Source organism: Salmo salar, chromosome ssa09 (assembly GCF_905237065.1).
Source record: "Salmo salar chromosome ssa09, Ssal_v3.1, whole genome shotgun sequence".
NCBI lineage: Eukaryota > Metazoa > Chordata > Actinopteri > Salmoniformes > Salmonidae > Salmo > Salmo salar.
This window is the reverse complement of record NC_059450.1, coordinates 8787621-8848568: the sequence shown is the minus strand read 5'-3', so window position 1 is coordinate 8848568 and position 60948 is coordinate 8787621. Positions and strand designations below refer to the sequence as shown.

At 40.9% G+C, this 60948-nt stretch overlaps 4 protein-coding genes and 2 non-coding genes across 10 annotated transcripts; all 6 read left to right on the top strand.

The window, feature by feature from the left end:
• Positions 1-868: 868 nt before the first annotated feature.
• Positions 869-11486, top strand: face1 (CAAX prenyl protease 1 homolog). Its single transcript, NM_001140076.1, is given in 10 exon segments — positions 869-1179; positions 1908-2054; positions 2195-2281; positions 2381-2497; positions 2639-2791; positions 3469-3610; positions 4132-4307; positions 4652-4756; positions 6998-7141; positions 10199-11486. Coding segments are annotated over 10 exon segments (1401 nt in total). The 5' UTR covers positions 869-1074; the 3' UTR covers positions 10424-11486.
• A 1852-nt stretch (positions 11487-13338) lies between these two features.
• Positions 13339-16538, top strand: LOC106610705 (ATPase inhibitor B, mitochondrial). Its single transcript, XM_014210203.2, has 3 exons — positions 13339-13714; positions 14735-14847; positions 16251-16538. The coding sequence occupies exons 1-3, from the start codon at positions 13646-13648 to the stop codon at positions 16390-16392; spliced, it is 324 nt and encodes a 107-aa protein (XP_014065678.1). The 5' UTR covers positions 13339-13645; the 3' UTR covers positions 16393-16538.
• A 9473-nt stretch (positions 16539-26011) lies between these two features.
• LOC106610677 (60S ribosomal protein L13a) lies at positions 26012-28870 on the top strand. The gene is made up of 7 exons (XM_014210135.2): positions 26012-26112; positions 26763-26835; positions 26960-27025; positions 27322-27423; positions 27891-27976; positions 28158-28217; positions 28617-28870. The coding sequence occupies exons 1-7, from the start codon at positions 26092-26094 to the stop codon at positions 28824-28826; spliced, it is 618 nt and encodes a 205-aa protein (XP_014065610.1). The 5' UTR covers positions 26012-26091; the 3' UTR covers positions 28827-28870.
• Positions 27587-27656, top strand: LOC123724174 (small nucleolar RNA SNORD50). Its single transcript, XR_006756854.1, has one exon. It is a non-coding gene; the product is annotated as a small nucleolar RNA SNORD50 (small nucleolar RNA).
• Positions 28387-28468, top strand: LOC123724168 (small nucleolar RNA Z195/SNORD33/SNORD32 family). The gene has a single exon (XR_006756848.1). It is a non-coding gene; the product is annotated as a small nucleolar RNA Z195/SNORD33/SNORD32 family (small nucleolar RNA).
• A 274-nt stretch (positions 28871-29144) lies between the features above and the next one.
• On the top strand, positions 29145-44240 carry LOC106610675 (heterogeneous nuclear ribonucleoprotein R). Of its 5 annotated transcripts, none has more exons than XM_014210132.2 (13): positions 30362-30608; positions 32080-32237; positions 32838-32956; positions 33062-33169; positions 33265-33378; positions 33649-33828; positions 34042-34177; positions 36168-36373; positions 36549-36698; positions 36809-36930; positions 39392-39936; positions 41832-41908; positions 43744-44240. In XM_014210132.2, exons 1-12 carry the CDS (start codon positions 30490-30492, stop codon positions 41861-41863), a joined length of 1989 nt encoding a protein of 662 aa, XP_014065607.2. In that variant the 5' UTR covers positions 30362-30489; the 3' UTR covers positions 41864-41908; positions 43744-44240. The 5 variants fall into 5 exon arrangements, with proteins under 5 accessions (XP_014065605.1, XP_014065607.2, XP_014065608.2 ...); XM_014210133.2 differs by having other exon boundaries at positions 43907-44237; XM_014210130.2 differs by lacking the exons at positions 30362-30608; positions 41832-41908; positions 43744-44240 and adding an exon at positions 29145-29313 and having other exon boundaries at positions 39392-41424.
• The last annotated feature ends 16708 nt before the right edge of the window (positions 44241-60948 follow it).

Below are 60948 nucleotides of genomic sequence, written 5' to 3'. Positions count from 1 at the left end.
ATGGGTTATGTACAGGTGCAGTGATCTGTGAGCTGCTCTGATAGCTGATGCTTAAAGTTTGTGAGGGAGATATGAGTCTTCAGCTTCAGTGATTTTTGCAATTCGTTCCAGTCATTGGCAACAGAGAACTGGAAGGAAAGGCAGCCAAAGGAGAAATTGGCTTTGGGGGTGACCAGTGAGATATACCTGCTGGAGCGCGCGCTATGGGTGGGTGCTGCAATGGTGACCAGTGAGCTGAGATTTGAGATTTGTTCCCATTGGAAACGACAGGCTATGGTCAATCTTGGGTTAGTTATCCAAATATTTCCTTGTTGTGCCTGCAAAATGACGCTTTTACCACAGATAGAAAAATGAAACAGATATTTCACCGGATGTATAAATGTGAAGCATGCGCTTGGCGTTTCCACTCACTACAAAATATGGTAGTGAGAGGAAGCCCACTGGCCGCGGTGGGAGAAGATGGAACGAGATGAATTTTGGCCGATAGTTTGCTCGTTGATGAAACATGTGATCTCAATATAGTTTTCTATCCAAAACTAAAATCTGTTACGAACAGAGTGGACTACGTTTTGTAGACTTTGCCATTTGTTATTTAGAAGGAGCGCAAAGGCGAATTGAGTTACTACACACGCCAACTTCACAGACGCGCCAATAGGATCTCGCTTGCTCGTGCTTGGCTCTGCCCAACTCCTTGCTTTTTCTGCCCACTATGACTAATTTGTTCCCATTTGAAACGACGGGCTGTGGTCTATCTTGGTTTAGTTCTATACATCTTTGCTATAACTATTGCTCACTATAAGCATGGAACTAGTTAGTGCAACCATTTGTTTTACGGGGAACAAAATGAACTGCTGCACCGTACCATTGCATGAATTAATGGAAATTGGAAGCGAATGAGCTAGCCATCATTTTGAGTGGTTTGGTGAATGCTGGTCAATTTAAACTGCGTATATAAAAATAACAGTTACTAAGTTATTTAAATATACAAATTATTATCTTCTGAATAAAGACCGGAAGGTGTGTGAACGACGGGCGGCAGTCCAATTTGGTAACTTCAAATAGGCCAGAATAAAGATGGAAACGATACTTGACCTACCAATCGAAAATAAGATATTTTATGCTGTTCTGGTGTTCTCGTGGACGGTTTATCTATGGGAGGCCTACCTTGCGTACAGACAGGTAATTGTTTACTTTTTTTTCCCGTAACTGTCTCTCTGTCAATACCGCACAAGGCCCCCGCTGCTGCCCCATTCATAGACGCTACTAGCTAACTACTTTAGCGCCTATTGACAATAGAACCTTCTGACCGGTGATGTTAGTTAATAACCTTTACGGGATCGGTGCCCCCCCCCTGTGATTAGCCAGAGGGTTTAAGTAACAACAAAAATTCAGGCTGTGATTAGCCAGAGGGTTGAAGTAACCAAAAAAATTCCCAGGACCTAGACATAAATGATTTGGGCAGAAATATGACATTCTTGTTAATCTAACTGCACTCTCCATTTTACAAAGCAATACAAAAACATGGAACATTTCCTTACAAGGCAGAATGATGAATACAATTACATTTTACTTTAGCTACTTTACTGGTTGTCTGTGCAGTTGGTCCTTCAGCTGGTTGAAATTTGAGACAACATATCCACAGGAAAGTATTATTTAGTCAACTTTTTAGACCACCAGTACTGCAAAATGTCTATCACCGGTAACATGCGCAAACCATGTAGCTAAATGCCTGCAAGACTTTGGTTAGTTTGCGTGCATGTACTTACTTCTGTCTTGTGCATGTGCCTTTAGTTGATGAACAAAAAATCGGGATAGCCACACAGAAACCTGTGTTTTGATAATACTTTCCTGTGGATATTTTGTCAAATTTAAAAGTAATATGAATAACTTGTCTTCTAACTACATAGCGAAGGATATACAGGTCGACCATGCACGTGCCACAAGAGTTGGGGAAGATCATGGACACAGATACCTTTGAGAAGTCACGTCTTTATCAACTGGACAAGAGCAACTTCAGTTTCTGGTCTGGACTATATTCAGAAACTGAGGGGACGGTAGGTACAACTAAACGATCCATTGGTTTGTTAGGACCTACTTTGTTATATTAGAACGTAGCTGCCTCTATCTGCTTACAGAGCATATCACCAAACAGAGGGAATTTTGTGTTTTTAACACTGTTGTTGTCGTCTCATAGCTGATCCTGCTCCTTGGTGGAATCCCTTTCCTTTGGAAAGTTGCTGGGACTGTGACTGCTCGTTTTGGATTGGGCCCAGAGTATGAAGTGTGTGAATGCTCCACGGTTAAAATGATCAGTCCAGTATTACAAAGGCTTATTTTCTTGAATCATTCCATATATTTCAAATGGTTCTTTTTCTTTCAGATCTTCCAGTCTCTTTCGTTTCTGATGCTTGCGACACTGTTCAGTGCCTTCACTGGTCTTCCCTGGAGTATCTACAACACCTTTGTCATTGAGGAGAAGCATGGCTTCAACCAGCAGGTACACTGTCCAAACTCTCTGGGGACATCCTTATTATACAGGCAAGCGTTTCGTAGTTTGAATCAATTACACTTTTTCACTGGCATGGTTTTAAACATACAGTCTCTGTTTTTTTGTTGTCGTCTATGGTTCTTCTTTCAGACGCTGGGGTTCTTCCTGAAGGATGCTGTGAAGAAGTTTATTGTGACCCAGTGTATCTTGTTGCCAGTGACCTCACTGCTCCTCTACATCATCAAGATTGGTGGAGACTTCTTCTTCATCTACGCCTGGCTCTTCACACTGGGGGTCTCTCTGGTTAGTCCTTTCACCTAGGGCTGTGGCGGTCATGACATTTTGTCAGCCGGTGATTGTGAAGTAAATAACTGCCGGTCTCATGGTAATGCACCGTGAATTAATATAAACACGTTTAGCATCTCCTGGCTTCCATGCATAGCCTACAAGCTACTGATGCAGACCTTGGGAACATCTACATTTTAAAAAGTATAATAAATCCATTTAATATAGCCTACACCATCACAATAAATCCATCCATAGTTTTGATGTCTTCACTATTATTCTACTAAAGATCTACCCTGGAATGAATACCGTAAATTCCGGACTATAAGCTGCAACTTTTTTCCCAGCTTTGAACCTTGCGGCTTAAACAATGATTTTCAAAAACATTTGCATTGATGTCAGTTATTAGAGGGACAATAGAGTGCTGAGTACCAGTCATTTAGCAAGTTTGGTAGGCTACTAATGACCATCAGCAACCTCAGTTTGGAGAAACCTAGTTACCGTGACTAAACGGTCAAGTGGAATTTGACTGCTGGCATGACTCGTGTGGTGGTAATACGGTCACCGTAACAGCCCTACTTTCACCTCCTAGCTACCTTGAAACAGGCTCAAGCGATTAAATTATGCTTAATGAGTTAAGCTATTGTCAAATTAGTCTAAAGTATTTCATTCTGATCATTCTTCCTCACTCTTAGGTGCTGGTGACCATCTATGCTGACTACATTGCTCCCCTATTTGACAAGTTTACCCCTTTGCCAGAGGGCGAGCTGAAGGAAGAGATTGAGAGCATGTCCAAGTCTATCAATTTCCCCCTCACTAAGGTCTATGTAGTAGAAGGTAAGGCACAATACATTAACTCAACAACTAGTTTTGTCCAAAAGATGTGACTGCTTCCACTGTATCTATAATTGTATAATAGTAAGTATAATGGGCCCTGAGGAGACCAAGGCATAAGTTGGAGGTGGTCACATTTTCGCTGTAACATATGGTCAGTAAAGTTTTGTAATTAGGGCTGTCAAGTGCTAAAAACATTGAATCGAATTTGCTAAAATTAAGCTGTAATTTACGATTTTTCATACAAAAAACATTACAAGAATATTGACATCTTGATTTTTGTCTTAAGGTAACGGTTAGGTAAATTGAGAAACCACACTTTCTTTAACCTCTATCAACTTGTTTTTACATTGCATTGTTGTTTTTTAGCTTTATAGATTATGTATTGGATGTTTTCAGTGTATTTTGAATGTTTCGGATAATGCAATTTAATCAAAAATGTAGTGCACTAAAATTGCAAAAAGTGAACTGATTTAACTCTGACAGCCCTAGTTGTAATGATCTGTTTTGACCTATTCTTCCAGGTTCCAAGCGCTCCTCCCACAGTAACGCTTACTTCTATGGGTTCTTCAAGAACAAGCGCATAGTGTTGTTCGACACCCTGATGGAGGACTACTCTCCCCTCAACAAGGACGGAGAGCCAGAGAATGTGCCTGCAGAGGAGACTGACACACCAACTGAGGCCAAAGCCAAGCCCAAGGTCAGACGTACTCCTTTACACAGAGAACTGTGTGTCAACATGTTATTTATCTAAAATACTGAAAGAAGGTTCAGGACTGCAACTTGATTTCCTTCAATTATATTTATTGCTGAAACAAGCTTCTTCAAAGCACTCCATTATTACTGAGCACGGCTTCAGCAATACAGAACAGTTTTGTAATCTTGGTTAGAGCTCCGCAAGCACACTACAATTTTGATGTTATGAATCTAATTTGTTGAGTGGTCCTATCATAGAAACCAATAAGATGGTATACTAGTATTTGTAGTCAGTGTTTCATACATAATTCATTATAATCAAGCTATTTATGTTCTAACTCTTTTCAGAACAAGAAGCAAGGCTGCAACAACCCAGAGGTCTTGGCCGTATTGGGCCACGAGCTTGGCCACTGGAAGTTGGGCCACACTGTGAAGAACATTGTCATCAGTCAGGTTTGTTTGGAAATTCCCTTGATATGCGTTTGCATGTCACATCTATACCAATATTCCACTCTTGCAGATCCTGGAAATTCACATGTTGATGTAGAAATGTCAATAACCATGTTACCATCCACAGTTTTTATGCGAGTAAAGTCAGTGTAAAAAAAGTATAATAATCACGACAGCTGTGATGGAAACGGAGTTTCGGTACAATTTTCTAAATGCCGACAGATCATTTGTTCATTTGATATGGTGTGATATTTTTGTGTCGGTAAAATGTATTATCTAATTACGTAGACTAGTCTACCCGCATTGTATCTGCGAGCTGTTGGCTAGAGTGCACGTGCCAAGACCAGAGTAGGCACATTTGCTATTTAACTCAACAGTTTTTGTGACAAAACTATCGGTAGAGTTGAAAATGCGATGGAAACGCATTGAACTTAAAAATGTTTAGGTACATAACATCAGGTAAAAAAAAGTACATTTCGTGTGCACTATGTCATCACGCACTGATTTTTATCCACAAGTCCGTTTGGTGGAAACACCACTGTTTAAAAAATATATATACAGTGAGGGAAAAAAAGTATTTGATCCCCTGCTGATTTTGTACGTTTGCCCACTGACAAAGAAATGATCAGTCTATAATTTTAATGGTAGGTTTATTTGAACAGTGAGAGACAGAATAACAACAACAACAAAATCCAGAAAAACGCATGTCAAAATTGTTATAAATTGATTTGCATTTTAATGAGGGAAATAAGTATTTGACCCCCTCTCAATCAGAAAGATTTCTGGCTCCCTGGTGTCTTTTATACAGGTAACGAGCTGAGATTAGGAGCGCACTCTTAAAGGGAGTGCTCCTAATCTCAGCTTGTTACCTGTATACAAGACACCTGTCACAGAAGCAATCAATCAATCAGATTCCAAACACTCCACCATGGCCAAGACCAAAGAGCTCTCCAAGGATGTCAGGGACAAGATTGTAGACCTACACAAGGCTGGAATGGGCTACAAGACCATCGCCAAGCAGCTTGGTGAGAAGGTGACAACAGTTGGTGCGATTATTCGCAAATGGAAGAAACACAAAAGAACTGTCAATCTCCCTCAGCCTGGGGCTACATGCAAGATCTCACCTCGTGGAGTTGCAATGATGATGAGAACGGTGAGGAATCAGCCCAGAACTACACGGGAGGATCTTGTCAATGATCTCAAGGCAGCTGGGACCATAGTCACCAAGAAAACAATTGGTAACACACTACGCCGTGAAGGACTGAAATCCTGCAGCGCCCGCAAGGTCCCCCTGCTCAAGAAAGCACATATACATGCCCGTCTGAAGTTTGCCAATGAACATCTGAATGACTCAGAGGACAACTGGGTGAAAGTGTTGTGGTCAGATGAGACCAAAATGGAGCTCTTTGGCATCAACTCAACTCGCTGTGTTTGGAGGAGGAGGAATGCTGCCTATGACCCCAAGAACACCATCCCCACCGTCAAACATGGAGGTGGAAACATTATGCTTTGGGGGTGTTTTTCTGCTAAGGGGACAGGACAACTTCACCGCATCAAAGGGACGATGGACGGGGCCATGTACTGTCAAATCTTGGGTGAGAACCTCCTTCCCTCAGCCAGGGCATTGAAAATGGGTCGTGGATGGGTATTCCAGCATGACAATGACCCAAAACACACGGCCAAGGCAACAAAGGAGTGGCTCAAGAAGAAGCACATTAAGGTCCTGGAGTGGCCTAGCCAGTCTCCAGACCTTAATCCCATAGAAAATCTGTGGAGGGAGCTGAAGGTTCGAGTTGCCAAACGTCAGCCTCGAAACCTTAATGACTTGGAGAAGATCTGCAAAGAGGAGTGGGACAAAATCCCTCCTGAGATGTGTGCAAACCTGGTGGCCAACTACAAGAAATGTCTGACCTCTGTGATTGCCAACAAGGGTTTTGCCATCAAGTACTAAGTCATGTTTTGCAGAGGGGTCAAATACTTATTTCCCTCATTAAAATACAAATCAATTTATAACATTATTGACATGCGTTTTTCTGGAGTTTTTTGTTGTTCAGTCTCTCACTGTTCAAATAAACCTACCATTAAAATTATAGACTGATCATTTCTTCGTCAGTGGAAAACATACAAAATCAGCAGGGGATCAAATACTTTTTTCCCTCACTGTATTCGCATTAAAATCTGTCGCCAATTGAATGGAAACCTTGGTAATGGTTACATTTTTCTCCCCTGCCTCTGTTCTTGCAGATGAACTCCTTCCTGTGCTTTTTCCTCTTTGCTGTGTTGATTGGACGAAAGGAGCTATTCATAGCCTTTGGTTTCTATGACAGCCAGCCCACATTGATTGGTTTGATGATCATATTCCAGTTCATCTTCTCCCCATATAATGAGGTGAGTGACTCCCATCTCCTAAACAATGCATTTATATCTAACATCTTAATACGCTTCAGTGGAGGCCTTAGATGTTAGCGCTGCAAGTGCTGTGCAGTGTTTGTTTTGCGAAAATACCTTGGGCATAGTAGCAAATATTATCCAACGAAATATACAGCTAAACCTACAATATAGAGTATCTATTAAACGATATAAAATGTATAACCAAATCTATTTTTTTGATGGAAATGGCATGTTATACTTTTTTTTTTAACATTCTCCAAATACGTCCTTTTAGTAGTGTTGTGTCCTTTTTGAGTTTGGTTCGATTATTTAAAAATAAATCGGTTTTTGGTTTAGATTTATTTTTGTAAACATTAAATGCATTATGTGGGTTTAATGCTGTAACAATACAGAATAAAACGATTAATAAAAGTCCCATGATGGTAGTGACTGCCCATTACTGCTTATCACTTATTAACCATAATTTATTCATATTACTTTACTTTAATAAAATGTGTTGTGATTTTACATTTTTTTATGTCTTTATTATTTCATTCGTAGTCATCTTATCTATAAAGAGCGAGCTGCTTTCTATGAAGAAATACTAAAATTGTGATTGTCAGACAGCAAAGTAAATAAGACATACTTTTATGACTGCTGATTACCAACTATCAATCACTTAGATCATGTCCTTTCAGGTAGAGACCTCGCAAACCAACTGCTCTCTATCCCTCTATCGCATATTCTTCTGTCTCTTTTACGTAGCAGGCGTAAAAGAAACAGACTGGACAAGTAGGCGCACAATGGATTATGGTCATTGTAGTTAATTACCACATTTTCAGCGCTACACTATCGATTATTGGTCTGTTGGAAACTACAACACCCTACCACATCGCACAGTTCGGGAATTCAAATAACTGAAGCATTGAAAATAACGCATTTCAGTTAATCGTTCATCACAATTTTTTAGAAATGGAAAAGCTCTCAGAATAGTGATGCAGGTCTTTAGATGTTGTACACATGAAATTGTCATTCCAAACTTGATCCGCACCGTTATATTCCATTTTGTTGCTATACGAGTTATACCTCTCCATTCTAGCAGCAGGCTGTACAGAGAATGGAACAGCTGGATAGGGGAAACAGCTGGTATCGCACAAAATGAAGTATTACGTTACCGGTAAAGTTCACAATGACAATTCCATATGTACAACATCTAAAGACCTGCATCACTGTACTGAGAGCCTTTCAGATTTCTAAAAGGACATATTTGGATGTTTTTGGAGCATTTTTTCCTGAGTCTCCACAATGAGGACGTGAACCGCTGGTTGGGGAAGTTTATAAAAAAACATGACATTTACATAAAGAAATTGAGATTTGGTTGTAAAAAAAGCAGAGTTGAAGTTGTTTTATTAGTTGTACTGTATGTACGGGATACGCATGGTATACATCGTCCAGCAAAATGCTTACTTGCTGGTTCCTTCGACAATGCAACAACAATAATAAATAGTAAAAAATAGAATACGAATATAAAGTAAATGGCAGTAGAATAGAATAAATGTTTGAGTATAAGTAAACTCAGCAAAAAAAGAAACGTCAGCAAAAAAAGAAACTGCGCTTATTTTCAGCAAACTTAACATGTGTAAATATTTGTGTGAACATAAGATTCAACAACTGAGACATAAACTGAACAAGTTCCACAGACAGGTGACTAACAGAAATGGAATAATGTGTCCCTGAACAAAATCAAAAGGAACAGTCGGTATCTGGTGTGGCCACCAGGTGCATTAAGTACTGCAGTGCATCTCCTCCTCATGGACTGCACCAGATTTGCCAGTTCTTGCTGTGAGATGTTACCCCACTCTTCCACCAAGGCACCTGCACGTTCCTGGACATTTCTGGGGGGAATGGCCCTCACCCTCCAATCCAACAGGTCCCAGACGTGCTCAATGGGATTGAGATCCGGGCTCTTCGCTGGCCACAGCAGAACACTGACATTCCTGTCTTGCAGGAAATCACGCACAGAACGAGCAGTATGGCTGGGGGCATTGTCATGCTGGAAGGGTCATGCCAGGATGAACCTGCAGGAAGGGTACCACATGATGGGAGGAGGATGTCTTCCCTGTAAGGCACAGCGTTGAGATTGCCTGCAATAACAAGCTCAGTCCGATGATGCTGTGACACACCGCCCCAGACCATGACGGACCCTCCACCTCCAAATCGATCCCGCTCCAGAGTACAGGCCTCGGTGTAACGCTCATTCCTTTGACGATAAACGCGAATCTGACCATCAAACCTGGTGAGACAAATCCGCCACTCGTCAGTGAAGAGCACTTTTTTCCAGTCCTGTCTGGTCCAGCGACGGTGGGTTTGTGCCCATAGGCGACGTTGTTGCCGGTGAGGACCTGCCTTACAACAGGCCTACAAGCCCTCAGTCCAGCCTATTGCGGACAGTCTGAGCACTGATGGAGGGATTGTGCGTTCCTGGTGTAACCTCCTTGCAGCATGCCTAAGGCACATTCACACAGATAAGCAGGGACACTGGGCATCTTTATTTTGGTGTTTTTCAGAGTCAGTAGAAAGGCCTCTTAGTGTCCTAAGTTTTCAGAACTGTGACCTTAATTGCCTACTGTCTGTAAACTGTTAGTGTCTTAACAACCGTTCCACAGGTGCATGTTCATTAATTGTTTATGGTTCATTGAACAAGCATGGGGAAACAGTGTTTAAACCCTTTACAATGAAGATTTGTGAAGTTATTTGGATTTTTACGCATTATCTTTGAAAGACAGGGTCCTGAAAAAGGGACGTTTCTTTTTTTGATGAGTTTATAATACAGGAAGGCACAATTTATAGTACAATATTTACATCTGTTTTGGGGAAGGAGTGTATAAATTGAGCAGTATAATAAGAATCTGGTAGCAGCAGTACTGATGTGTGCGGAGAATCAGAGCAGGTGGTCTCCTTTAAGTCAGCTTTAAACAGAAAATGCTGTTAAAATCGAGATGAGGATGGGATGCTAAGAGTACCTCTGACACTTCACTGAGGAAAACTGAAATGGTTTCCCATTCCTACCTCCAGGTCCTGTCCTTCTGTCTGACTGTCTTGAGCCGCAGGTTTGAGTTCCAGGCAGACGCCTTTGCGCGGGGCATGGGCCGAGCCTCAGAGCTCTACTCCGCCCTCATCAAGCTCAACAAAGACAACCTGGGCTTCCCTGTGGCCGACTGGCTCTTCTCCATGTGGCACTACTCCCACCCTCCCCTCCTGGAGCGCCTACGGGCCCTGGGCGGCACCAAGCAGGACTGACGGGCCCTGAAGGGAGAGCCACGTCTGCTGCCTCTCCCCAAGGGCCTCCGCAAGCCACTTCTGGCCCTCTGATGTCCTCCCCACCCCATCTTTCTTGCTGTTGCCCTGTTTTTGTTATCCTTTATCCTCACCAGTAGGTTCCTTTTTTCAATTTCGAACTTGCACAATACCAAAATGTTTTGATGAGACGAAGATATCTCGTCTATGCTTATTCTAGGCCACCATGAAGATACAGATGTCATAAACACAAAACCATTGTGGGCATAAATAATTGCCTTAATGTTATTTTAAGCACTTGCCACTAGTACAGGTCACATTTATCAAGGATTGCTCATATTTTGGCAAGGTTTTTATTTCTTACTCAATTTTATTTACTTCCCTAAGAATTTGTCATTCCAAATGTTTTCTCATAAAACCTCAATTGTATTGTAACGGTCCCGGTCCAATCCATTTTTAGAAGTGTTTGGAAAAGAAACTGCTCCCCGATTATCAAGTGTCAATAGGATGTATTGCTTGTACAGAGAACGGGCCATCAATTAATTCATAGTATAAACTGCTGCCTAGGCTGGTCGACTGGCTCAATCTACAACTGTTATATATAGTTTCAGTGCCTGTGACTTCCCAGGGATCTGTGACTTGTGATCGTTTTTAAGTAAAGCTTTGGCCAGTGACAACATAGGAATTCACTATTTAGGTTACATTTCTCCGCATTTCTTTTTGACACAATTTCGTTTTTTTTTTATGCACTTGTTTGTAAACAATGGTCTGACCATATTGTACTTGTAAATAATTGATTAGCGATTAGCTTTGCAAAAGGAGAAAATGTACGCAAACTTTTGGCCTATTTGAATGTGGTTTGGAATCTTCTGTTAATGTGTTTTGTTCTCTACTTCTGGTGCCTATGTGCGAGGTTTGATCGTGAACCCAGTTTTGATTGACAAAGGCTGGGGGACTGGGGTGGCTATAAGTCACCTCACATCACAAAACTCAAGTGTTTGGTTTGATAAAGGACATACAGTACTTTTCTTGCAGTATTGTGAATAAAGTCCCTCACAGCAGCTGTCCTATTTGTCTCACCTTTGCTATGGTAGTGAGTCGTGATATACAGTGAGCTCAAAAAGGCTCTGTACTTCAGCACTTTGGATTTGAGGGCAGCTTCATCCATATCAGGTGAACCGTTTTTAGAAATTACATCACTTTGTACAAACTCCTCCCGTTTTAGGGGACCGAAAGTATTGGGACCAATTCACTTGTATTAAAGTAGTAAAAAGTTATTTGATCCCATATTCATAGCACACAATGACTACATCAAGCTTGTGACTACACATTTGTTGGATGTTTCAGATTATTTTGTGCCCAATAGAAATTAATGGTAAATAATGTATTGTGTCATTGTGGAGTCACTTTTATTTTTATTGTACCTACATGCTAGGCAGTGTCTAGCAATTTTTTGGGGGGCCTTTGGCAAAGACTCCAGCCACCCGAGACAGGGACTGGACTGTTCTCCATGCTCTCATCTGGCAGGCGACACAGGTGCATCAAGGCTTAGCAAACAGACTTCTAAACAGCTTCTATCCCCTGACCATAAGACTTATGGCTAACAGTTACTGCTCTCCCTCTCCTACATACTATCCACACTGACTCGAGGCCCATCCACAGGTCTCTAACCACTCAGACACAACCTATGCTGTTGCTAAAATGATTATTGATTACTCCATTACACTGCTGTCCATTGATTGTCATTACCATTGGTATCCACTATTACTCCTGTTTACAAGTATACACAGTGTACACAGCATTAAGAACACCTGCTCTTTCCATGACAGATTGACCAGGTGAATCCAGAAGAAAGCTATGATTCCGTATGGATGTCACTTGTTAAATCCACTTCAATCAGTGTAGATGAAGGGGAGGAAACAGGTTAAAGAAAGATTTTTAAGCTTTGAGACAATTGAGACATGGATTGTTCATGTGCCATTCAGAGGGTGAATGGGCAAGACAAAAACTAAGTGGTAGTAGGTAGGTGCCAGGCGCACCAGTTTGTGTAAAGAACTGGAACGCTGCAGGGTTTTTCACGCTCAACAGTTTCCCATGTGTATCAAGAATGGTCCATCACCCAAAGGACATCCAGCCAACTTGACAACTGTGGGAAGCATTGGAGTCAACATGGGCCAGCATCCGTGTGGAACGCTTTCGACACCTTGTAGATTCCATGCCCCGCCGAATTGAGGCTGTAAGTATATTTATATATTCCTGCTACCAATCACTCTTCAGCCCTGTTTACATGTACATTCTACTACCAGTCACTGTTTTAAAATATAGAAACCTACCTCAAATCATTTCAGTATCCCTTCACCACAGGAGGTTGGTGGCACCTTAATTGGGAGGACGGGCTTGTGGTAATGACTAGAACGGAATCAGTGGAATGGTATCAAATACATCAAATATGTTCAATGCGTTTAATACCATTCCATTTGCTCTGTTCCAGCCATTATTATGAGCCGTCCTCCCCTCAGCAGCCTCCACTGCCCTGCACATTGAATAAGGTAGTGTCACTGACCTGTATATACTTCCGTTCTAGTGTTAACTCGCATTGTAGTTCATTTTCATTACATTTGTTATTCTATTTTCTATTATTATTATTATCACTGCATTGTTGGGAAAGAGCTCTCAAGGTAAGAATTTCCCTGTACTGTTTTAGACTTGTTGTATCCTGTGCAACAACTTGGAAATGTTAAAATACAAAAGGTAATATCTTATTTTAAATGTCAAGTAGTTGTTGTGTAGGCCTACTGTGTATTTGACAACATGCATATGGCAAACAAATCTATAATTTAGCAGAAGTGCTCACAAGCTGGAGTAGACCAACGCAATAAACAAATGGCAACGCCACTACGTAGTGCGCAGCGCATGGATATCAAACTGGGTATCATGCTGTCCGCTATATGAGGCCGTACCATTACAAATAGGGGTGGACATATTTCCAAGTGACATTTTGGTTAAGACTGATAGCCATTTATTAAAACGTGTCTAATGATAAAATCCACACGTCTTTAAGGATGGTACTGTAGTCTATTGAGCTGGATCTAATTGATCCTTCATAGAAAAATAATAAAGACTCAGCTCATCCGTTTACACACCCATTTTAGACAATGGTGAGGACCTGTTGTGGTTTATTTTGCTAGACAAGGGCAAATGGTCAAATGATAGTTTTGGTGCGAAATGGCAAGATTTTTGAGACCTGACGTTAGGAGTCTACTCACCACACAGCTAAGGATGACATCTGACCAGGTAAAAAGGCACAACATATAAGACCACGTTTTGCTTCTGTAACCGATGTGAAATGGCTAGTTAGTTATTTTGTGGCGCGATGGGTAACGATGCTTCGGTGGGTGTCAGTTGTTGATGTGTGCAAGGGTCCCTGGTTCGAGCCCAGGTTGGGGCGAAGAGAGGGACGGAACCTACACTGTTACACTTCTGCTGCTAATACAATCTAAAGTTCAAGTGAAACAAGTGGTATTTCAATTGTCAAGTGATTTGACAATGGCCTTGGATAACTTTTTAATGTTATTTTTGTTACCTACTCAGTCAGTTAATGTTTCACTGATATTTGGAACTTGCATCTAGATTCTGGTGCAACATTGTAGCAAACGACTGTACTGACAGCATTCTATGACGCGAAATAGTTTTGTAAGCAGTTCAATGTGTCCAGTTGAAAGCCAAGTAAGAAAATACATATATACACACACACACACACCTCCGGTCTGATGTCTTCATGGAATTTGGTTGAATTCGTCCATCCAATGAATCGTTATTGAAACAAGTCTCTGGTGCTGTCAGTTGTTGCACACGATGGTCAGAGGTATTTTTAAATTAAGGCATTGTTGACGTTCTCTTGTCAACTCCGTACAATAGGTATTTTAAGTGAACATTAAAGGAGGGCGTTTTACATTGGGACATGAAAATCAATGTGTGAGGCCATATGGCCTAACATTTTGCAATGTATTGACATATTAGATTAGTGTTCCACATGCAAAAAGATTCCCATTTCAATCTTTGCTTTAGTTAATTCAGCTGCATGTCACATGACACCAATTAGTACTAATAACCATTTACTTTTATACAGCATATGCTGATAAGAGCCCAGCCTTTACCATTGTACAACGAAAGCTTTATGCAATTTGAAGGTCATAAATTTTTTTCGGTAATAAAATATGTGAATTACACAACACACCAATGTCATACATGTTCCTTAGTAGGAGTAACTTGTTATTATGTTTACTTATTCATTTATCTTTCCTCATGTACCAGCTCGGTGAGTTGGGCAAAGGTGCAGGGAAAGGAGGGGGTGGCGGAGGATCTGTCAGAGAGGCAGGAGGAGCCCTTGGAAAGAAACAGGCCGCAGAGGAGGAAATGTACTTCAGGTGAGTTGGGGCTTATACAGTACATTACCAAAAGTATGTGGACACCTGCTTGTCGAACATCTCATTCCACAATCATGGGCATTAGTATGGAGTTGGTCCCCCCTTTGCTGCTATAACAGCCTCCACTCTTCTGGGAATGGCTTTCCACTAGATCAGGGCTGCCCAACTGTCTTCCTGGAGATCTGCAGTCCTGTGAATTTTCAGTCCAACCCTAATTTACTACTAATTAGCTGTACAACAAGACCTTAACTAGCTGAATCAGATATGCTAAATTAGGGTTGGATTGAAAACCTACAGGACAGTAGATCTCCTGGAAGAGGGTTGGGCAGCCCTGCACTAGATGTTGGAACATTGCTGCGGGGACTTGCTTCCATTCAGCCACAAGCATTAGTGTGGTCGGGCAGGGATGTTGGGCGATTGGGCCTGGCTCGCAGTTGGCGTTCCAATTCATCCCAAATGTGTTTGATGGGATTGAGGTGAGGGCTCTGTGCAGGTCAGTCAAGTTCTTCCACACCGATCTCGTCAAACCATTTCTGTATTGATCTCGCTTTGTGCGAAGGGGCATTGTCATGCTGAAACAGGAAAGGGCCTTCCCAAAACTTTTGCCACAAAGTTGGAATCACAGAATTGTCTGTCATTGTGTGCTGTAGCGGAAAGATTTCCCTTCACTTGAACTAAGGGTCTACCCCGAACCATGAAAAACAGTCCCAGACCATTATTCCTTCTCCTCCAAACTTTACAGTTGGCACTATGCAATTGGGCATGTAGCGTTCTTCTGGCATCCGCCAAACCCAGATTTGTCAGTCGAAGTACCAGATGGTGAAGTGTTATTCATCACTCCAGCCGACTCTTGGCATTGCACCTGGTGATCTTAGGCTTGTGTGGGCTCCTCGGCCATGGAGACCCATTTCATTGAGCTCCCGTGCAAATGTTGCTTCCGGAGGCAGTTTGGAAATCGGTCGTGAGTGTTGCAACCGAGGACAGATTGATTTTTACATGCTCGCCGGTCCCGTTTGAGCTTGTGGCCTACCACTTCGCGGCTGAGATGTTGTTACTCCTAGACATTTCCACTTCACAATAACAGCACTTGACTAGGGCAGCTCTAACAAGGCAGAAATTTGACGAACTGACTTGTTGGAAAGGTGGCAACCTATGACGGTGCCACGTTTAGGCCATTCTACTGCCAATGTTTGTCTATGGAGATTGCATGGCTGTGCGCTCGATGTTGTACACCTGTCAGCAACAGATGTGGCTGAAATATCTGAATCCATTCATTTGAAGGGGTGTCCACATGCTTTTGTGTTTATAGAGGTTTTGTGACAGTCTCCCCGACCTATAGAGGCTTTGTGACAGTCTGTCTCATGTCATCACTGTACCTCATACTTTCCTATCTCTGAATCCAGACGAAAAGAGCAGGAGCAGTTGGCTGCACTGAAGCAGCACCACCAAGAGGAGATTGATCACCACAAGAAGGAGATTTCGAGACTGCAGCGCGAGATTGACCGTCACAAGGGGAAAATTAGGAAGCTGAATCATGATGATTGAGACTCACTATTTGAATGAAGCCCAGGGATTCTTTATTGCCAACCCCTAGTCATTGCCTGCATTGCCTCTCTGGGCCTGCTCTGTATGTGTGATTAATTGTCCTGTATATGCTCGAGGTTATTAAAACAATTATTTGAAATGGTTAATGTTCTACTTTTTCATGGTTATTGCTTTCAATTATTGTTAATGCTAAGATGATCATTTGAAGGATGATGACAGTCCGTGGAGCTGGTAGAGGCGTCATGCCCATAGGGGGCAACAGGGTCCTGTTTTGACATTTTGTGATGTTAAATTAATTACTAAACTTAAATTTTAAGCCCACGTTTTATAATAATTATAAAATAAATTGTCAGCTGTATTTTGCGGAGCGGCACACTGACTGGACCAGGCAAAGAGTACACAATATTTTATTTTTATTTGAAGGATGAAATCTCTTGATACGCCATCTCATTTTCAGGAGTGTCGGGGGAAATAACTATACTTAGTAACAAGAATAATATAGAAACTACTGTCTAATAATCAACTACTGTCTAAAAACTACTACTACTAATATAACTAAGTACCTATAATATATTCATACAGTGTCTTCAGAAAGTATTCAGACCCATTTGAATTTTTCCACATTTTATGTTACAGTCTTATTCTAAAACGGATTTAAAAAAAATCCTCAGCAATGTAACATTTTCAAATGAATTAAAAGTCAAAAACAGACCTTATTTACATAAGTATTCAGACCCTATGCTATGAGACTTGAAATTGAGCTCCGGTGCATCCTGTTTCCATTGATCATCCTTGAGATGTTTCTACAACTTGATTGGAGTCCATCTGTGGTAAATTCAATGGATTGGACATGATTTGTAAAGGCACACACCGGTCTATAAGTTCCCACAGTTGACAGTGCATGTTGGAGCAAAAACCAACCAATGAGGTTGAATGAATTGTCTGTAGAGCTCCGAGACAGGATTGTGTCGAGGCACAGATCTGGGGAAGTGTACCAAAAACATTCTGCAGCATTGAAGGTCCCCAAGAACACAATGACCTCCATCATTATTAAATGGAAGAAGTTTGGAACCACCAAGATTACCTAGAGCTGACCGCCCGGCCAAACTGGGCAATCAGGGGAGAAGGGCCTTAGTCAGGGAGGTGACCAAGTACATGATGGTCACTCAGACAAAGCTCCAGAGTTCATCTGTGGAGATGGTAGAACCTTCCAGAAGGACAACCATCTCTGCAGGACTCTACCAATCACGCCTTTTTGGTAGTGGCCATACGAAAGCTATTCCTCAGTAAAAGGCACATGACCGCCCACTTGGTGTTTGCCAAAAGGCACCTAAAGGACCCAGACCATGAGAAACAAGATCAAATTATTTGGCCTGAATGCCAAGCGTCTCGTCTGGAGGAAACCTGGCACTATCCCTACGGTAAAGCATGGCGGTGGCAGCATTATGCTGTGGGGATATTTTTCAGCGGTAGAGACTGGGACACTTGTCAGGATCTAGGCAAAGATGAAAGGAGTAATGTACAGAGAAATCCTTGATGAAAACCTGTTCCAGAGCGCTCAGGACCTCAGACTGTAAATAGTCAAGGCAGGCCATTTGATTAGTTGTTCAGCAGTCTTATGGCTTGGGGATAGAAGCTGTTAATAAGGAGCCTTTTGGTCCTAGACTTGGTGCTCCGGTACCGCTTGCCATGCGGTAGCAGAGAGAACAGTCTATGACTTGGGTGACTGAAGTCTTTTGTACAACTTTTTGGGCCTTTCTCTCACGCTCCCTTGTATATACAGTTGAAGTCGGAAGTTTACATACACCTTAGCCAAATACATTGAAAGTCAGTTTTTCACAATTCCCACAATAAGTTGGGTGAATTTTGACCCATTCCTCCTGACAGAGCTGGTGTAACTGAGTCAGGTATGTAGGCCTCCTTGCTCGCACACACTTTTTCTATAGGATTGAGGTCAGGGCTTTGTGATGGCCACTCCAATACCTTGACTTTGTTGTCTTTAAGCCATTTTGCCACAACTTTGGAAGTATGCTTGGGGTCATTGTCCATTTGGAAGACCCATTTGCGACCAAGCTTTAACTTCCTGGCTGATGTCTTGAGATTTTGCTTCAATACATCCACATAATTTTCCTGTCTCATGATGCCATCTATTTTGTGAAGTGCACCAGGCCCTCCTGCAGCAAAGCACCCCCACAACATGATGCTGCCACCCCTATGCTTCACAGTTGGGATAGTGTTCTTCAGCTTGCAAGCCTCCCCCTTTCTCCTCCAAACATAAAGATAAAATGGCAAACAGTTTTATTTTTGTTTCATCAGACCAGAGGACATTTCTCCACAAAGTACGATCTTTGTCCCCATGTGCAGTTGCAAACCGTAGTCTGGCTTTTTTATGGCGGTTTTGGAGCAGTGGCTTCTTCCATGCTGAGTGGCCTTTCAGGTTATGTCGATATAGGACTCGTTTTACTGTGGATATAGATACTTATGTACCTGTTTCCTCCAGCATCTTCACAAAGTCCTCTGCTGCTGTTCTCTGATTGATTTGCACTTTCCGCACCAAAGTACGTTCATCTCTAGGAGACAGAACACATCTCCTTCCTGAGCGGTATGACGGCTGCGTGGTCCCATGGTGTTTATACTTGTGTACTATTGTTTGTACAGATGAATGTGGAACCTTCAGCCGTTTGGAAATTGCTCCCAAGGATGAACCAGACTTTTGGAGTTCTACAATTCTTTTCTGAGGTCTTAGCTGATTTCTTTTGATTTTCCCATGATGTCAACTAAAGAGGCACTGAGTTTGAAGCTTGGCCTTGAAATACATCCACAGATACACCTCCAATTGAATCAAATGATGTCAATTAGCCTATCAGAAGCTTCTAAAGCCATGACATCATTTTCGGGAATTTTCCAAGCTGTTTAAAGGCACAGTCAACTTAGTGTATGTAAACTTCTGACCCACTGGAATTGTGATACAGTGAATTATAAGTGAAATAATCGGTCTGTAAACAATTGTTGGTAAAATTACTTGTGTCATGTACAAAGTAGATGTCCTAACCGACTTGCCAAAACTATAGTTTGTTAACAAGAAATTTGTGGAGTGGTTTTAATGACTTCAACCTAAGTGTATGTAAACTTCTGACTTCAACTGTAGGTCCTGGATGTCAGGAAGCTTGGCCCCAGTGATGTACTAGGCCGTACGCATTACCCTCTGTAGTGCCTTATGTTCAGATGCCGAGCAGTTGCCATACCAGGTGGTGATGCAAACGGTCTGGATGCTCTCGATGGTGCCGCTGTTGAACCTTTTGGGGGTCTGGGGACCCATGCCAAATATTTTCAGTCTCCTGAGGGGGAAAAGGTGTTGTCATGCCCTCTTCACAACTGTCTTGGTGTGTTTGGACCATGGTAGTTTGTTGGTGATGTGGACACCAAGGAACTTGAAACTCTCGACCCACTCCACTACAGCTCCATTGATGTGAATGGGGGCGTGTTCGGCCCTCCTTTTCCTATAGTCCACGATCATCTCCTTTGTCTTGATCACATTGAGAGAGAGGTTGTTGTCCTGGGACCACACTGACAGGTCTTTGACCACCTCCCTAAAAGCTGTCTCATCGTTGTCGGTGATCGGGTCTACCACTCTTGTCGTCAGCAAACGTAATGTTGGTGTTGGAGTCGTGCTTGGCCACACAGTATTGGGTGAATAGGGATGTACAGCAGGACACTAAGCACGCTCCCCTGAGGGGCCCCAGTGTTGAGGATCAGTGTGGCAGACGTGTTGTTGCCTACCCTTACCACCTGGGGGCGGCCCATCAGGAAGTCCAGGATCCAGTTGCAGAGGGAGGTGTTTAGTCCCAGGGTCCTTAGCTTAGTGATGAGCTTTGAGGGCACTATGGTGTTGAACGCTGAGCTGTAGTTAATGAATAGCATTCTCACATACAGTGGGGGGAAAAAGTATTTGATCCCCTGCTGATTTTGTACGTTTGCCCACTGACAAAGAAAGGATCAGTCTATAATTTTAATGTCAAAAATGTTATAAATTGATTTGCATTTTAATGAGGGAAATAAGTATTTGACCCCCTCTGCAAAACATGACTTAGTACAAGTGCAATTGAGATGGTGTCATATATGTCTTGGGCACAGGGACTATGGTGGCCAGGGAGAGGTTGAAAATGTCAGTAAAGACACTTGCCAGTTGGTCCACGCATGCTTTGAGTACACGTCCTGGTAATCCGTCTGGCCCGGTAGCTTTGTGAATGTTGACCTGTTTAAAGGTCTTTCTTACATCTGCTACGGACAGCGTGATCACACAGTCGTCCAGAACAGCTGGTGCTCTCAAGCATGCTTCAGTGTTGCTTATCTCGAAGTAAATATTAAAGGCATTTAGCTCGTCTTGTAGGCTCGCGTCACTGGGCAGCTCGTGGCTGGGTTACTCTTTTTTGTCTGTAATAGTTAATAGGTCAAGCTAGGTGGCCTATTAATTGCTTCTTGATGAATAAATAAAAAAAGCTGTTTTGTTTCTCTAATACTAGCCACCAGTGTTGACTTGTCATTCAGGGTTTTGAGCCACAAATTTTTTGGGGGGGACTTGCCTGTTTTGCATGTTATTTTGGCATTAATACGTGTCACATATCAGTTTGTAAACAATGTAAAATATATATCAGAGTTAGTAAAGCCGCATACAAATATGGTCTGTTTTCTTGAGTAAGGCAGCTCCAAAATGCAGGTGTTTCAGCCTAGCTCAGTGCTTTCTGTGGTGGTGGGGCAAGCCAGCAGAAAATACGGAGCTTTACGCCATGATTGGCTCAGTGTTCTGTCACTCATGGGGACACTACGTCACTGCCAAGTCTAAGGTTAGACCTTAAATTCTAGCCCCTGGGTGCTGCCATAGTTACATTAGAAGTGCCCATCCAAGAAGGCTCAAGGTCATTGGCCACAGATAGAATTGTCAATTCACGTGATATGTACAGTAGCTTTGATTGGACTGCTTTCAAAATCTTAGCTACCAGTCATCATGAATCAAGTCGACAATCTACTGGCAAATCCTTTTTAATCCTTGTCATATGAAGAGAAATTATAGATAAAATGTATCGGTGCACATCGACCATTGGACATAAATCTTACACAACAAGTTGGAAATCGCAAATTCAACAATGAGTGATTTGGATGGAATCAGTGACAGTGGCTGTGTGGTCCCAAATCTGGGATTAAGGGGCTCTTTTCCAAGTTTAAAATTATAAACATTCATCAATGGCCATGCTGTCAATGAAGCATGATTTGTGCTGTGCTCAAAACAACTGTTAACTTGACTTCATTGAGTTCAAGACAACTCGGAATTCCGTTAAAAAAAAAGAACTCTGACTGGGAAATACGTTTTGATTTGCCCACAAAATTTGCCCACGAAGGACCGCTGTGCCACCTTCCTGTTCAAGGGAGCACAGCACAACAAGGTGAGTCCAAAAATGGCTTGTATGCTGCTGCATAAATTATTTAATATGTCAGGGAGATATGTATACTGTAGCTAAGAAAGTAATTCTAAGTATATGTTGTGTAGTAAGCTGTTAATAGCCCATGTTTATCACCCTAATAATTTGGTCTATTTACCCCCTCTTAATTTCACCTACTGTTCTGACTTGGTGGTGCACATATAGCCTGTTTTAGAGAAATTTAATCATCAAATTTTGTACGAGCTTTCATTGTCTGCTTACAAGCCCCCATTATTTATCCTACAGTTTTAACTTGGTGTACAGGGAGAAGACTGTAAGAATGGCCCATGTTCTGAATTCTGTCGCTGTACATTTCAAAAGTGCTAAACAAATAGTTCTATTGACTACGTCCGTCCTAGCTCGCTCATTGATGTCTTAATCGACATTACGGGTTGCCTCTTACGCGCTTGTCGTCCCCTTATGCCATAGTTTGTACATATCAATTGTCAGTAGAAACCACATTTGTTTAAGCAAGTCAGCCATATCAGCTAGGTTTTTTTTAAAGGCAGTAAATAAGGCAGAATGAACTTTCTCACTGCCAGACAAGGCTTCGCTAGCAGTGGTAAGGTGTTGGGACTGCTGTTGGGACAGATTTATGTAGGCCCTGACAGTTTGTGGGCACCATTTGTCACCGTTATAGTGCAATTAATTTATTGTTTAATGTTGTGTAGTGGCTTTGCTGGCATGCATCCCACTTTATTTTTTGGGCCCACCAAGATTTACATGCTTAAAATCGCCACTGCTAGCCACCTACCAATTTTTTTTAAGTTGGCTTAAGCTAGCCAGCTAGATAAGTTCCCAATCTTCCAACCTCGTAACTAGCTACCAAGCCATTTCAGGCTATCAATCAAGTAAGCAACTTGTCTAACTATTTTAGCTGGAATGCCTGCTGGCAAGGTTGCTAGACTTCATAAAATACTAAAATTGCTTTAGTTCTTGGGTTACGGTACTATTTACCAGTGTGTCTTTTGTACTAAACTCAATAAAAGGCATAAAGGTTCTTAATCAATGTGCATTATTAATTAAATGACAAATTAATAGGTTATGAGGTGTGCTGAGATAACCTATATAGAAAAATATGCATGTTTTTTACAGAATTAGGCATAATGATTATGGCTCTAGATTGCAGGAAAGGCTGTTTCAGGTGTTTGAAAAAAATGCTAAATTCAAACCTCAAGTACTTCGTGCCACCTCTAAAATAATGGGTACATGATGCCCCTGGTAGATGGTAATCGATTGGGTGATACCATCACCAGCTATTACTGCCAGGCCGCCGATACAAATCCCATGTACACAAAACCGCCAGAATCCACAAATAATTTGTCCCCACCAGTATAAGACATTTTAACTCTGCCCAACAATGCCCCCCTCCTCCTATGAACTGTAGCTAATCTAATGAACCCTATCCATCTGTTGTTTTTGTTGTAATATTGTTTGTGATTTACATTGTTGTGGTGATGCTGTGCCGTTGAGACAATTTCATGAAAGGGACGCACAATAAAAATATATGAATTAGATATAAGGTATGGTAATTATTTTAGAGAGCTATGAGAGTATGAGAGCTATGAGAGTGTGAAAACATGAAGCTGACACGTATGAAAACAGATAAAACTCTTCCTTGAGAATCAGGCACTAATTTGTCCACTGAGGATAATGTAGTAGCCATAAGACATCATACATTGAGAATCCACAAGAGACACTTGTAGAATATTATACATTTGAGACATCAGTGTCTTTTTTTTATAGGAGTTAATATATAAAGATGATGATGGTCCATTTCATGTCTAGGGAGAGACATAGTTCCAAATACACAGGACATGATGTTAAAATGCCAATAGAAGATCATGAGCACTAACCTAAAATACGTAATGGCACCTTCCATCTTTAATGTTTCATTGATGAGCCTGCGACATCCCAAGAAAGCTCAACAGTGAGTTCTAGCGTCCCAGAACCTGTACCTGCCTAGTCTTCTCCCTCTCACTTTGAGGGCCAGCTGGGATCTTTCCTCTTCGGCCAGAGCCATTGGCTACTCCTTTCGGCAACACCTGATGTTGCCTTGATGGTTTGGCGAAGGGCTTGGCCGCAGATTCAAAGGTCCTTCAGTTGGGTCAGATGGTTTAGACCATTTCTTCTTTAAGGTTGCTGCCCCTATCATCGCCAAGCCTATCTACGACCTTTTTAACCTGTCTCTCCTTTCTGGGGAGGTTCCCATTGCTTGGAAGGTAGCCACAGTTCGTCCTTTATTTAAAGGGGGAGATCAAGCTGATCCTAACTGTTATAGGCCTATTTCTATTTTGCCCTGTTTTTCAAAAGTGTTGAAAAAACTTGTCAATAATCAACTGACTGGCTTTCTTGATGTCTATAGCATTCTCTCTGGTATGCAATCTGGTTTTAGCTCAGGTTATGGATGTGACACTGCAACCTTAAAGTTCCTCAATGATGTCACCATTGCCCTTGATTCTAAGCAATGTTGTGCTGCTATTTTTATTCACTTGGCCAAAGCTTTTGATACGGTAGACCATTCCATTCTTGTGGGCCGGCTAAGGAGTATTGGTGGCTCTGAGGGGTCTTTGGCCTGGTTTGCAAACTACCTCTCTCAAAGAGTGCAGTGTATAAAGTCAGAAAATCTGCTGTCTCAGCAACTGCTTGTCAAGCAGTATCTTGTCGTGATACTGCTTGGAGTATCCCAAGGCTCGATCCTAGTCCCCATGCTCTTCTCAATTTACATCAACAACATAGCTCAGACAGTAGGAAGCTCTCTCATCCATTTATATGCAGATGATACAGTCTTATACTCAACTGGCCCCTCCCCGGATGTTGTGTCAAATGCTCTACAGCAAAGCTTTCTTAATGTCCAACAAGCTTTCTCTACCCTTAACATTGTTCTGAACACCTCCAAAACAAAGGTCATGTGGTTTGGTAAGAAGAATGCCCCTCTCCCCACAGGTGTTATTACTACTTTTGAGGGTTTAGAGCTTGAGGTAGTCACCTCATACAAGTACTTGGGAGTATGGCTAGACGGTACACTGTCCTTCTCTCAGCACATATCAAAGCTGCAGGCTAAAGTTAAATCTAGATTATTGTAATCGCTCCTCTTTCACCCCAGCTGCCAAACTAACCCTGATTCAGATGACCATCCTACGCATGCTAGATTACAGAGACATAATTTATAGATCGGCAGGTAAGGGTGCTCTCGAGCGGCTAGATGTTCTTTACCATTCGGCCATCAGATTTGCCACCAATGCTCCTTATAGGACACATCACTGCACTCTATACTCCTCTGTAAACTGGTCATCTCTGTATACCTGTCGCAAGACCCACTGGTTGATGCTTATTTATAAAACCATCTTAGGCCTCACTCCCCCCTATCTGAGATATCTACTGCAGCCCTCATCCTCCACATACAACACCCGTTCTGCCAATCACATTCTGTTAAAGATCCCCAAAGCACACACATCCATTGGTCGCTCGTCTTTTCAGTTCGCTGCAGCTAGCGACTGGAACAAGCTGCAACAAACTCTCAAACTGGACAGTTTTATCTCAATCTTTTAATTCAAAGACTCAATCATGGACACTCTTACTGACAGTTGTAGCTGCTTTGCGTGATGTATTGTTGTCTCTGCCTTGCCATTTGTGCGATTGTCTGTGTCCAATGTTTGTACCATGTTGTTGTCATGTTGTATTGATGCCTTGCTATGTTCTTACGTTTCTCTTTATGTAGTGTTGTGTTCTCTCTTGTGTGATATGTGTTTTGTCCTATATATATATATATATTTTTTTATCCCCGCGGGAGGCCTTTGATAGTCCGTCATTGTAAATAAGAATTTGTTCTTAACTGACTTGCCTAGTTAAATAAAGATGAAATGTGGCGACAGCAACCTGGTGGTCGATGTCGCCACAAATCCACGACACCCAACCTCCACTGGGCAAACCCTTGCTTTCCAGCCACGCTGCTCTGCATCAGCTGCAAACTCAGCATACCGCACCATTGTCTCCGTATGCTAAATTTAATGGGACATTTTAAAATTTATGACAAAATGTAATGGGAAATGTTTTCTGTAATCCCCACTCTGCCCAGGTGGTGGCAATGTGCATATTATATGCTGCGTATAAAGCCCTGAAGAAGAACGAAAACTCGTAATTTCCTTTAACGCTGTAGCGCCGCCCAGAAACCCCTGTCTTTTACTGCGGGCAACCCCGTCTGTCTTTCTTTTCGCAAATCATGGCGGACCGGTTCAATAAGGTGTGTAACAGCGCAAGAACCAACATTGCTATATTTGTTTATAATACAGCCATATACATACACTTGTATCCAGAAGTGGAGCTAACTATTGCTCAGTGTTAAGTGAAGACTAGGGGGGAGGTCATTTGTTGCTTTATTTGACACATGAATGATGTTGCTGACGTCGCTAGCTAAGCTAGTCATGCCTTCATTTAACGTTAGCTAGCTAATTAAAGCAAGCTAGTCTAGCTACAAGGACCCTGCAAAACGAATTCCTGATACTTAGGCCTTTTTGATATAGTGTTTAGATGAAATGCCTTAATTTGCCATGTAATATTTCTCAATTAACATGACTGAATTCAACTCTCAATAGTTGGGTAACGCTATCTATTGCTCGAACTAACGTTTAGCTCCAGTTAAGCTCTGAACGTTCTTGCCAGCCGGACGTGGCCATGTGGACACAAAACCATAACTAAAATGTATTTATCCAAGTTCGTATTTATTTTTGCTTGTCAGTGATGTTTACTACAGTAACGCGTTTGAGTTTGACGACCATTAATACTTTACATCCACGACCATCTGACATAAAAAACAGCTCGTTGAATCATTTGAACCCCGGGTGGTGGGCAACTAGCTATTCGCATATGACATGATTATGCTTGTCCTTCAAGGTTCTGCTGCTTGATGGCAGAGGCCATCTACTTGGTCGTCTTGCTGCCATTGTGGCGAAGCAAGTTCTGCTGGGTGAGTTTTGGAAGTCCAATATTTTGTCAATTAATACCCATCTCGTGACTTTGATCATTATCCAGTCCAAGGATAGTCACTTGATGTGTAATTACATCTAAGTCATGATTTCTCTCCTTTTCAGGACACAAGGTGGTAGTTGTGAGATGTGAGGGTATCAACATCTCTGGGAACTTCTACCGTAACAAATGTAAGCTATTGTCAGGTTTACTTTTTTGGTTTAATTGTAATGTTTTGAAGGATTGTGTGGTTCTATTTTGATTCATAGTAAATATTTTCTCCTAAATCATAAGCTTTGCTTGTCAGTGATTTAATGCAGTAAATATTTGAGTTTAACGACCAGTAAAATACTTTGCATGCACTACCATCTGACACATTAAGCAACATAGTATATGTTGACCACAGTTGTGAAATAATTGTGGCTGTGGTGAAGCGGTTGAGACTATGGCTTAGCTTTATGGTGTACTGCACCTGTTTTATGAATAGTGAAGTACCTGGCTTTCCTGCGTAAAAGGATGAACACCAACCCCTCTCGTGGACCATACCATTTCAGAGCTCCCAGCAGAATCTTCTGGAGGACCGTAAGGGGTAAGATCAAAATTCCTTCTCTGTTTTTCAGCTCTGGCTTACTGGTCCAGTGGTTTGCTTGGATTTAACCTATATGGATATTTATTTAAATGGACTATATTGGGTTGATGGCATGAAGTACACACATTCTGAACTCTACTTTGGACAATGGGTGGTTCCTATTTGACTGTGATTAACACTTATCCCAAAGCTGATCATTTTGATGAGAAACTTCCGGATCTGACTGCTGAGTTTAGTCAAGGCCACAATGTTGTTGAGATCTATTAAGTCATTGGGAATTAAAGCATATTCACAATCTAAAAATGGCATGGAACTTAAGTGTGATGTATCTCTAAGTATTGTGATTTTTTTTTTTTAATGTATTTTTCTCTCCCTCCTTGGCTTCCCTTACACTACGAAGTATTAATCTAGCGCAGGGTGACCTAATTTCCTGAATGTTTTGTTGATGGCCCCTTTGACCCCAACAGGCATGCTCCCTCACAAAACCAAAAGAGGACAGGCTGCATTGGAAAGGTTGAAGGTGTTCGATGGTGTCCCCCCTCCTTATGACAAGGTGACTGATGTTTCAATAATTCAGCATAACTCTATGATTGTGTGCTGTCAGTGATGCTACTTTTTTATACATACATTGTTTGAGTTTTGACTTTGAGAATACCCCTGAATCTGAGACGCAATTGTCCTCCCCTCTAATGGACTTGCAGTTGTTTGGAGCTGACGTTTATTTTGTTCCACAGAGGAAGCGCATGGTCGTACCTGCCGCCCTGAAGATTGTGCGTCTGAAGCCCACTCGCAAGGTATGCCTAAAATCAGTTTGGCAAATAACGTCACTGACTTTATCAAAGCTACATTGACTAGTAGGTAGCTGTATTTCAAAAGTTGCAGGTTGTGCTAATGTTTAGCCACGTCGTTCTCGCGAGTCAGACATTGGCTGACATGTTTTTAGCCAGATACCAGTCTTTGCTTATTGTCAGTGATGTTTACCACAGTAAGTATTCGAGTTTGACGACCATGAGAGTACTTTACATGCACTACCATCTGAGACAAAAAGCAACATCCAAATAATTATTTGAATCCCAAGTAATGGCAACTGTTCTTTTATGATCTGATATTGGATTGTTAGCCTAATGATTTGATTTGTAATGCTTTTTCATTAGTAATTTTTCCTGTCCTTTGTGTGAACTTGCCTTCCCTAGTTTGCCCTCCTTGGACGTCTGGCCCATGAGGTTGGCTGGAAGTACCAGGCTATCACAGCCACTTTGGAAGAGAAGAGGAAAGAGAAGGCCAAGATCCGGTACACCAAGAAAAAGACAGAGATCAAGCTGTCAAAGCTGGCAGAGAAGAACGTGGAGAGCAAGATTTCAAAGTACACTGCTGTCCTTAAACAATACGGTGTCCTTGTCTGAGCTTGTTCATGGTTGCCTATAAAGATAGATAAATGTTTATAGAATGTTTGACTCGCTTGATTTCTTGGCATGTTTGAGGTACATGGCGTTGTGAAGGAAAGTAATGAGCAATGCATCATGACATGTAGTTCTACAACTAGAGATGAAGTGTTAAGTTTGAACACAACAGAAGCATTTGGAGCAACATCCAGATTGTACATTTTTCAAGAAGACTGACTAATTTTGTGTATGACATTTAGCGCAACAATCGATTGTTAATCTTTCTATGGCGTCAATTCTATTCAACACGATGGCCCTGTGTGGTGCTGTCGGAAACCCCGTGTATCAAATACGTGCGCGCGGTTGGGAGCGGAGGCCGCGTAAATTGCCCTAGCTGTCAATTCGCCAGTGTGCAAATCAAAACAAACAAGAACCCCACTTAGGAACACTTTCCATTTGGTATATTGTGACAATTTGAACTTTCCCTTATATTAGGCTTTGTGGATCGGTAAGTGCTTCCTGTTTTTCTAGTGTTGTGGAAAGGATTGGCCAAATGGTCTGAAATTGCGATACTGAAGCAACTAACGCTTGCTAGCAACACTATAGCTGTACTACTAGCTAGCTAGACAGCTATAGGCCCGTTGGATAGGAGGTAAACAATAATGGGGTAAAACGCAATCAGGTAGCATATTAGTCGTGCATTTTTTAAATATTTTATAAATCTTCTCTGATAGCAAAGGACCGGTATTTTAAGATTGTCAATTCAATTCTCAGTTGCTTCGGTCGCCTTAAGTTGTATACAGTACGAACCAAAACATGACTCGAGACAAACCCGCGTCCCACTCCCAGATATAACATAGACATGCGTCGGGCAGTCCAGCGAGTAATAGCCATGTCGCTCACATGCTAAATATATTGCGAACGACTAGGAGCTAGCTACTTCCCTAACTTTTAAACTAACTGGGACGTTACTGTAATAGCATTTCATACATTAAAATGCGTTTCAGTATAGCTCGTGAAAAAGTAGCCCAACCTGGACTCGGGTAGACTAAAAGTAAATACGGGACGCTCCAATTGTTACGTTTCGTGTGATATGTTAATTTGTGGAGGTCCCATAATCCATTTCGCATGTTACGAATTACGATTCCTATGATGCTTTTGTGTATAGTGTATGTGGACACCCCTTCAAAGGACTGGATTCGGCTATTTCAGCCACACCCGTTGCTGACAGGTGTATAAAATCGAGCACACAGCCATGCAATCGCCGTAGGAAAACACTGCCATAATGTTCTTACTGAAGAACTCAATGACTTTCAAAGTGGTACTTTCCAACAAGTCAGTTCGTCAAATTTCTGCCCTGGTAAACTGGAAGTTCTGTTATTGTGAAGTGGAAACTTCATGGTTCAGGCTAGGCCCCGTATTTCCAGTGAAAGGACATTCTAGACGATTCTGTGCTTCCAACTTTGTGGCAACAGTTTAAGGTCCTTTGCTGTTTCAGCATGACAGTGTACAAAGCGAGGTCCATACTGAAATGGTTTGTCGATCGGTGTGGACTTGACTGGCCTGCACAGAGCCATGACCTCAACCCCATCGAACGCCTTTGGGATGAATTGCAACGCTGACTGCGAGTTAGGCTTAAACGCCCAACACCAGTGCTCGATCTCACTAATGCTGTTGTGGCTGAATGGAAGCAAGAACTGTTCCAACATCTAGTGGAAAGCCTTCCCAGAAGAGTGGAGGCTGTTATAGCAGCAAAGGGGGGATAAACTCCATATTAATACCCATGAGATGTTCGACGAGCAGGTGTCCACATACCTTTGGTCATGCTATAAAAAATGTTTTTGTTGTGGCTAACATTAGCTAGGTGGGTAATGTTAAAGGGGTACTTAGGGATTTTGGCAATACTGCCCTTTATCTACTTTCCCAGAGTCAGATTAATTTGTGGATACCATTTCTATGTCTGCGTGCAATTTGAAGGAAGTTGCTAACTAGATACTCCAAGACATTTAGTCATTGCGCTAACGCTAGTTAGCATTGGCTCACAAAACTACCCCTAACTTCCTGCATATTGGACACACAATCTTTCCATTCAGGTTTATTAAAAAAAGCAATAATAGCTGTGACAGAAACAGGAAGTTCCGGTGTAATTTTATAAACGCGAACAGAAAATTTGTTCGTTCGACATGGTGGTGGGATCTTTTTTTGTCAGAAAAAATAATTATGCTGGAAACGCCTTTATGTGCAAATATTGATATAATAACCATCATATCAAAGTGAATTTGGAGTCACGCGATGATGTGTGGTGTAGTCATTCCACTACGACTCTGGAAACCATGTAGTATATTTGGCTTCAGATGAAATAAGTTATGAGCTTCACACGGTGGTGAAAGTGCACGGTAATGAGGTTGATGCTGCTTTCCAATAAATATTTAGGGTCTTATTCTGGTAACATGATGATCGATGTTTGACAAATAAAAATATTCTCGCTCTTATCCATAACAATCTCATTACGTAGACTAGACAACCCGCACAGTCTACTCGCACTGTAACTGCAAGCTGTTGGCTAGAGCGCAGGTGCCAAGACCAGAGTTGGCACATTTGCTATTTAACGCAAGTTTTTGAGACAACTATCTGTAGAGTTAACAATGCAATGGAAACACATTTAACTTTAGATTTTTATTCGATGCATGAAAACTTAAGCTAAAAAGTATATTTTGTGTGCACTACTTCATCACGTGCTGATTTTTATCCACAACAAGTCCATTTGGTGGAGACGTGCATTTTTTAAAATGCATATTTTATAATATTCACATGAAAATCTGTCATCAATTGAATGGAAAGCTAGCAACTGGCACTTAACTCCTGCTTTGTTTGCAGTGTAGATAGCTAATTTACCAAGTTCAACTTCCTATTTTTCCCATTTCAAATATGCATCCACAGAATTTCTGTCGACTTAGGTCTGATCATTCTTTCTCTGCTGGAGGTTTATTGGGCTATTGTACGACAGTAACATTAGCTAGGTCAGGTGGCAATGGCAAATAATTGTTAGTGAGGCCTACTTTATTTCAGAACAGTTGCATTTGACCCTTTATCTAACATGTTCATATCCATAATTGGGCAGAAAATACTATTAGACTGTTTGTAGAGTAGCTAGTATAGTATTATGTCTTGCATATTGTTTGTGAATTAATGTGCAGCATGTATACTCCTTCATGTGGTTTCTAGTCACAGCCATGATGCACTGATCTCTTGATTCCCATCATTTGGCCCTTAGGAGAATGGCAGCTAAGGTGAATGGCACTTCAGCTCTGGTTAAAGAGGATGAGGAGCCCATGGACATAACTGTAACACACACAGAGTTCTACCAGACCCTTATAGACGCAGGCCTTCCACAGAAAGTGGCAGAGAGCCTGGATAAGATATTTCAGACTGGTAAGTGCAAGGGGGGTTGTTCACAGTACTACTTGATGGCATTTCAAAGACCTCATAATGTATATTTCTGCAAGCTCAAGAACACTGTATCAACCAAAGGATTCCACCTTGGTCAGTGGTCATATGATTTAAGTCACTTTGAGTAAAGGGGTCAGCATGTGCATAGCTGTGGAATGGTGACATGCAGAGCCCTCTTCGCTGAGCGTCATCATGTTTCAGTGGCTCTCACGAGGAATATATGACTCTTATCAAATGTGACCCTCTAAGTAGAATTTCTCTCTGTCTGTGTGTATAATAATACATTATTAGGTGGGTTTTTACATTTGTCCTATTTCACACATGTACAAGTGTGTGTTGTATGTGTGGGTTAGGCTTTTGTTTTTTGCATATCCCACACCCTGAGACACCTGGCTGTGACCTCACTCTCCAAAGGTATCAGCCATTATTAATGGAGACTCTGGAGCAATTAGGGTGCTTTGCTCAAGGGCACATCGGCAGTTTTTTCACCATCTCGGTGATTCGAACCAATGACCTATCGGTTCCTGGCCCAGCACTAGGCTACCTGCCACCCAGTGTGTGTGTGTTGTCTGTGCATTCCAGGACTGGTGGCTTACACTGACCTGGATGAGAGAGCCATTGACGCCCTCAGGGAGTTCAATGAGGAGGGAGCCCTGTCAGTGTTACTGCAGTTCAAGGAGAGTGACCTGTCACATGTGCAGGTGAGCGGTCTTGTCCACACTGTCCCTCAAAAGTAGTTACACAAAGAAGCTAAAAAAAAATAATTGTGATTTACACTTAAAATCTATTGGTGCTCTCTCTCTCAGAACAAAAGTGCGTTTCTCTGTGGCGTGATGAAGACATACAGACAGCGAGAAAAGCAAGGAAGTAAAGTTCAAGAATCCACAAAGGGACCTGATGAGACTAAGATAAAGGTGGACAAATTGTTTATTTTAACACTGTTTTAACAGTGATGGAAATATGTCATGTGGGTCTCTGAATGAATGTATGTGTTGTTGATGCTGTCTAGGCTCTTCTGGAAAGAACAGGTTACACTTTGGATGTCACCACAGGACAGAGGAAGTATGGGGGGCCTCCACCTGACGAGGTGTACTCAAGGGCCCAGCCTGGTATCGGAACAGAGGCAAGAAGCACAACCTTTACTGGTTGTGAAAGACATAGCCATCTCATGTATTGGCTGTTAGGGAGATGCCCTCTCAATTATTGGCTGTTGTAAAAAAAAATCTTTGTAACCTAATGGAAATGAATGCCGGTGAAAGACTGTTAAACATCTAATATGCCTTTTCACAAACAAACCTCTTAGATTTCTAGGGAGCATCATCTTATCCAAGTCACATACAATCAAAGTTACACAGTATGTCTATAATTTGACATTTTTATCTTATCAATGCAGGTATTTGTCGGCAAGATCCCCAGGGACCTGTATGAGGATGAGCTGGTCCCTCTGTTTGAGAAAGCCGGGCCCATTTGGGACCTGCGTCTGATGATGGACCCCCTTCTCTCGGGTCAGAACAGAGGATATGCCTTCATCACCTTCTGCAATAAAGATGCTGCCCTAGAGGCCGTCAAGCTTGTAAGATTTCCCCTTTTAAATCACCAGACATAAAAAGCATGACTTGGCAATTAACAGTATTTGCTTTGCTATCCTTGCACCTTGTACACAGGTGGATCACTTTGTCTCTTCATACCAGAGTTATCTGGGAAGTGTAAATGTGCATGACTTACCTGTGTGGGGCTACATTTTGCTACATTTTGAGAACACTTTTTGTTGATCTTTTTGTTTTAGTGTGATAATTATGAAATCCGGTCAGGTAAATACCTGGGTGTCTGCATCTCTGTCGCAAACAATCGTCTGTTTGTTGGGTCAATTCCAAAGAACAAGACAAGAGAAAGCATATTGGAAGATTTCAGCAAAGTCACAGGTTAGAGAAAGATTAGTACCATTTTTCTATCTTTTTTGTTCCCCTTAAATCTAAATAATGATTTATATTTGGAATATCGGCTGACAAGTCAAAGGAAATTGCCTTCAGCAAGTAATCACACCCCATTACTTTTTCCACATTTTGTTGTCTTGCAGCTGAATTTAAAATGGATTAAATTGAGATTTTAGTCACTGGCCTACACACATTACCCCATAATGTCAACATTTTTACACATTAATGAAAAGCTGAAATGGCTTGAGTCAATAAGTATTGTACGGCAAGCCTAAATAAGTTCAGGAGAAAAATATGTACTTAACAAGTCACATAATTTGCATGGACTCACTCTATGTGCAGTAATAGTGTTTAACATGATTTTTGAATGACTTCCTCATCTCTGTACCCCACACATACAATTGTCTGTAAGGTCCCTCAGTCAATCAGGGAATTTCATACAAAGATTCAACGACAAAGACCAGGGAGGTTTTCCAATGCCTCGCCAAGAAGGGATCCTTTTGGTAGATGGGTAAAAATTCAAAAGCAGACATTGAATATCCCTTTGAGCATGGTGAAGTTATTCATTACACTTTGGATGGTGTATCAATACACCCAGTCACTACAACGATACAGGCGTCCTCCCTAACTCAGTTGCTGAAGAGTAAGGAAACCACTCAGGGATTTCACCATGAGGCCAATGGTGACTTTAAAACAGTTGCAGAGTTTAATGGCTGTGATAGACAACTGATGGTTCAACAACATTGTAGTTACTCCACAATCCTAACCTAATTGGCAGAGTGAAAAGGAAGCCTGTACAGAATACAAATATTCCAAAACATGCATCCTGTTTGCAACAAGGCACTAAAGTAATACTGAAAAAAGTGGTATGTTTGCAGCAAATCCAACACATTACTGAGTACCACTCTCCACATTTTCAAGCATAATGGTGGCTGCATCATGTAATGGGTATACTATACTTGTAATCGGTTTCAGGATAAAAACAAAACAGAATGGATCTAGGCACAGGCAAAATCCTAGAGGAAAACCTGGTTCAATCTACTTTCCACCAGACACTGGGAGATTAATTCACCTTTCAGCAGGACAATAACCTAAAACATCAAATCTACACTGGACTTGCTTACCAAGACAGTGAAGGTTCCTGAGTGGCCGAGTTACAACCAATTTGACAGAGCTTAAAGAATTTTAAAATAATAATGTGCAAGTATTGCACAATCCAGGTGTGCAAAGCTCTTAGAGACTTACCCGGAAAAACTCACAGCTGTAATCGTTGCCAAAGGTGCTTCTATAAAGTATTGACTAAGGGGTGTGAATACTTATGTAAATGAGATATTTCTGTTATTTAATTTTCAATACATTTTCATTATGGGGTATTGTGTGTAGATGGATGAGAAAAAAAAAATGTAATCAATTTTGAATTCAGGCTGTAACAAGAAAATGTGAAGTAAGTCAAGTGGTATGAATACTTGACTGTATGGAGATGGAGATTTTCAACAAGTTATTAAGCTATCTGAGAAGATCAGTGATTCGGTCCTACATATTTTCTTCATGCTTTAATACCTGGGTACCCCACCTGGACATGAAGACCTGCCATTCTTTCTCTGTCTTTTATATTGGAATAATACACAATTATAATTAAGTGGGTGCTTACCCTTGATCAATTAGGGTTAAGTGCCTTGCTCAAGGGCACATTGACATATACTTTATTTAGCTTGGGGATTTGATCCAGCAACCTTTTGGTTACTGTTTCAACGCTCTTAATTAACTGCTAGGCTATCTGCCGCCGTACTGTACCGTTTGGTACAGCGCCGTGTGTTCTGATATTCATCCTAGATGATTTCATTAATCATGAAACTTACCGGAGACACTTGACAACCACCCAGTGATGACATATCCTAGTCAATCATATTATACAATCAGTGTGAAGGAAGCTTTTCGAGGAATTTTTTGACCGTGCACTTCTGTTTGCTTCCACCAGAGGGCCTCATGGAGGTGATACTCTACCACCAGCCAGATGACAAAAAGAAAAATCGTGGCTTCTGTTTCTTGGAATACGAGGACCACAAGTCTGCAGCCCAGGCCCGTCGCCGCCTCATGAGCGGCAAGGTGAAGGTGTGGGGGAACCCTGTTACTGTTGAGTGGGCAGACCCAGTAGACGAACCGGATCCAGAGATTATGGCAAAGGTGAGATCTTAAAGACCTGCACCTCTGGGGTCTAGTGTCTGAACACAGCAAAGCGATGATAAATCACAGATACTAGCGTGTAGAGAAAATATGCAGATATCTTTCATTTAGAAATAAAATGGTCATCCTATGTCAGAGAACCACTTCTAAAGGCTCTCTTTTGGTCTTGCACCAGGTAAAAGTGCTGTTTGTGAGGAACCTGGCCACACCAGTCACAGAGGAACTCCTGGAGAAAACCTTCTCCCAGTTTGGGAAGTTGGAACGGGTCAAGAAACTGAAAGATTATGCCTTTGTGCACTTTGAGGACAGAGATGCTGCCGTGAAGGTGAGTACAGGCGTCTTCTACGCCTCCTTTGAGTATGCATGCTGTGTGTTTGCCTTGTGCTTATAGAGAATCTCTGGGAAATTAACTTGGGGAAACCCACCACTGTTTAGGCAATGCAAGAAATGAACTGCAAAGAATTGGAAGGTGAGGAGATAGAGATTGTTCTGGCAAAGCCTCCGGACAAGAAGAGGAAAGAGCGGCAGGCCCAGAGACAGCCAACCAGGACAACAGGGTGAGTAGTGTTCGACCACACCTAGCAACACCCAGTCTGCTTGGAGTGGCTGGTGTAACCGTCTTATGAACTGTTTTTGTGTTCTACAGTGCCTTCAGAAAGTATTCACACTTATTACACATTTTGTTGTGTTACAGCCTGAATTCACAATGGATAAAAAAAAAAATTCCTCACCCATCTACACATAATACCCCATAATGGCAGAGTGAAAACCTGTTTTTATTGAAAATGAAATACAGAAATACCCCTGAGTCAATACTTTGTAAAAGCACCTTTGGCAGAGATTACAGCTGTGAGTCTTTCTTTCTGGGTAAGTCCCTAAAGCTCTGTTCACACTGCAGGCCTTAATGCTCAAATCAGTTTTGTTTTTCAAATCCGTTTCGGATTACTGACTGTCCAAACAGCAAATGACCAAATCGGATTTGTGCGTGTTCAGTCATTTGCTGACAAGGCTACGCTAGATTTCGTAGTAATGACGGGTGTGTGTGCAGTGGTGTAGGCTTATTGGTGGTGGTGCTTGTGCTTCCTATCACTCACAAGTTATGTAGCAAGCTAAGGTGACAACAATGCCTTCCATGAATGTTTCCCAGTTGCTTTGAATGTTCAAAATCATAGGGTAAGAACACTTTTAAAGCCTCAAAGGATAACATGATCCAAGCAAGTCTTTTTGGCTAGCCACAGCATTCAACTAGATAGCTAGATAGCTGTTTAGCTTTCTAGCGCATGCACAAATTTGTTTGTAAACAATTAACAAGCTAGTTAGCTACCTCATGTTCATAGCAAACTGTCAACAGAGTAGCTAGCAAGCAAAAATATATGCCAAATAACAGTCTAAAAGCCACTTGGGGGCAAATAAATCAGATTTGACCGTTCAGACACAAGTCACATGGGCTGGAATCAGATTTGTATCTGACTTCAAACCATTTATGAAACTGTAACTCAGCCACTATGACACACCCATAACATAATGCATCCACCACTATGCTTGAAAGTATGGAGATTGGTACTCCGTAATGTATTGTATTAGGTTTGACCCAATCATAATGCTTTGCATTGAGGACAAAAAGTGAATTGACCCATTTTGTGCAGTATTACTTTAGTGCCTTGTTGCAAACAGGATGCATATTTTGGAATATTTGTATTCTGTACAAGCTTCCTTCTTTCCGCTCTGTCAATTAGGTTAGTATTGTGGAGTAACTACAATGTTGTTGATCCATCCTTAGTTTTCTCCTATCACAGCCATTAAACTCTGCAACTGTTGTAAAGTCACCACTGGCCTCATTGTGAAATCCCTGAGTGGTTTCCTTACTCTTCAGCAACTGAGTTAGGGAGGACGCCTGTATCTTTGTGGTGTCTGGGTGTATTGATACACCATTCAAATTGTAATGAATAACTTCACCATGCTCAAAGAGATATTCAATGTCTGCTTTTGATTTTTTACCCATCTACCAATAGGATCCCTTCTTTGCGAGGCATTGGAAAACCTCCCTGGGCTTTGTGGTTGAATCTTTGTATGAAATTAACTGATTGACTGAGGGACCTTTCAGATAATTGTATGTGTGGGGTACAGAGATGAGGAAGTCATTCAAAACTCATGTTAAACACTATTATTGCACACAGTGTGAGTCCATTCCATGCAACTTATTATGTGACTTGTGAAGCAACATTTTACTCCTTAACTTTTTTAGGCTTACAATAACAAAGGGGTTGAACACTTATTGACTCAAGACATTTCATTATTTATTCATTTTTAATAATTCCACTTTGACATTATGGGGTATTGTGTGTAGAGCAGTGGCAAAAAATCTCAAATTAATCGATTTTAAATTCATGCTGTAACATCAAAATGTGGACAAAGTCAAGGGGTATGAATATTTTCTGAAGTATTCAAACTTGAGTGTACGAAACATTAGGAACACCATGTCTTTCCATGACATAGACTGACCAGGTAACTCTATGTGAAAGCTATGATCCCTTATTGATGTCACCTGTTAAATCAACAGTGTAGACGAATGGGAGGAGACAAGTTAAAGAAGGATTTTTAAGCCTTGAGACAGTTGAGACATGGATTGTGTATGTGTGCCATTTCAGAGGGTGAATGGGCAAGGCAAAATATTTAAGAGACTTTGAACGGGGTATGGTAGTAGGTGCGATGCGTACCGGTTTGAGTATGTCAAGAACTGCAATGCTGCTAGGGTTTTCACGCGCAACAGTTTCCCGTGTGTATCAAGAATGGTCGACCACCCAAGCCAACTTGACACAACTGTGGGAAGCATTGGAGTCAACATGGGCCAGCATCCCTGTGAAATGCTTTCAACACCTTGTAGAGTCCATGCCCTGACGAATTGAGGCTGTTCTGAGGGGAAAAGGGGGTGCAACTCTATATTAGGAAAGTTTTCCTAATGTTCCTGTCTGCACAAAAAAAACCTGTCATGTTGCCTCTCTTGCTTTGTTGTCACAGGTATGATGATTACTACTACTACTATCCTGCTCTACGCATGCCACCTCCCATGCGAGGCAGGGGGAGAGGCGGGAGAGGTGGATATTCATACCCACCGGACTACTACGGTTATGAGGACTACTATGATGATTACTACAGTGGTGGTTACGACTACCATGACTACAGAGGTGGCTACGACGACCCTTACTACGGTGGTTACGATGATGTCTACGCTCCGAGAGGAAGGGGCAGGGTGAATCGAGGTGCCCCCCCCCCTTCCAGAGGCCGAGGACCACCAGCCCCTCGTGGCAGAGGTGGCTACGTCCAAAGGGGGGCTCCTATGGGCGTACCGAGGGGGAGCCGTGGGGGCCGGGGAGGCCCGGCCCAGCTGCAGAGGGGCCGCGGCATCAGAGGGGCCAGGGGGAACCGCGGGGGCAACGTGGGCGGGAAGAGGAAGGCTGACGGTTACAACCAACCGGACTCCAAGCGCCGGCAGACCAACAACCAGAACTGGGGCTCCCAACCCATTGCCCAGCAACCCCTGCAACAAGGTGGCGACTATTCTGGTAACTATGGTTACGATAATGACAACCAGGAGTTTTACCAAGATTCTTATGGGCAACAATGGAAGTAGATAAAAAAATGAACTTTTGATTGCCTGTATGTTAGAGCTGGGCGATATGGACAAAAATCCATATCACGATAAATTGACCGAATTATCACGATAACTAAATTGAACGATATGTTTAACTTTAAAGGTTCAATGCAGCCGTTTTTATCTCAATATCAAATCATTTCTGGGTAACAATTAAGTACTATACTGTGATTGTTTTCAATTAAAATGGTCAAAAAGAAACAAAAATAGCTTCTTAACAAAGCAATTTTCAAGCAAGAATTTTGCTAGGACTGTACGGGAGTGACTGTTATTGGCAGAGAGATTTAAAACTTTTTATTGGTCTATTAACCAATTTACAGGCAGGCCAAAACGTTTTACTTTTCAAACAGCTCTTACACTAAAATGGCATTATCATAATTTTCCCTGTATTATTCCAACTTCATAGTATGGAAATATTTGTGAAACACAGCCAAATCACGTTTATAGACTGCACTGGGCCTTTAATGTGCACCACATATGTTTTGATATTACCCTTAAAACTGCTACTACTACTTTGAATGTTATACCTATCAATTTTCCCGTTAACAGTAACCCATATTAGCAAACTTATTTAATTTTAAACTATATAGGTTATATGTCGTAATCAACGATAGCAGCAAAATGTCCACGATAAGTGGACGGTGTCGATAATTTTCAGTTTATCGTCCCAGCTCTACTGTGTGTATATATCAACCTTCACATTCTAAGGAAATAGAAACAAAAAATGCATGCGTAAATTGGCTTAACATGACCCTTTTTGAAATATAGATTGGTTTCACTACAGTACCAATATGGCGCAAAAGAGTACATAACCTTGCTTAATTTGTTCTAATCCATTTTTGCTTTTCTTGTGGCTACTTGGGACATTTTGGGCTTAAAAAGCAAGATTTTATTATTTTTAAAAGTAAATTATAATTTGTATATTTTTTTAAGCTGGCCTTTATTGGAAAAAGTGGACAATCATTTAAAAAAAAAAATTAAAAAAATTTGAGAAAGCATTTGCAATCATGAGAACCATTCAGTGACTGGCCACCAACCCCTTCCCAGACCCCCCCTCCTTATTGGACATTTTCCTCCCAGATTTCTGATAGGTAGACATAGGACATTGCTTGTACAAGGCTTTAAAGTGAGAGCTGTTGCAGAGGTGGGTAAAAAAGGAAAATTTCACTTTTTCATGTACCGTAACAGTTGCGTTAAAGTTGTATGTTTAGCATTTGTAGAAGTAGACAAACTGTTTTTCTAAATGTGTTACTACAACTTCAACTATTTTCTCTCAAATTTCCCCTTTTAGATAATGGGTCTGGCAAAACCTTAATCGCCAAGACAATTTGTTCTTTGTTGTGTTTGTATTTATAAAAATGTTATTGTTACCTTTCAATAAAACTCAACCATACTTCAATGAATTATCAGCTATTTCAAATTCAGTCGTGGAATATTTTGATCAGACCAATTTTTATCTCCATGTTTGGCCTTGAATGTGAGATTTTTTTTAATGAAAGACACAAAACAACTACTTCTATTGAGATCAAGTAGTTATTTCACTGATGTTTTACTATTCTGTTTTGGGCATCTTTACACCAAAAAGTGTAAGTTGAGTGACCAACGCATTTACACCAAACACCTGGCAGTTCACGCTAATGTGCTCTTTCCTGGTCCCTCCATTACCTGGCAATATAAATAGTACAGCATCTTTTTCTTACATTTTTTTATATTTTTAATTTAGTTACTCTCCCATTTTATTACAACTTAAGTTTTATTTTGTGTTTTGTTTGTTTAAGTTTCTCCTTTTATTCCGAATTACCCCAGGTGAAGACGCGAGAACGGCAGCGGTTGAGTGAGTGTGGAACACATCTATTCTCTGCTGTGTTCTTCCCCAAAGAAGGGTGAGCCTGGTTTACCTCTTCACTGCTAAACTGGCGCTACCCCTCTGCTGAGGGGCCTCAGCCCACATCACTTGTTTTGCTCAGTAAAATAATACACCAGTTTGATTACATCAGCTAGTGTCTGATTTTAATTTATGTTAAAAATGACTACATTAATTTTCTAGTAAAACAAATTCTTGTAACATGAATAGGAGTTTCTGCTTAATACTTAGACTCATACGTGTGAACAAAGATAATGCCATGGTGTGTTTACTGAGTAAAACATGGAGAATAGCACTTTCCTCTTATAAGGACTTCAGTCACAAAGCTTCCCAAAACTAGCACTGCCTTAAACAGATATTAGACGACCTTGCCAGAGACCAAAGATGGGTACAGATGATGCATATTATACTAGGTGTCACCTGTTGTTCAAAGTCAAAAGTTCACTGCCATCCTGAATAACAATTATAAGAGGGCAGACGAAAAAGACTAGCCTGCACTCAGGACAATCCTGTTTTATAGACCTATCATGGCCACATGTCCCAAATGCTCATGTCTAAATTTGGAAAACCAGTGATCCTCTGAAGATTGTGATAAATGTTTTTCTGCTCACCATTTTGAATCTTGAGGACTAATGCAATTGGAATATTATGTCTGCTGAACATCTCATGGAAGGACCACACGATTGGCTAATCTGTTTGTACAGACTGATTGGATCCTGTTGCCTCATAATGGATCTTTGGAAGTACAGATGGACTTCATGATCACTGATCATTGTCTCTACTCTGGCACCCTATCTAGGGTGTATTCAGAGATACATCAATTTCAAATTTGCCAAACCTAATATGTTCAAGGGCACAGAAATTCTATGCCTTGGAGTTGAACCAACAACCCCTTCAGTCATTTGTTTATACCCTCAGACATTTCTTTGCTGATCAGATATGTCTTCTGACAGACTATTAGATGGACAGAATATAGCCGTTAGCTTGCTACTATTGTATTATAGGAAAAATACATTTTGTTTACAATAGGACTGCTTGTCAAGTGTTTATCATTTTACTGGAGGTTAGTGATATTTGATGTGTTAGTATTTTTGATACAATGGCATCTGGTGTGAGTTTTTTTCTCTTAGTACAGTTGATGGTCGACTTTTACTAGAGAGACATATGATAATACAATATATTTTTTTCATTATTAATTTGCTTTGTACGAAAAGGAAATGTTTTATACAGTGCGGTCCTAAATATTGACACCCTTGATAAAGATGAGCAAAAATTACTATAAAATAATTCAAATACTACAATGAATGCAAAAAAATTGGGAAAGTATATATATATTTTTATACGAATACAATCATCCATACAGAATCCTTCTAGATCTTTGGTATCCTTCATCATGGAAATAATATATTTTCCCACATTTTTTGAGTATAGTATTATACATTTTATACAGTATTTTTTTGCTCATCTTTATCAAGACACTAATTTGCTTGAAATCAATTGAAAAAGGTTGGTTAACAACATATACAGAAAATGTGTTTTATACTCAGTTTGCAATGAGATTTTGCAATTAGAACCAAATCACCACTGAACCAGAAGCTAAATACAATTGATTATTACCATGCTACAAATGATTCAACAACCAAACAGTGCCAAAGCACTACACCCAAAGCACTACACCCAACAACAAATTCACGACCAAAACGGTTTTGAATCTCTAACCTGTGGTTAAAAAAAAACAGGAAAGGAATCAACAAAAGAATCTGATTAATTTCAGATGACTTCCAGAAAGAGTGATGTAAGTACTTCCGTATCATATTTTAACTCCTTGCTTTTGTCACCTGGCTTATCTATCAGGGTGCGTGTCAGAGGTGGCCCCGACCCAGTCTTGTCACGATGTGGACTTGCTAGGTGGGGCTCGCAGTCAGAGGAAGCTGTGAGGACTATGGGGGTAAGTTTAGGACGTTTTCTTCCTAAACCGTTCTCTTTCACTGTTTTTCTTACTCTTCCCATTATTCAGGTTTCACCAAATTCCTGTGGGGATTAAGATCCTGAAAGCAGAAGTCAGTTTCTGGGTGAGGTAAGAGAGAAAAGTATCCCTTAATTAACCCTTTACACATATACGGGTTGAAAATGGCAGGTTTGGGCACTGATAAGCGCTTAAATTGGAACGCAGTAGCTGTACAGTAATGTGCTATACATGACGTCAGAGCTCAGGCTCTGCGCTTCACAGCGCTGTGTGGGTTTTGACTGACAGCCGTTCTGAACTTGAGCACTGCGTGTGACAAGAAGTTGCCCCCATCCCTCCCGCTGATTGGGCAACTTTTGTCATTTTTTTGTTGTCTGAGTGAGGGAAATGCTGTAAATTAAGAGGACTCAACAATGTATTTTGAAAGATGAGACATTGAGGATTATAATAAATACTGCTTTGATGTCATACAAGCAAGCCAAATACCTGTGAGTCCAAATGTGCACTTCCATATCATAAAACTCATGTCATATACAGTGTCAACAAGATGACATGGTGTCATACTCTGGGTTGTTCTGAACAGATGGAGCCTATGTTTGTCTATTGTGAAGAAAATCCCACCTGAATGCACCTCATGACTCCTTTCTATGTGCACCAAAATTACAATCTGTTTCTCTGAATTGCTTTGTGGAAGCCCAACACTGTAAGATCATATTTTATAACTTAGCTAGTCCTGTTGGCAATAAAACAAGCATTTAACAAGCCCACCTGACCTGGATTGCAATTTATAATGGGCTGTTTTTGGATTGCGTAAACAACAACAGTAATTGTGTGGTGGCGGGGCTGCACGGTTGTCTTCCAAACGAAACAACTACAAGTGTGCTTGGCCTAGTTCCTCAACAGCACAGCTAGGAGAGCTAAAAAAAAACTGAACACCAGTTAGTCCTCTCATTCAAACCCTTATGTTGCACCTAACCCACATTTTCCAGGAATATTCTTATGTTAGTAATGCATCCAGACTATTTAAGATTTCGTTATCAACAAATGCAGCAAAAGTACAGCAAATGTCAAATGAACGTTATAAGGCCCAAGTTGAGGACAAAACTGTTCACCTGACACAAGACTGAATCCAAACATTACACTGTTTAATTTACAGTGCATTCGGAAAGTATTCAGACCCCTTCCCTTTTTCCACATTTTGTTACATTACAGCCTTATTCTTAAATGTATTAAATCGTTTTTCCCCCTCATCAATTTACACACAATACCTCATAATGACAAAGCAAAAACAGGTTTTTAGAATTGTTTGCTATTTTTTTATATTTTTTTTACTGAAATCACATTTACATAAGTATTCAGACCCTTTACTAAAGTACTTTGTTGAAGCATCTTTGGCAGCGATTACCGCCTCGTCTTCTTGGGTATGACGCTACAAGCTTGGCACACCTGTATTTGGGGAAGTTTCTTCGATTCCTCTCTGCAGATTCTTTCAAGCTCTATCAGGTTGGATGGGGAAAAATTATGTATTCACCTTATTTGTTGGATATGTAAAAGTGATTTACTTAACAAACAGTAAGATATTTCTGTCTTGCTAATTCTGTGTTTTATGGTTTCCACTCTAGCACCCTGCAGCTAGTCTGGGTGTTGAGGACATGGGTTTTACTAGAGATAGCTTGAAACTGACAATTGATTGATGTTGGTGATAAAAACCTAAAAGATAGCATTCTATAGACAAGATGTGGTGTATGTGACCCGAGATAGTGATAGCCAAGAAGAGTTTAGAACAATGCCTCATTGTCTCATCTTCCTTGCATCTGGGAAACTATGCCGGGTTGGGGGTAAAACACCATCCTGTGTAGATAACCAAGGTGGCTTATGGGAGATGGAACCATTGTGACGAAGCATTTGTAGGTCCTATATGATATCAGTTTTTTTTTCCATTTTCAGTTAGGCTCTCAGCCTAGCTGTCAGAACAAGACTGTTGGGCTGACGGTTTCATTGTTGCAATAATTAATCGATATTAATAAAGATGATTGTTTGAAGAAATGACCAAGTCTCTCTCAGTATTGAATTTCCATGACACGCTGCACAGCTATTTTCAGGTCTCCAGAGATGTTCAAGTCCGGGTTCTGGCTGGGCGACTCAAGGACATTCAGAGACTTGTCCTGTTGGAAGGTGTACCTTTGCCCCAGTCTTGAGGTCCTTAGCGCTCTGGAGCAGGTTTTCATCAAGGATCTCTCTGTACTTTGCTCCGTTCATCTTTCCCTTGATCCTGACTAGTTTCCCAGTCCCTGCCTCTGAAAAACATCCCTACAGCATGATGCTGCCACCACCATGCTTCACCGTAGGGATGGTGCCAGGTTTCCTCCAGATGTGATGCTTGGCATTCAGGCCAAAGAGTTCAATCTTGGTTTCATCAGACCAGAGAATCTTGTTTCTAATGGTCTGAGAGTCCTTTATGTGCCTTTTGGCAAACTCCAAGTGGGCTGTCATGTGCATTTTACTGAGGAGTGCTGCAGAGATGGTTGTCGCTGAGTTTGGACGGGCGGCATCTCAAGGATGATCAATAGAAACAGGATGCACCTGAGCTCAATTTCAAGTCTCAGCAAAGGTCTGAATACTTATTTTTTTTATAAATTTGCTAACATTTATAAAAACCTGTTTTCGCTTTCTCATTATGGGGTATTGTGTGTAGATTGATGAGAAAAAAACATTAATTTAATCAATTTTAGAATAAGGCTGTAATGTAACAAAATGTGGAAAAAGGGAAGGGGTCTGAATACTTTCCGAATGCACTATAAGTTAAACAGTGTAATGCTTGGATTCAGTCTTGTTTCAGGTGAACTGTTTTGTCCTCAACTTGGGTCTTATAATTTTCCCATAATCGCCAAAATGTTCCCTTTCAATTGTTACAATGCTTACGCATATGCTTTTCATACTTATTCTGTAAGAAACAGTTACATTTAGCCCTGTCCATATTGGCCAATTTCCACAAGTGTAAAGGGTAGATAAGTTCACTTTGGAGTTGGAAGAATGTTTGAGCTACTTGTAGAAAGAATACAGTCACCCTAATTCTGATTTCCCCCCCCCAAAATGTCCCTTATGTTCTTTATCAAAAGCCTTAGTTTACAGAAACCTACACTAAACACCCAACATGCACTGCTTTTATCAAATGTAATGTATCATAAGGATTGGCAAATGGCAAGCAATGCATTTTAGAAGAGAAAATAAGAGCTCTGTCTAAAACAAAAAGACCCCATTATACTCTAAATGTGTTGGGTTTGAGTTTACTCCAACACCCACTGCACATCAGCTACCACATCAGCTACCAGAGTTATTACTTTTTTTTCTCTTTGGGATTAAATTTGTCATTACATGATTTCAATCCAGTGCCCCTTAGGTAATTGAAGATTGATTAATTAACATGACTTCACTTAACCACTTAAAATGGAATTGAGAGAAAAAAAAATCTTAGTTTTGCAATTAGCAAATTCATAGCTCCATTCATATTATATTAGCCATAGGCATTTTCCTTTTTACTGCCGTAAAAGGTTTCGCATTCAAAAGACCATGCTTAGAATTTGTGCATGTAGATCAGATCAGTATGTTGGAGCCATTATCAGTTTTAAATCACTTGTGCTTTAGAAATTATTTCAATTATGGTTTTCATAAATCCAATTGCATTAATAAAAGCTCTTTAAATGTAGATCAGGAATTTAAGTCAGCACTATTGGTGCAGATCCAGAACATGGACCGATCAGACGATTTAAAGCCTGTTCTTGACCACAGAGATTGGTACACATTGTCTCCTGTACAGTGAGTGTATAAAACATTAGAAACACCTTCCTAATATTGCGTAATACCCCCCTTTGCCCTCAGAACAGCCTTCGTCGGGGTGTCGAAAGCGTTCCACAGGGATGCCGGCCCATGTTGACTTCAATGCTTTCCACAGTTGTGTCAAGTTGGCTGGATGTCCTTTGGGTGGTGTACCATTCTTGACACACACGGGAAACTGTTGAGCGTGAAAAACCCAGCAGCATTGCAGTTCTCAACACTAATTGGTGTGCCTGGCACCTACTACCATACACCTTTCAAAGGCACTTAAATATTTTGTCTTGCCCATTCACCCTCTGAATGGTACGCAATCCATGTCTCAATCTTCTCAAGGCTTAAAAATCCTTTAACCCTTCTCCCCTTCATCTACACTGATTGAAGTAGATTTAACAAGTGACATCACTAAGGGATTTTATCTTTCACCTGGATTGACATGGTCACTCTATGTAATGGAAAGAGCAATGTGTTCCTAATGTTTTATACACTCAGTGTATATACAGTACATTCAGAAAGTAATCACAGCCCTTTACTTTTTCCACATTTTGTTGTGTTACAGCCTGAATTTATAATGCCATGTTTAATTAATCTACTTTATTATGTTTGTTCCCCCCCATGCAAAATATAGCCTCATCCAATATTTTTTGCTAGAGTTGCACATACTGTAAGTGTTGAGGTTCGCAAGCGCGATTAAATGAAAAGAGATAGTATTTTTGTAATCGTTTATCTTTCTTCCCATGAATCTTGCCAAACTCTTGCCAATTTTATTGGTTGGCGAATTTCCTTTGTGAATATGTTGACCTGATTTATTCAGTAGTCACAAACAGTTTGAGAGGAGCAGTGGTGTAAAGTACTTAAGTAAAAGTACTTGAAAGTACTACTAAGTCGTTTTTTGGGGTATTTGTACGTTACTATTTATATTTTTACAACTTTTACTTCACTACATTCCTAAAGAAAATGATGTACTTTTTACTCCATACATTTTCACAGACACCCAAAAGTACTCGTTACATTTTGAATGCTTAGCAGGACAGAAATATTGTGTAATTCACACACTTGGTCATACAGTGGCTTGCAAAAGTATTCACCCCCGTGGCATTTTTCCTATTTTGTTGCCTTACAACCTGGAATTAAAATACATTTTTTGGGGGGTTCGTATCATTTGATTTACACAACATGCCTACCTCTTTGAAGATGCAAAATATTTTTTATTGTGAAACAAACAAGAAATAAGACAAACAGACCTTGAGTGTACATAACTATTCACCCCACCAAAGTCAATACTTTGTAGAGCCACTTTTTGCAGCAATTACAGCTGCAAAACTCTTGCGGTACGTCTCTATAAGCTTGGCACATCTAGCCACTGGCATTTTTGCCCATTCTTCAAGGAAATACTGCTCCAGCTCCTTCAAGTTGGATGGGTTCTTCTGGTGTACAGCAGTCTTTAAGTCATACCACCGATTCTCAATTGGATTGAAGTCTGGGCTTTGACTAGGCCATTCCAAGACATTTAAATGTTTTGCCTTAAACCACTCGAGTGTTGGTTTAGCAGTATGCTTAAGGTCATTGTCCTGCTGGAAGGTGAACCTCTGTCCCAGTGTCAAATTTCTGGAAAAATGAAACCGGTTTCCCTCAAGAATTTCCCTGTATTTAGCGCCATCCGTCATTCCTTCAATTCTGACCAGTTTCCCAGTCCTTGCCGATGAAAAACATCCCCACAGCATGATGCTGCCACCACCATGCTTCACTGTGGGGATGGTTTTCTCGGGGTGATGAGAGGTGTTGGGTTTGCCGCCAGACATAGCGTTTTCCTTGATGGCCATAAATCTCAATTTTAGTGTCATCTGACCAGAGTACCTTCTTCCATATGTTTGGGTAGTTTCCCACATGCCTTTTGGCGAACAATTAACGTGTTTGCTTATTTTCTTCTTTCAGCAATGGCTTTTTTTCTGGCCACTCTTCTGTAAAGCCCAGTTCTGTGGAGTGTACGGCTTAAAGTGGTCCTATGGACAGATACTCCAATCTCTGCTGTGGAGCTTTGCAGCTCCTTCAGGATTATCTTTGGACTCTTTGTTGCCTCTCTGATTAATGCCCTCCTTGCCTGGTCCGTGAGTTTTGGTGGGCGGTCCTCTCTTGGCAGGTTTGTTGTGGTGCCATATTGTTTCCATTTTTTAATAATGGATTTAATGGTGCTCCGTGGGATGTTCAAAATAAAAAAATTATAACCCAACCCAACCCTGGTCTGTACTTCTCCACAACTTTATCCATGACCTGTTTGAAGCTCCTTGGTCTTCATGGTGCCGCTTGCTTAGTGGTGTTGCAGACTCTGGGGCCTTTCAGAACAGGTGTATATATACTGAGATCATGTGACAGATCATGTGACACTTAATTAAAGTCCACCTGTGTGCAATCTAACTAATTATGTGACTTCTGAAGGTAGTTGTTTGCACCAGATCCTGTTTAGGGTCTTCATAGCAAAGGGGTTAAATACAGTTGAAGTCGGAAGTTTACATACACCTTAGCCAAATACATTTAAACTCAGTTTTTCCCAATTCCTGACATTTAATCCTAGTAAAATTCCCTGTCTTAGGTCAGTTAGGATCACCACTTTATTTTAAGAATGTGAAATGTGAGAATAATAGTAGAGAGAGTGATTTATTTCAGCTTTTATTTCTTTCATCACATTCCCAGTGGGTCAGAAGTTTACATACACTCAATTAGTATTTCGTAGCATTGCCTTTAAATTGTTTAACTTGGGTTAAATGTTTCAGGTAGCCTTCCACAAGCTTCCCACAATAAGTTGGGTGAATTTTGGCCCATTCCTCCTGACAAAGCTGGTGTAACTGAGTCAGGTTTGTAGGCCTCTTTGCTCGCACACACCTTTTCAGTTCTGCCCACAAATGTTCTATATGGTTGAGGTCAGGGCTTTGTGATGGCAACTCCAATACCTTGACTTTGTTGTCCTTAAGCCATTTTGCCACAACTTTGGAAGTATGCTTGGGGTCATTGTCCATTTGGGAGACCCATTTGCGACCAAGTTTTAACTTCCTGACTGATGTCTTGAGATGTTGCTTCAATATAGCCACATAATTTTCCTGCCTTATGATGCCATCTATTTTGTGAAGTGCACCAGTCCCTCCTGCAGCAAAGCACCCCCACAACATGATACCCCCAACCCCGTGCTTCACGGTTGGGATGGTGTTCTTCGGCTTGCAAGCCTCCCCCTTTTTCCTCCAAACATAACGATGGTCATTATGGCCAAACAGTTTTATTTTTGTTTCATCAGACCAGAGGACATTTCTCCAAAAAGTACGATGTTTGTCCCCATGTGCAGTTGCAAACTGTAGTCATTTTTTAAATTTTTTTATGGCGATTTTGGAGCAGTGGCTTCTTCCTTGCTGAGCGGCCTTTCAGGTTATATCGATATAGGACTCGTTTTACTGTGGATATAAACACTTTTGTAACTGTTTCCTCCAGCATCTTCACAAGGTCCTTTGCTGTTGTTCTGGGCTTGATTTGCCCTTTTCGCACCAAAGTACGTTCATCTCTAGGAGACAGAACACGTCTTCTTCCTGAGCGGTATGACGGCTACGTGGTCCCATGGTGTTTATACTTGTGTACTATTGTTTGTACAGATGAACGTGGTACCTTCAGGCGTTTGGAAATTGCTCCCAAGGATGAACCAGACTTGTGGAGGTCTACAATTGTTTTCTGAGGTCTTGGCTGATTTCTTTTGATTTTCCCATGATGTCAAGCAAAGAGGCACTGAGTTTGAAGGTCGACCTTGAAATACATAAACAGGTACACCTCCAATTGACTCAAATGATGTCAATTAGCCTATCAAAAGCTTCTAAATCCATGACATCATTTTCTGGAATTTTCCAAGCTATTTAAAGGCACAGCAACTTAGTGTATGTAAACTTCTGACCCACTGGAATTGTGATACAATGAATTATAAGTGAAATAATCTGTCTGTCAACAAAAAATGACTTGTGTCATGCACAAAGTAGATGTCCTAACCGACTTGCCAAAACTATGGTTTTGTTAACAAGAAATTTGTGGAAGAGTTGAATAACAAGTTTTAATGACTCCAACCTGTATGTAAACTTCCGACTTGAACTGTACATATGCACGCACCACTTTTCCGATTGTTATTTTTTTTAATTTCACTTCACCAATTTGGACTATTTTGTGTATGTCCATTACATGAAATCCAAATAAAAATCTATTTAAATGAATGCAACAAAATAGGAAAAACGGCAAGGGGGATGAATACTTTTGCAAGGCACTGTGCCTACTGCCTCTGATCTGGCAGACTCACTAAATACATGATTTGATTGTTGGACTGTGCCCCCCCCCCCGGCTATCCGTAAATGTAAAAACTTTATTTTTTATTTTTTTAATGGTGCCGTTTGGTTTGCTTTATGTTTTAGCAATTACATTTACCTTTGATCGTTAAGTATATTTAAAACCAATATATTTTACTCAAGTAGAATTTTACTGGGTGACTTGCGCTTTTACTTGAGTCATTTTCTATGAAGGTATCTTTACTTTTACTCAAGGATGTCAATTGGGTACTTTTTCCACGACAGGAGATGACACTTACATTTTTTCAAGTCTGAGTGTACGCCATAAGTCATTCATCAATAAAACATGTTTTTAACTGTCTGACTTTGGTCCGTTCTCTTATTCTGTGTATCACACGCAGGGTTTACAAAAAAAGGTTACTATTTACTAATCAATTATGTTACTAGGAAAAATATTGTAATCCGATTACAGATACTTTTGAAAAACTAGATGATTATTTTCTATTTTCTACATTGTAGAATAATAATGAAGACATCACAACTATGAAATAACACATATGGAATCATGTGAGATTCTTCAAAGTAGCCACCCTTTACCTGGATGACAGCTTTGCACACTATTGGCATTCTCTCAACCAGCTTCACATGGAATGCTTATCCAACAGTCTTGAAGGAGTTCCCACATATGCTGAGCATTTGTTTCCTGCGGTCCTACTCATCCCAAACCATCTCAATTTGGTTGGGAGGTTGTGGAGGCCAGGTCATCTTATGCAGCACTCCATCACTCACCTTCTTGGTAAAATAGCCATTACACAGCCTGGAGGTGTGTTGGGTGATTGTCCTGTTAAAAAACAAATGATAGTTCCACTAAGCCCAAACTAGATGGGATGGCGTATCGCTGCAGAATGCTGTGGTAGCCATGCTGGTTAAGTGTGCCTTGAATTCTAAATAAATCACAGACCGTGTCACCAGCAAAGCACCATCACACCACCTCCATGCTTCACGTTGGGAAATACACATGCAGAGATCTGTTCACCCACACTGCGTCTCACTCCAGACCAAAGAACAAATTTCCACCGATCTTATGTCCATTGCTCATGTTTTGTAGCCCAAGCAAGTCTCTTCTTATTGGTGTCCTTTAGTAGTGGTTGGTTTCTTTGCAGCAATTTGACCATGAAGGCCTGATTCACGTAATCTCCTCTGAACAGTTGATGTTGAGATGTCTGTTACTTGAATTCTGTGAAGCAATTATTTTTGCTGCAATTTCTGAGGCTGGTAACTCTAATGAACTTATCCTCTGCATTAGAGGTAACTCTGGGTCATCCTTTCCTGTGGCGGTCCTCATGAGAGCCAGTTTCATCATAGCGCTTGATGGTTTTTGCAACTGCTCTTGAAGAAACTTTCAAAGGTCTTAATTTTCCGTATTGACTGACCTATATTTCTTAAAGTAACGATGGACTGTTGTTTTTCTTTGCTTATTTGAGCTGTTCTCGCCATAATATGGACTTGGTCTTTTACCAAATAGTGCTATCTTCTGTATAACCCCCTACCTTGTCACAACACAACTGATTGGCTCAAACGCATTAAGAAGGAAAGAAATTCCACAAATTAACTTTTAACAAGGCACACCTGTTCATTGAAATGCATTCCAGGTGACTACCTCACGAAGCTGTTTGAGATAATTCCAAACCGTGTTCAAATCTGTCATCAAGGCAAAGTGTTGCTACTTGAAGAATCACAAATATAAAATATATTTTGATTTGTTTAACACTTTCTTTGGTTACTACATGATTTCATATGTGTTATTTCATAGTTTTGATGTCTACACTATTATTCTATAATGTAGAAAATAGTAAAATTAAAGGAAAACCCTTGAATGAGTAGGTGTTCTAAATCTTTTGACCGGTAGCATATGTATACTGTAGCTAAAAAGGTAATACTAAGTGTATGTTGTGTAGTAAGCTCTTAGTAGCCTAATAATTTGGTCTATTCTCACCTCTTTATTTCACCTACTGTTCTGACTTGGTGGTGCACATGTAGCCTATAACCTGTTCTTGAGAAATGTAATCATTGAATATTGTAAGAGCCTTCATTGTCTGCTTATGCCCCCTTTATTTATCCTACGGTGCTAACTTGGTGTACAGGGAGAACACTGTAAGAATGGCCCATGTTCTGAATTCTGTTGCTGTACATTTCAAAAGTGCTGAACAAATAGTTATATTGACTATGTCTGTCCTAGCTCGCTCATTAATGTCTTAATTGAAATTACGGATTGCCTCTTATCCGCTTGTCGTCCCCTTATGCAATAGTTTGTACATCTCAATTGTCAGTAGAAACCACATTTGTTTAAGCAAGTCAGCAATGTTCTTTTTAAAGGCAGTGTCACAAACTTCGTCGTCTGACGATAAGGAGAAATCACTGTCAGACCAATACGCAGAGGGTTGCGTGTTCCACATCATTTTATTAAGTTTGATGCATACGGAAAAACAATAAACTAGAACGACAGGAGACAGTTTCACAGGCTATCACTATACGTAGCAGTGCGGAATAAAACAACCCACATAAACCAGGTGACACTCCTAATATATGACTCCCAATCAGGAAAAACGATAACCAGCTGTCCCTGATCGGGAGCCACACAGACCAACATAGAAACAGAAATACCAGAAAAACACATACAACACAGTACTTCTGCCACGTCCTGACCAAAAATACTAAACAACTACTCCCTCTGCTGGTCAGGACGTGACAGGCAGTAAATGAGTCTGAATGAACTGTTTTGCTGGCAGACAAGGCTCCACTGATAGCCAGGTGTAGCAGTGGTAAGGTGTTGGAACTGCTGTTGGGACTCTGCTTTTGGGACAGCTTTATGTAGGCCTTAACAGTTTGTTGGCACTGTTTGTCACCGTTATTGTGCAATTAATGTATTGTTTAGTGTTGTGCTGTGTAGTGGCTTTGCTGGCATGCATCCCTCTTTTTTATTTGTATTTTTTAATTTTTTACCCTACCAAGACATGCTAAAATCGCCACTGGACAGGCTGCACCTTGTAATTTGTAGGCTACGCTTTGAGTTATAATTTCAAATATAATAATGATTAAGCCTACTTATACATAATTACACAATCATAAGCTTCCTGTTCAATCTGCAGCCTATGACTGGCTGCCTGAATAAATAATTAACTTAAGCTATTTAAGAACTCAGTGGTAAAATAGGAAATAGGAACTCATAATGTGATTAATTAATGAATAAGTTCTGCGCTGATTACTTATAGCACACTGTATTTCCACGATTGTGTAAATGTGTCATATCTATTATCATATGTAGCCTATAACAGTGCTGGAAAAGATTTGTTTCATTTGGTTCTGGATTCAGTTAGCACAGTATGTATTCATTCATATGATCTCAATTAAGAAGTGATGTTCTCTAACCCGAAAGTAGTTTTAATCATGTCTGATGGAATTATCAAGTTTTCACCCTAGTGCCAGAAAATCGGAATTTAGAATATTAGTCACCAAAAAATCGCAATTAGATCTCGCAGTCCAATTCGAAATGTAATGTGATGCATATTAATGAGTTGAGATTTATTGATCTGTCAGCCGTCTATGTTAGTGTACCTTTATTGACCAACTGCTAGACTGTGATCTGACTGCAAAGACCAAAACCCGAGACATGGACTGGGTTACTGAGCTGGATTTATTGTTGAATCATTTCAGTTATCTGCGTGATTATATTCCAGCTGTGTTGTGCAGTGAACACCAATTTGTATCTAACCCAATCAGGGGTCAAGGGGCTGACATTTTTAATCAGGCTCATGCCACATGTTCAATAGCTTCATTTTGGGAAATTCTAAAGGTGTCTGGAGATGATTTAATCTCAAAATAAGTTGCCTTTTGCTACCACTTGAGGGCAGTGAAATACTTGCTTGTGGCAGAGAAGGAAGGAGGGTCCAGCTTTTCTTCCCTCTAAACTGTTTAAAATATTAATAGTTGCATCTCACTAACTGTTCAATTTACACATAGGAAAAATGTAACCAATTAGAAAAGCATTAGAAGTGTCCATACATTTTTTATTGTATAAGTGATTCCTTGATGAAATGGTGATTTAGAACTAGGCTGTTAATTGGGCCATTTTGTTGCTCTCTCAGGCGGTTTCTTTATAATAGTAAGCATTAAACTCACTGCCAAACGCTTAAGTGTTATGAGCCTATTCATTGTAGTTTTCCTATCTCAGTACACCAGTAATATGCTACACTCCTAATTCTTCAATGCTGGCTCTATGCTTGGCTACTGGGCAGGGAAGAGAACCACTCCCCTTAAGCTGAAGACTATAATGAGACCATACACTCTGACTTTCAAAACGTTGCAGTCCGTCCCGCTCCCTGACCCTCTCTTCCCTTTGAGAATGAAGAGGATGCTTCTTTTGAGGATGCTTCTTACTATACTGAACAAAAATATAAACGTAACATGCAACAATTTCAAAGATTTTACTGAGTTACAGTTCATATGAGGAAATCAGTCAATTGAAATAAATTAATTAGGTCCTAATCTATGGATTTCACATGACTGGAAATACAGATATGCATCTGTTGGTTACAGATACCTTAAAAAAAATAGGCCTCATAATGGGCCTCAGGACCTCGTCACTATATTTTTGTGCATTCAAATTGCTATAGACAAAATGCAATTGTGTTCGTTGTCTGTAGCTTATGCCTGCCCATACCATAACCCCACCGTCATCATGTGGCACTCTGTTCACAACGTTGACATCAGCAAACCGCTCGCCCACACGATGCCATACACATGGTCTGCGATTGTGAGGCTGGTTGGAAATAGTGCCAAATTCTCTAAAATGATGTTGGAGGCAGCTTATGGTAGAGAAATTAACATTAAATTATCTGGCAACCGCTCTGGTGGACATTCCTGCTGTCAGCATGCCAATTGCACACTCCCTCAAAACTTTAAACATTGTGTTGTGTGACAACTGCATATTTTAGTGGCCTTTTATTGTCCCCAGCAGAAAGTGCACCTGTGTAATGATCATGCTGTTTAATCAGCTTCTTGATATGCCACACCTGTCAGGTGGATGGATGATCTTGGCATAGGATAAATGCTCACTAACAGGAATGTAAACAAATTTGTGCGCAACATTTGAGAGAAATAAGCTTTTTGTGCATATGGAACATTTCTGGGATGTTTTATTTCAGCTCATGAAACCAACACTTTACATGTTGTGTTAATATTTTTGTTCAGTATAGTAATAGGACCACCTCACTTTTGAAGTGCTTGGCTTGTACTAACTTCATGGTATCACTTTTACCTGGCCCTCTACAATATGAAAAAGTATCTACTAGACAGAGTATACTAAAATGACTGAAATGTAAGTCAAATTGGTACAGATGTTTGCCATAAGTGTTTGCTGTGGTGAAGTTGTGATGGTGCTTTTATTGACTGAGACCATTTGAGCTTGTCATTTGATGAATAGCGAAGTTTCATTTATTTGGATGTTGATCATCTAAATTCAGTGGCCATGTCTCATTCCTCCAAATCTCATTTCAAAATATAAAACCTTGAACAAATGACAGCTTAAAAATGTAACTTTAAACTCCTGTCTGCTCTGCTTGCTTTAGAGCAGGGTTTCTTAAGCTTGGGTCCCGGGCAGAAAAAGTTTATGAAAACATGGAACTATATGTAAGTATAGGTACATTTCATTGCCCTTATGCCTAAAACAAATGCAATATAGAATAAAACTAATAACAATGAAATACCCATATAAATAGCTATGTTTATTTTCCACAATTAAAAACACTCTTACTTATCTGTCTAGGTTGGAACTGTTGCTGTTAAAATACAATAAATCATTTTCATTCTGAACTGGAATAAACTGATTAATCACATCACACAAATAACAGAACACACACACACACACACACACACACACACACACACACACAGGTTCAGTTGTTTATAGTGCAACCCTAAGTAATAATATAGATGAGGCGTACTGTATGTCTTACTGCATAAATTATTGTTGAAAAAAATGTAGGTTGCTGTTAAAATAAATGAAATATTTTTAACTGGAATAAACTGATTGATCACATCACAATAGACGTAGACCAGAAAACAAAACACACACAGTCCTAATGACAGGTGTGTGGCTGGTTAAAGTTTTCAACAAGCAGGTCTATTCTGGGCTCAGTTTGACAGTGCAACCGTGAGGTCATGCTCAGCATTGAGTCTGTTTCTGTACTTGTTTTTTAAGTACGCCAGAGTTGAGAACACTGACTCGCATAGGTATGTGGTGCCAAACTGTATCAGAACATCTACTGCTTTCTCAGCCAGGCAGGAGACTGCTTAATGCTATAGAGTAGCATCCCAGTATTGTGTGAGTGTGTTTGCCTCAAAAAGCATCTTGCTGCCTTCCATTGCTTGCTTCCAGTGTCACGAAGGCCTCCATTTCTGGCAGACTTAGTCCTAAGTCTGATGAGGACACTGCTTGAAAGGGATACCTCACTCATTTAAGTTTTTCAGATCTGTGGGTTAGGGAAGTACTGGTCAAAATTCTTCTGCAGGCTGGCCGTGTGCTCAGCCATGTCCTTCACAAGTGAGCTGACAGAACAGGGAACATGCCATATGCTCCAGCATTCAGCTGTGACAACCACAATCCAAAGCATGCAGTAAATCCTCTGATGCCATCTTCAAGCTCCAAAATGGTTGATTCCTTGCCCTGGAGGCTTGTGTTCAGCTCATTGAGCTTTCTGGAAATGTCAACCAGGTAAGCCAGCATAGCCAGCCATAGTTTGTCACGGAAGAGGTCTGCGAGGTCGCTGTCCTCTTTCTTCAGATAGGCCAGAACCTCCTCTCTCTCAGTTCCCACAGCCCTCCAGGACCCTCCCCCTGGACAATCACCTAACCTCAAATTGAAAGAGCAGGTGCTCATGGTCTGCTCCCATCTCCCTGCAAAGCTCTCTGAACAGCCTTGTTTGAAGAGGTCTCTTCTTGATCAGATTCATTACCTTTACAACTGAGTTGAAAACTGCCCCTAGGTTATGTTGTAATGCTTTGCTGGCCAAAGACTCCCTGTGCAGAAACAACTTGTCAGCTTCACATTGGGCCCCACTATGCGGACATGAGCTATGAATCCCGAGTTGCAGCCAGTCATGCATCTTGCAGCATCAGTGTAAATCCCAACACAATTTGCCCAGTCAATTTGTGAGTCTTTCAAATGATTGTCTACCACGCTGAAATTGTCCTCTCCCCTTGTTGTTAGTAAATGGTCACAGAAAATGTATTCCTCCTGGGTATCATCATCAAACATGTATCTTGCATATACCATCAACTGCGGAATTCCAGCCACATCTACTGACTCATCTAATTGAAGAGAGAATTTATTGTGCTGTTTTATATTTTCTATCACAGATGCTTGTATGTCAACTGACATATCTCTTATTTTACCCACTGTGTCATTGGAAAGTGGGACTGAGTCCACTGTTTTTGCTGCCTCCTCACCCAAAAGAGAGAGACCGACATCCCTCAGGCAGGGTTTGATGAGCTTCTCTCCTATACTATGAGGCTTCTTTGCCTTGGCAATATTTAGGCTCACCTGGTATGAAGCTTTAAGGATAGCTCTGTTCCCTTTGAATGCCTGTTAGAGGGGCAGAGAAAGCCTTTTGTCAAAAGCCACCTACAATCAACTATCATGTTAAAATAAAAATTCTAAATATGACATGCTCTTGATTTATCTTATCAGCTGTGTGTGTGTGTCTGTCTGTTATGGTCTACATATTTTATTTTATTTAACCTTTATTTAACTAGGCAAGTCAGTTAAGAACAAATTCTTATTTACAGAATAAAAATTATTAGTTCCAACCTAAACTTTTTTCCAAGTCATTTATACAGTAATATGTAGTCTTCATCTGTACTGTTACTAAGGGTTGCACTAGATCAGTAGCTAGCTAATTTGCTTTGGCTAACGCTAGCTAGCTATTAGCTGTGTACAAGAGGATTGTTTGAAAGAGGAACTCACATCTACTATGAGAGATGAGATAGCACTCCCTTATTTCTGCTTATCACCTGTTATAAAATGACATCAATGCCTTGCTAGCTTACTTTTCACACTCTGTCGAAACACTGTTTCTTGAAGCATTCTCCCCTGTTCTGCAAGAACTCCCTGGGTTTACCGTCATGCTGTGAATGTTTGGTGAGTATGTCATTTTAATTAGTTAGTTTTGAGAGACTCGTTACTAAGCACTTCCCCACACAAAACACAATGTGGGCGCTCCTCATTATTTTCAGTTTGTATAAAACCAAGAGAGAGAAACTCATTGCTGTTTTTGCGTTTCATGACGATTGAGCTCAGTCAGAACTTGTGGCTAGCTTGAGTCCATTCGATGACACTGGTTAGTGATGGCGAGTAGGAATGACAAATCAATGGCTGACAGCGTATCATCTACTGCTGAACAACAGCGCTGCTTCGTGTGTGTTGCGGAGCGATCTTCAAGAAAACTGCAGAAAAAAGAGCAGCCAGCTCGTTCCAGTCGCCAGCTGCAGCGAGCTGAAAAGACGAGCGACCCAGGGATGTGTGTGCTTTGGGGACCTTTTAACAGAATGTGACAGGCAGAATGGGTGTTGTATGTGGAGGATGAGGGCTGCAGCAGATATCTCAGATAGGGGGGAGTGAGGCCTAAGAGGGTTTTATAAATAAGCATCAACCAGTGGGACTTGCGACGGCTGTACAGAGTGTAGAGTGCAGTGATGTGTCCTATAAGGGGCATTGGTGATATTGACGAGCCTAGAGCACATCCCACCAACAAAAGACACCAGAGAATCTGAGTCACTGCCTCTGTGAGAAGAGCAGAACATAGCTAATGTGATTATGGGCAGGGTTGTTTCGGCATTGTGTGAGTTTGACAGTTTTAATTTCAAGTGATTCCAACCCGATCACGAACTGCAGCTTAT

Excerpts from the sequence above, each read along its gene's own strand:
- LOC106610675 (XM_014210132.2), top strand. The coding sequence starts at position 30,490 with ATGGAAGCAAGAACTGTTCCAACATCTAGTGGAAAGCCTTCCCAGAAG. Across the intron at positions 32,957-33,061 it reads GTGACCTGTCACATGTGCAG|AACAAAAGTGCGTTTCTCTG; the intron begins GTGAGCGGTCTT and ends TCTCTCTCTCAG. Across the intron at positions 33,170-33,264 it reads CTGATGAGACTAAGATAAAG|GCTCTTCTGGAAAGAACAGG; the intron begins GTGGACAAATTG and ends GATGCTGTCTAG.
- LOC106610705 (XM_014210203.2), top strand. The coding sequence starts at position 13,646 with ATGGCAAGATTTTTGAGACCTGACGTTAGGAGTCTACTCACCACACAG. Across the intron at positions 13,715-14,734 it reads TAAGGATGACATCTGACCAG|CTCGGTGAGTTGGGCAAAGG; the intron begins GTAAAAAGGCAC and ends CTCATGTACCAG. Across the intron at positions 14,848-16,250 it reads GAGGAGGAAATGTACTTCAG|ACGAAAAGAGCAGGAGCAGT; the intron begins GTGAGTTGGGGC and ends CTCTGAATCCAG.
- LOC106610677 (XM_014210135.2), top strand. The coding sequence starts at position 26,092 with ATGGCGGACCGGTTCAATAAG. Across the intron at positions 27,026-27,321 it reads GAACTTCTACCGTAACAAAT|TGAAGTACCTGGCTTTCCTG; the intron begins GTAAGCTATTGT and ends TTTTATGAATAG. Across the intron at positions 27,977-28,157 it reads TCCCCCCTCCTTATGACAAG|AGGAAGCGCATGGTCGTACC; the intron begins GTGACTGATGTT and ends TTTGTTCCACAG.